At 37.5% G+C, this 72089-nt stretch overlaps 4 protein-coding genes across 8 annotated transcripts; 1 reads left to right on the forward strand and 3 right to left on the reverse strand.

The window, feature by feature from the left end:
* Nucleotides 1–22889: 22889 nt before the first annotated feature.
* Nucleotides 22890–38200, reverse strand: LOC138910765 (uncharacterized). 4 transcript variants are annotated; one of them, XM_070201961.1, is made up of 4 exons: nucleotides 38042–38200; nucleotides 37409–37543; nucleotides 32483–32552; nucleotides 22890–23162 (listed from the first exon to the last, which is right to left on the reverse strand). In XM_070201961.1, exons 1-4 carry the CDS (start codon nucleotides 38087–38089, stop codon nucleotides 23131–23133), a joined length of 285 nt encoding a protein of 94 aa, XP_070058062.1. In that variant the 5' UTR covers nucleotides 38090–38200; the 3' UTR covers nucleotides 22890–23130. The 4 variants fall into 4 exon arrangements, 3 of the variants coding, with proteins under 3 accessions (XP_070058062.1, XP_070058061.1, XP_070058063.1); XM_070201960.1 differs by lacking the exon at nucleotides 22890–23162 and adding an exon at nucleotides 31308–31641; XR_011415899.1 differs by lacking the exon at nucleotides 32483–32552.
* Nucleotides 38201–39585: 1385 nt separating this feature from the next.
* Nucleotides 39586–43340, reverse strand: LOC104102658 (beta-amylase 1, chloroplastic-like). Its single transcript, XM_009610431.4, has 4 exons — nucleotides 42706–43340; nucleotides 40999–41209; nucleotides 40788–40898; nucleotides 39586–40683 (listed from the first exon to the last, which is right to left on the reverse strand). The coding sequence occupies exons 1-4, from the start codon at nucleotides 43272–43274 to the stop codon at nucleotides 39877–39879; spliced, it is 1698 nt and encodes a 565-aa protein (XP_009608726.1). The 5' UTR covers nucleotides 43275–43340; the 3' UTR covers nucleotides 39586–39876.
* A 2451-nt stretch (nucleotides 43341–45791) lies between these two features.
* Nucleotides 45792–57492, forward strand: LOC104102657 (uncharacterized). 2 transcript variants are annotated; one of them, XM_009610430.4, is made up of 16 exons: nucleotides 45792–46155; nucleotides 47859–48011; nucleotides 48113–48229; nucleotides 48539–48623; nucleotides 48703–48811; nucleotides 49102–49169; nucleotides 49254–49379; nucleotides 49454–49505; nucleotides 49575–50382; nucleotides 50639–50842; nucleotides 50977–51037; nucleotides 52525–52638; nucleotides 54521–54634; nucleotides 54740–54826; nucleotides 55770–55824; nucleotides 56940–57492. In XM_009610430.4, the coding sequence occupies exons 1-15, from the start codon at nucleotides 46052–46054 to the stop codon at nucleotides 55794–55796; spliced, it is 2229 nt and encodes a 742-aa protein (XP_009608725.1). In that variant the 5' UTR covers nucleotides 45792–46051; the 3' UTR covers nucleotides 55797–55824; nucleotides 56940–57492. The 2 variants fall into 2 exon arrangements, with proteins under 2 accessions (XP_009608725.1, XP_009608724.1); XM_009610429.4 differs by having other exon boundaries at nucleotides 45793–46155; nucleotides 49454–50382.
* A 10390-nt stretch (nucleotides 57493–67882) lies between these two features.
* Nucleotides 67883–70831, reverse strand: LOC104102656 (amino-acid permease BAT1 homolog). Its single transcript, XM_009610427.4, has 6 exons — nucleotides 70335–70831; nucleotides 69920–70139; nucleotides 69630–69811; nucleotides 68804–69093; nucleotides 68598–68693; nucleotides 67883–68404 (listed from the first exon to the last, which is right to left on the reverse strand). The coding sequence occupies exons 1-6, from the start codon at nucleotides 70362–70364 to the stop codon at nucleotides 68386–68388; spliced, it is 837 nt and encodes a 278-aa protein (XP_009608722.1). The 5' UTR covers nucleotides 70365–70831; the 3' UTR covers nucleotides 67883–68385.
* Nucleotides 70832–72089: the final 1258 nt, after the last annotated feature.

Below are 72089 nucleotides of genomic sequence, written 5' to 3' on the forward strand. Positions count from 1 at the left end.
AAATTAATTATGAACAGCTTTTAATACTAAACATGTGGTGATGGGCATACATATAATGTGATTCATGTTCTGATATCATTACGATAACGTAATACTTGTAAAGCTGAGATTAGTGTTATTGATATATACATTATGGTGCTTTGTTGGGTTGTGGATGTGTTATTAGGAGTTGTTTTGGTGTTACTCTGGCAGGTGGATAGGCCCAATTACAGGGGAGACTCTGCCGAAATTTCTGAAAAATTTGGGAGTTAGTAAAAATTTGGGGGATTGAGACGTGCAAAAGAAGAGATAAGTTATGTTATGTGTTTGAGGGCGAATGATCCTAAGTGGGTGAGAATGTAATACTATCAAGAAAGTCGATGTGTGCGTAGGCACGAGTTGCTATAGCCAGTTGAGACTAATACCGTGCGTTGATGTAAAAATCAGGCCTTTCGGAAATGTTTGGAGTGTAAGAAATTGGCTTTAAGGTTTATAAATATAGGTAAAAAAAATAATCTCCACTGAGATGATGTTGTCGGACCCCTGTTAAATTTTTGGTGACGTAGAATCATCCGTGAGTATGTGCGAAATAATGCACTCAGTAATTTAATGTCATCAGAATAATTCTTGGCACGTTCGAGGACGAACGTATGTTTAAGAGGGGAAGAATGTAATGTTTTAAGAATTTAAGTCCCATTCGTCGGCATAAGGCCCTGAGCAGCTTCGTATTATGTGTATTGACTTGCGTGCGTGGTTGAATTCAGTTATCGGATGATTCGGAGTGATTTGGGACACTTGGTCCTTAAAACGGAAGCCTAAGTCTTAGGATTTTAACCGTAGTCGGAACTGTGTGAAGACAACTCCGGAATGGAGTTCCATCGGTTTTGTTAGCTCCGTTGGGTGATTTTGGACATAGGAGTGTGTGCGGACTGTGAATTTGAAGTTTGTAGCTGATTTAGGCTTGAATTGGCGAAAGTCGAACTTTTGGAGTTTTGGATCGGAAGTGGACTTTTTGATATCGGGGTCGGAATGTGATTCCGAGAGTTGGAACAGCTCTGTTATGTTATTTTGGACTTGCCTGAAAAATTTGACGTCATTCCGGGTTGGTTTGATAGGTTTCGGTATGAGTTTTCGAAGTTGGAAGTTTTGGAAGTTCATAAGTTTGATTCATGGTGTGATTCGTAGTTTTGACGTGGTTTGATGTGATTTGAGACCCCGAGCGAGTCTGTGTTAGGTTATGGAACTTTCTGGTATGTTTGGACGAGGTCCTGGAGGCCTCGGGTGTGTTTCGGATGGGCCACGAGTCATTTCCTCCTATTTTGAACTGTTGTTTTCTGTCATCTGGTGTTCTTCTTCGCGATCGCGAAGTGCCTTTTGCGTTCACGTAGTGTTCTGCTGACCCGCCTAATATTCCTTTTTCGCGTTCGCATTCAAGAAGGTTCCTGTTCTTATTCTTCGTGTTCGCGGCCCTTTGCTCGCATTCGCGTAGGTCAGTCGTGGGCCATTAGAGTTTTCCTCTCCGCGTTCGCAAGCGACCCATCGCGTTCGCGATGCACAATCACCTGGGTAGAATATAAGATTTCCAAATTGATGGTTAGGCCATTTTTATCACATTTTGACTTATAGAGCTCGGTTTTGAGCGATTGCTTATGGGCTTTTCAAAAAAATCGATTGGGTAAGTGTTCTTCACCTAGAATTTATTTATTTCCATGATTCTATCTTTATTTTTATCGTTTAATTTGTGTTTTGAGTTGAGGAAAAGAGTGGTTTTTGAAGAAAAATTTCAAAATGGAAAATCACGATTTGAGGGACGAAATGGTATCGGAATTTAGTATTTTAGTATGGTTAGACTTGTGAGTGAATGGGTGTTCGTATTTCGTAACTTTCGCCGGATTCCGAAGCGTGAGCCCCGCAGGCGATTTTTGGGTTAAATTCGGATTTTTATTGAAAAATATAGTATTTTCTTATGGAATTAATTATATAAATTTTGTTGATTGTATCGAATTAATTGTGTCTAAGCTACAAGGATTTCGGAGACCAATTCGCATTTCAAAAGCACAAAAGAGTAAATAATTTCACAGTTAGAGGTAAGTATCTTGCCTAACCTCGAGTGGGGGAATTACCCCTTAGGCATTTAGTCTTATGTGCAATTTGTGTGATTGAAAACCAAGTACGCGAGGTGACGAGTACGTACTTGGGTTATATGTGCAAATTACATTGGTTAAAATCCTTAGACACCCTTATGTATTAAAAGAGAAATTATTGGTACTTATTAAACCCTTTAATTGTCTTGCCTAAATTATTGTTTTGTTGGATTTGTTTCTATATGATGATTTGGTGGGATTGCCACCTTGATTCTTATGTGAAATATTATTTGTTGAGTTGTTTACTCCCGGATATAATTGTTAAAATTTTGTGCACACGATGGTCGAGCCATGGGCTCCTCATTATGGAAATTTATGTATTATTGAATTCTGTGATAAATTATAATATTTGAGCACTTGATGTGCAATCTGTGATAAATTGTAATAATTGAGCACTTGATGTACAAATCTGTGATATGTTGTAATATTAGAGCACTTGGTGTGCAGTTTATGAGATGTGATATTGGCACGTTATTTTGTTGGAAAGTTTTGTTCGGGTGTTTGCACGAGGTTTCTGCCATGCTATTATTACTATTGATTTATGCACATGCGGCGTGACAAGGCGGGATATATGTGTGTGTGTATGGGGGGGGGAGGGTTGCATGTGGCGAGATAAGGTGAGAATATTATTATGCGCATGCGGTGAGACAAGGCGGGCAATTTACTTTATTATTGCGCACGTGGCGAGACAAGGTGGGCTATGTCGGGGATTGATTTGTGATGGCCTCGGGGCATTGTTGTTGTTGCATATTTACTTTTGGGACTACGAGGCGATACCTCGGGAGTGCCCTTTTGTTGATATCGTTTTCTATGGTTGCACTTGCCTTTGGTTATTTTGTTTTCCCGTGATATGTAAATTCTTGTATTATTTCGTGATGTATTATTTAATTTTATTATGTGTGTGTACTCCTTGTTGTAATGTGTGGGCTTTGTCTCTTGTACGAGAATCTGAGGATTTGTGTTTCTAGTTTTTATTAATTTTTAAGGTTAAGTTATTTTGAATAAAAGAAATTATTGTATGTTTTAATTCTTATAAGTTTTACATCCAAATCAGCAACTATCGGGTGTTTTATTTTAATTGAAATGTTATTTTCTCCACCCAGATGATTTCTAAAATAAATTTATTTCTTTGATGATTTCCTACTTGATTTAAAAAATTTAAACTTACCTTATTGGGAATAAATTGATCATGCGGATCTTATATACATTGATATTATTGGCATGTGAGTAGTTCGTGCAGTTGTGATAAAAATATTGGGCACGAGGTGCCGTGAAAATATGAAGGTGGGTTGAGACCCGTATTTTATGTTTATGAAATGAGGTGTCACAGAGCGACTTTTAAATTGAAGAATTATATTTCAAAGATATTTATTTAAAAGAGATTTATATTTGAAGGGTATTTATTTGAAGAAATTATATGTGAAAGACTTGTTTAATTGGTTGTACTTGTGTTTCTCTTATTCTTCTGAGTAATAATTATGGTGTTCTTGCTGCCTTACTGTTTATATCACTAGTTAATTATTGTTGCTATCACTACTATTTGTTTTCGATTATTTTAGTATTACGCAGGTTATTTGACTAGTGAGTGTCTTGACTGTACCTCGTCACTACTCCACTGAGGTTAGTCTTAATACTTACTGGGCATCGCTGTGGTGTGCTCATTCTACACTTCTGCACATTTTTGTGCTGCTCCAGGTATTTCGAAGTCAGTTTATCATTAGCTAGTTGTGCGGATTGTTGCTGGAGAGACTCAAGGTAAACTTGTTGCTGCATTCGCAGGCTTCGGAGTCACCTTCCTATTTTGTATTCACACTGTTTTACCTACTTCCAAACAGTTATATTTAGAAATTCCTAGCAAACCTTGTAGAGCTTATGACTTGTTCTACCGGGTTTTGGGAATTGTAAAATTTTATGAGATTTCTATTTCAAATTGTTAGATGTTATTTAAATAATGTTGTTGTTTCAATTAATGTTAGGCTTACCTAGTCTCTAAGACTAGGTGCTATCACGATACCCAAACGGAGGAAAAATTGGGTCGTGACATAAAACTACTCCAAAACCAGCCGAGAAACACAGAAAAACAGCCCCATCTTCGCACAAAAACAGCAGCTACACTGTTGAGTTCGAGTTAATTTTTGGTAGGCTTCTAGGTCGCCGCTCCGAGGTCTGGTTTGACGGTCTTCGCTTTTTGTTCAGTATCATTCTCGTCAGCCGCCATTGAGGTTCTTTTCTTCCGATGTATTTTTAATTGAATATTAAGTTCACGGATATATGATTTTGTCTTCATGTGATTTGTGAGGTTAGAATAATTCTCTTACCAAATTTGGTTCCATCCTATTGTTGAGCTTTGTATTTTTGTTTTTGGTAAAAGGGGAAACCCGCAGCCGCTACAACCTCTGCCACAGCCTCTGCCCTTCGGGCGAGCACTCGGTAGTGAGCACTTTGTGTGTACTGGGTAAACCTCCCCATGTGTAATAGCCTGCAAACCACACAAAGTATGTAAACCGCACTAAGCAAGCCCTGTGTGACAGGCTCAACCCAGAAGGCATTGAGGGGGGAATCGATCCCAGGTCATCCGTATGGATGACCGCCCTCCAAACCAACTGGGCAACCCCGAAGGGTTTGTTGAGCTTTGTTAGTTTATTGCTTTAGTTTCTAATTTCTAGTATATAGTGGATGTTAGATTAAAAAAAGAAATCATGTTTGCCACTGGTTAATTAGGAGCTGATTCAATTGTTAGTGGACCATATGGTATCTTTTGAGAATGAAGTTTTTAAGTTCATTTGGTTTTAGGTAGAAGGCGACCTAACTTTTCAAGCAGTAAGTTTGGCTATTCAATTGATTTGGACATGGGGTGATCATTGTTTTTTAGAAAATTAAACTTGGGCGAAATAATTTGATCCTGCTAAGGCCCAAAGTAATTGATAAGTTATTTTATCTCTTGTAAATTAATAGATATCGGAATAACCATACATGAACATCGTAGCTTGCTTTAGGCGCGAGTCAACAACAACAACAACAACCCAGTAAAATCTCACTAATGGGGTCTGGGGAGGGTGGTGTGTACGCAGACCTTACCCCTACCCCGAAAGAGTAGAGAGGCTGTTTCCGAAAGACCCTCGGCTCAAGAAAATAAAAAGATAAAAGGACAAAAGAAGACAATGTTAATAACACCACAGCAGTCATAGAAAAAATAGGAATACCATGAAATCCAGAAAAAAGATGCAAAGCAAAAGGAGACAATATTAATATCACCACAGCAATCATAAGAAAAATAGGAACACCGTGAAATCCATAAGAAAGATCCAAAGCAAAAGTGATAGCTAGTAAATAGGATCTGCACTGAAAAGCGAAATAGTAAGATACAACATTTCCACTAGCTATCTTAGACAAAAATCCTACATGGCTAGTCCCACAATAGTATGAAGTAAGGCACGACTCAACTATCTCCTAACCTACAACCCTAATACTCGACCTCCACATCTTCCTATCAAGTGTCATGTCCTCGAAAATCTGGAGCCTCGCCATATCCTTCCTGATCACCTCTCCCCAATACTTCTTAGGCCGCCCTCTACCTCTTCTCGTGCCCTCCACAACCAACCGCTCACACCTCCGTACCGGAGCATCTGGGCTTCTCCTCTGAACATGTCTGAACCATCTAAGCCTCGCTTCCCGCATCTTATCATCAATGGGAGCCACGTGCACCTTCTCCCGAATATTGTCATTCCTAATCTTATCTATCATAGTGTGCCCGCACATCCACTACAACATCCTCATTTTTGCTACTTTCATCTTCTAGATATGTGAGTTCTTAACGGGCCAACACTCAGCCCCATACACCATGGCCGGTCTAACCACCATTTTATATAACTTACCTTTGAGTATCGGTGGCACTCTCTTGTCACACAGGACTCCAGATGCTAACCTCCACTTCATCCATCTTACCCCAATACGGTGTGTGACATCCTCGTCGATCTCCCCTCCCCCCTGGATAACCGAACCAAGATACTTGAAGCTGCCTCTAATCAGGATGACCTGCGAATCAAGCCTCACATCCATGCCCAATTCCCCTGGCTCAACGCTGAACTTACACTCCAGGTATTCCGTCTTCATCTCGATCAACTTGAAACCCTTAGACTCAAGAGCATGTCTCTAAACCTCCAGCCTCATTAACACCGGCTCGCGACTCATCAATCAGAACTATGTCATCGGTGAATAGCATGCACCATGGTACATCCCCTTGAATATGGTGTGTTAACGCGTCCATCACCAGGGCGAATAAGAATGGACTGAGCGCAGAACCTTGGTGTAACCCCATTACAACCGGAAAATGCTCAGAGTCGTCTCCTACTGTCCTAACCCAAGTCTTAGCCCCATCATACATGTCCTTAATCGCCATAATGTAGGGAACCGACACACCTTTTGCCTCCAGGCATCTTCAGAGAACTTCTCTAGGAACCTTGTCATACGCTTTCTCTAGGTCAATAAACACCATGTACAGATCCTTCTTCCTCTCTCTGTACAGTTCCACCAACCTTCTAACAAGGTGTATAGCTTCTGTAGTCGAACGACCCGGCATGAACATGAACTAGTTGTCAGATACAAACACTGTCATTCTTACCCTCGCTTCAACCACCCTCTCCCACACTTTTATGGTATGACTCACTAATTTGATACCCCTATACTTGTTACAACTCTGGATATCACCTTTGTTCTTATACAATGGAACCACCGTACTCCACCTCCACTCATCTGACATCCTCTTCTCTTTAAAAATAACATTAAACAACCTAGTCAACCACTCTAAACCTGCTCTCCCCACACACTTCCAAAATTCCATCGGAATCTTGTCTAGCCCGGTCGCTCTGCCCCTACTCATCTTACGCATAGCTCCCACGACCTCCTCAACCTCGATACGCCTGTAGTACCCTAAGTCACGGTGACTCTCGGAATGCTCCAATTCGCCTAGCACAATATCCCAATCCCCTTATTCATTCAGAAGTTTATGAAAGTAAGTTTGCCATCTCCTCTTAATCTGGGCATCTTCCATCAATACTCTACCATCTTCGTCCTTGATGCATCTCACTTGGTCCAAATCCCGAGCCTTTCTCTCTCTCAACTTGGCCAGCCGGAATAACTTCTTCTCCCCTCCTTTTTTTCCCCAATTCCTCGTACATACGAACATAAGCCGCACTTTTAGCCTCCGTGACCGCCAGCTTAGCCTCCTTCCTAGCTGCCTTATACCTCTCCATGCACGCTTGCCTCTCCTCCTCACCTATGCTCCCCACTAACTTCAGGTACGCCGCCTTCTTCACTTTCACTTTACCTTGGACCACTTCATTCCACCACCAGTCTCCTTTGTGCCCACCAGAGATGCCCGTCGAGACCCCTAACACCTCTCTCGCAGCCTCCCTAATACAGTCTGCTGTCACTGACCACATAGTGCTTGCGTCACCACTACTCCTCCAAGCTCCCATAGCCGACAACCGCCCCTCAAACTCTTGGGCTTTATCCTTAGTTAAGGCTCCCCACCTGATTATCGGTCTTCCTCGAGTAGACCTTTTCCTCCTCTTTAACATAACACCAACGTCCATCACCAAGAGCCTATGCTGCATCGCGAGTATCTTACCCGGAATCACCTTGCAATCCTTGCACAGCCCTCTGTCACACCTCCTGAGGAGGATATAGTCAATCTGAGTCTTCGCCACCGCATTTTAAAAAGTAACCAAATGCCCATCCCTCTTCCGAAAGCTAGGGTTCGTAATCACCAACCCAAAAGCCATAGAGAAGTCCAACAACGATGTACCTCCTCCGTTCTTCTCCCCAAAATTGAAGCCTCTGTGCACCTCGCCATAACCATCTGCGGTCGACCCAATATGCCCATTTAAATCCCCTCCTATGAATAACTTCTCAACATGCGGAACCTGGCGCACAATCTCATCTTACCCCTCCCAGAAGCATCATTTAACCTCCTCATCTAGGCCCATATGCGGCACATAGGCGCTAATGACATTTATGGTGCACTCTCCAACCACCAACTTAATAATCATCAATCTATCATTCACTCATCTAACCTCAACCACAGACTCTCTAAGTTCCATATCCACTAAGATGCCCACTCCATTCTAACCTTTCTAGACTCCTGAGTACCAAAGTTTATACCTGTCTGCGTCTCTCGCCCTCGACCCTACCCACCTTGTCTCGTGGACACACGCTACATTGACCCTCCTCTTCTGGAGGATCTTCGCCAACTCTATACACTTACCCGTCAATGTACCTACGTTCCATGACCCAATTCTCAACCTACAAAAACCTTTGCTCCCTTTACCTCCCTTGCCTCCCGCCCCACCCCATAAACCCTGCCCTACCTCCCGCCCCATCCCCCCCCCCCCCCCCGAGGACATGACCTCACTCGACCATCCCAGACCACAGCCATTATACATGCAGCACAGTAAGGGGAATCACTATCACACACAAAGCAACACACCAAACCAGAAGAAGACAAGTTGCAACAACAAGCACACTAATTAGGTGAATAAACTAATACAAACTAAGATGACAACAATTTAACTCAAACAACAAAGGGAAACTATAAAACGGGAGGTACCAACTCCCGCGAGTAGAACCTTGGAATTGTCTTTGCTAAAAGGGTAAAAGGAAGCTGACCTAATATTAATAAATAGCAAATTCTAAGCAAGAACAATAGAACCTGAAGTCACAACGAGTGCCGAGAAAGGTGTTATCCACAACAGCTATGTTTTAGAAGTTCCTGCCCGCTTCGCCCGAGGCTCGCCAGAGAATTGTCACAGCCACCGCCACCGCCGCTAGGCTAGATCAGTGCGCCAGAAAATAGGGGGACAGGGGGTAGAAGAGACGAAGTATAGGGAGAGAAAGAAAGGAGAAGAAGAAGAGGGAAATATAAAGGGGGGCAGATCTGGAAAGCAAAAGGGGGGAGGGGAGTAACGGGGAAGAAGAAGAAAGTAGGAGAGAGAGAGAGAGAGAGAGAGAGGAAAAGAAGACAGGAGTGGGGTGGGTGGTGGTGGGGTGGGGTGGGGGTCTTACCTGGTCCGGTGGTCGTCGGAGGTCGGGTGAATAGTACGTTAGAGAGATCAGAGAGAGACGTTAGAGCTTCAGAGAGAAAGTAATAATATGAATTATCGTGGCTAAGGGCACGTTTCTCGTGACATATCTGTGATACGTAACCCCAAATACAAGTGCATGTTCATGCGACTTGACCAATCAACTTCGAATAGTAATAAAAGTATTATTCATTATGTACACGTACGCGTGACATGATTATTGACACGCCAAACAAAATGAGTATACCTACGCGTAATTTATTTCAAAATAATTTTCATCAATCTAATATCAAGCAAATAAAAGCAGATAAGAGGCAAAGCACAATCCCAACAATCACAGGAATATTTAAAATTAATTTAAAGCCAAATGTAGTTAATAAAGTGACCGTGCTAGAACCACGAGACTCAGGGAATGCCTTGCACCTTCTCCCCGGTCAACAAAATTCCTTACCCAAACTTTATTTTTACAGACCAATAATAATAGAGTCAAATCTTTATATGAATAGGGATTCAAATAAAAGGTGACTTGAAACACCCAAAAATCGATTCCAAGTGACGACTCTTTAAATAAAATAATCCCTACTCAAATTTGTTACTTTAATTGGAAAACTCTTTAACCCACAATCCATAACATATATATCTTTTGAGGGTAAAAAGGGATGTGACAATGGCCAGACTCAGCATCGATGTTCAAGTGAGCATACTGAGAGTTTGACATTTTTAGGTTGACCTGAAATTAAAATCTCAAAGAACAAGCATAAAATAGAGTGTGTTATGGAAATTTGTATCAAACCATCACTATTATCCTTAGCCCCATGGTGGACGCCAAACTGTTTACCCTTAAAAATGAATAACAATTAAATTTATACGCGATTTTAAGGATATGTGGATTTGTTCAATACAAGTGATCAATAACGTTACATAAGCGAATTAAAGATAAAATAAATAACCAAACCAGTCATGATGTTAAGTCCGAGTTCGGATCTGAGCTTATTGATTGTTCTGCCCTCGATTTGGAGCCAAATATTTATGAAAAACTATAAGCAAAAATAAGAAATTGAATAACTTAGAAGCAGAGAAAACAAGTCTATATTGCCTTGATATGCGTGTTACAGTGTCCCTCTTGAATAAAAATTATCCCTTTATATAGTAGGAGAGTTTCATCCCTTGTACAATTCTATGAAAGGTAAAAATCTTCTTTTTCGTTAACCACTGATCTGTTGCCGATACGGGTCGAGATCTACGCCGTGATATCTGATTGAGCATGGATATCACGACCCTTTGTCAGTCGTGTGCAGATATTTGGTAATGCTTTCCGAGGTCTTGAAGCTCGAACCGGATCCGGGGGGCATGGTCTCGATGGCTCCGGTGGTAGGCGCTTTGTTCGGGCTTTAGTACGAGAGGTTCCTAACTTCGATTCTGATTCCTTTTAGTTATGTCCTTGCTTCGTTTGTCCCACCGGGAAATAGGGGTGCTCATTAGCCCCGGTTTTATCCGTATACAGAAGTAATGGACTTATTTACACATTCTCTTGACAAACCTTAAGAAGAGGAGATTCTAGTTTATTTTGTTTATTGTTCGGTCTTCCATGATTCAGTAAATTTAGAATTTAAAGGCATTTTAATGAACACCTAGTCCTTTTTAACCAGTAGTTAATTAATTGGACTTGGATTCCGAATATAATTCTCCAATATTTTATTGAAAAATCATCACTCTATGGCAATTCGGGTAAAAAAAAAAATGGCCCTACTTTACCTAAGTTATCCTGTTTAGACTTTATTAGCAACTTAATATTAACTTATAGCCAAAACCCTAAAATTTCATTATTTCTTCCCTCTTTCAGCCGCCTACTTCTCCTCTCTCTCCTCATCATCTTCTCCCTTCTTCAACCTTCTTTTCCCTCTCTTCTTATCTTCTCCTTTTTTCACTCCTATCTTCTTCTTCTTTTTTTTCTTCTCTTCCACTATAACGATACCAACACACCATTTTTTTTCTCTCTCTCTTTTTTTTTTTTTTTTTTTACAATTTTCTCCTCCTACACTTAGATGAAAAGAAAAATACTATCTTCTTTGTGTAATTTCCGACAAAATTCTAACGATGGTTGCCTCCTTCTTCGCTTTCTTTTCACTTTCAGATATTGTATTGCGTGGCATTTTTTTGGATGAATTTTATGAGAATGAGAGATGGAGGAAATAAAATGGCCACTCCCGGAGAAAAACTTTTTTCTGCAAAGTTGGTTGTCCTCCATTACTATCAATGCTCCTTTATTTATATATCATATAATTCTTGTATAATAATTGTGCAATATGTGTATGATCATTGTGTATACATTATATACTGATACATTTATTATACCCGTATTATACAAAATTGGACGTGAAAGATTACAGTGGCTACGGTGAGTATTGACAATATTATATATAATGTGTATAATTATGTAATCACATTTGTATGAAAGGTGTATTTATACTGATAAAATGCATATACACTATTTATACATATTCATAGTTCATATAATTTTGAATATAAAGTGTATATACAGTGTATAATACACACACACACACACACACACACACACACACACATATAGTGCGTATATAATTTATAATAAGTATATAAATTGAATAATTAATATATATTTTATATATAACGTGTATAATCTTTCTCTCACAAATACTCTCAGCATTTTTTTCTCTTTCCCTTTTAGATCTTATTTCCTTTTGTTTTTTTCTTCTTGTCATTCGTACTTTACTATTTCTTCTTCTTTTCTGTAATAAATATTTTGTATAAATATTCTCTCTTTTATTTTTTTTTCTCTTTTAGTTAATTCTTAAAAGTTATATAAAAGTTCTAGTTTGTTTTTACACTAATATAAAGTTGTATATACATGGTACTTGTATATTAATTTTATATAGAAGTTGTAAAGACATTGTTATACAATGTTAAAAACTCTATATGCAATGTATACTAAGGTTGGCAGTTTGTTATTTGTGTATATTGAGTGTATCCGAGTGTGTTTATGTATCTAAAGTATATCTTGTATACATTGTGAAATGTACATCTCTCTCTCTCCATACACATATAATCTTGTTATCTGTGTATATTTTTTCTTCCAGAGTTGAGTTTTTAAGTAAGTTTTTCTCTTTTGAAAAATATTTTATTTTTTGGAATTCACCAGTTTTTGGATTTTTTGACCGAATTGTTCTGTTTGTGTAACTGAAAACTTATTTGAATGAATAGTTTTCTACTTTACATTGCTTTGGACTTGAAATACTTCACATGGGTTTGGAATGCGACTAGTGATATTTTTATTTCACCGGCTAGCTATTATAATTAGTTTTTGGCTTCAAATTACATAATAGATATGTGGACTAGAGATTGTCAAAAGTTTCAGCCAAGCGGCCAGAAGTGAAATTGCCTCTATTTTATTCGGCCTAATAATTCAACCTGAATAAGTTATATTCACATCTTCTAACCCATAGTCCTTACGGAGTCAGCTCGGTTCACAACACAAGCCAACCAAGTTCGACATGCCTCATAAAAAGCCTAGATTAGAAATCCTAGAGGACAATGAGTAATTTACAATTCAAGCACTATATTGTAATGACCTAAAATATCATCTTTAAATTTAATAAGTAATTCTATATTCTAAGATCTCAAAAAGTACCATTTATCATTCCTCGACTTGCGTGCACAGTCTGTACAATTTTTCAAAAAGTTTTTATGTGAAAAATGGATTAAAATGTGAAATAGAGCTTTAAAACTCAACTAAGTTGACTTTGGTCAATATTTTGAGCAAACGGATCCGGATCAGTATTTTGATAATTTCGGTAGGTTCGTATTGTGATTTGGGACTTGGGCGTATGCCCGAAATCGAATTTCGAGGTCCCTAGCCCGAGATATGGAATTTTGATAAAAAATTAAAAGCTTGAAAGCTTAATGATTTCTAAGAAATTACTGATGTTGGATTTATTGATCTCGGGTCCGAATTTTGGTTCCGGAGCCCGGTATAGGTCCACTATAATATTTATGACTTGTCTGCCGAATTTGGTGAGAATCGGAGTTGATTTGACATGATTCGGACGTCCGGTTGTAAAACTATAAGTTTTAAAGTTTTCTTGAAAACTTCCTTTGATTTGGTGTCCGATTCGTAGTTCTAGGTGTTATTTTGGCAATTTGATCGTGCGAGCAAGTTTGTATGATGTTTTAGAACTTGTGTGCATGTTTGGTTTGGAGCCCCGATGGCTCGGGTGAGTTTCGGATAGGCTACGGGATGATTTAGGACTTAGAAAATCTGGTTTTCTGCAGACTTCAGGCTTCTGGTGTGTTCTTCTTCACGTTCGCGAAGGTACTCTCGCGAACGCGAAGGGCAAATTGGGGCTAGCACGTTTTGTGCTTCGCGTTCGCGACATAGCCACCGCGTTCGCGAAGGCTTGAGGTTCAAAGCTTCGCCTTCGCGAAAGAAGCCTCGCGTTCGCGAAGGGAAAGAGACTAGCCAGAAAAAATTAGCCTTCGCGTTCGCGAAGGCCTAGCCAGGCAAGCATCGCGTTCGCGAAGAGTAAAAATTGGACAGCACAAATTTGTGCTTCGCGTTTGCGAGAATACCTTCGCGAACGCGAAGGGTAAAAATCCCAGAAACAGAACTTAAGTTCTAGAAATGGGGTTCCGACCCATTTTCAATTCTTTCCCATTTTTGAGCTCGGGTAAGGCGAGTTTTGGGCGATTTTCACAGGAAAATATAGGGGTAAGTGTTCCTTATCCTATATTGATTATATTTTACGATTTCATACTCATTTATATCATGAATCCGTGAAATTATGGAAGAAAAATCAGATTTTTATAAAATCTTCCAAAAACGAAAATTTAAGATTTGAAGGTCCATTTGACATCGGAATTAGATAATTTTTATAGGGATGGACTCGTCTCGGAATGGGTGTTCGGATTTCGTGAGTTTTTCTGAGATTTGATACGTGGGTCCTACTGTCGAATATTTTAATAAATTTTGGATTTTTATCCGGAAAATGTGTAAATTCATATGGAATTAATTCTTATGATTAGTATTGAATATATTGAATTATTTGTGAATAGATTTGAAGCTTTCGGACGCAAATTTAAAAGGAAAAGTTGTGGTTGAATAATTGATTGGAATTTGCAAAGCGAGGTAAGTGTTGGGGTTAACCTTGACTTGAGGGAATAGAACCCTTAAATTATTTGTTATGTGAATTGCATGTGAACGACGTATAGGCGAGGTGAGGAGTGTCTATACATCGTCAAATTAATTGTTTGCATTCTTACTTGAAAAATCATAATCTATAATCATAAATTAATTATCATAATAATTGTTTCTCTCTTATTCTTTATCAAATATTAATTCTTGAAGTCCTGGATTAATTGTTACATGTTATTTGCATTATGTGTTTTAATTGTTATTTGACATTTAGCATATTAAATATTAAACTGCCTATTTTCTCCTTGATTTTTATAATAAATTGCTATTTGTCATTGTTCGTTTCATAATTAAATCATAATTATTGTATGCTTGTTGTCTTATGATTTTATATTAATTGTTGCATTTATTGGAAAATTTCTTCTATAAGAATTGATTGAAATGGAAATATTGGAGGATCGGGTTGTACGGCGCAACAGACTTATTAAAAGTTAATATTGGAGGATCGAGTTACACGCCGCAACAGACTTATTAAAAGTCAATATTGGGAGATCGGATTGCACGCCGCAACAGACTTATTAAAAGTTAATATTGGAGGATCGGGTTGCATGCCGCAACAGACTTGTTAAAAAGTTAATATTGGAAGATCGGGTTGCACGCCGCAACAGACTTATTTAAAAGTCTATATATATACTTAATTGAAATAAATATATGACAGACTTGATTAAAATGAATATATTGGAGGAGCGGGTTGCACGCCGCAACAGAACCGAAAGTGAATATATTGTGAGAGCGGGTTGCACGCTGCAACAGAATTGAAAGTGAATATATTGTGAGAGCGGGTTGCACGTTGCAACAGAATTGATGGAAATGATAATTAGTTATGACTCCTGAGTTGGCTTCAATTATTATAAATGAGTTACCTGGTTTATTTCTATTATTGTTGTTGTTACTTATATTGCGTACAGGTAATGTAAGTGACCCGTCTTAGCCTCGTCACTACTTCGTCGAGGTTAGGCTCAGCACTTACCAGTACATGGGGTCGGTTGTACTGATACTACACTCTACACTTCTTGTGTAGATTTTGGAGTTGGTCCCAGCAGCGTACCGTAGACTTGCTCGGATTTCAGCTACCAGAGGAGACTTGAGGTATAACTGCATGGCGTCCGCAGTTCTGAAGTCCCCGTCTATTTTACTTTAGCTGTGTGTTTATTTCCAGAGAGCTTTATTTTATTCAAACCTTTATTTGTATTATTCTAGAAGCTCGTGCACTTGTGAAACCAATTCTAGGATGGTATTTAGACACAGTTATTTTTATGAATTATTCACTATATTTCAAACTTTGCTTCCGCATTTGTTTCTTTAATTATTAATAATTTAAAAATTATATTAAAATTGGTTAATATTATTCTAACGTTGGATTATCTAGCAAGTGAAATGTTAGGCGCCATCACAGTCCGAAGGTGGAAATTTCGGGTTACGTCGTTCACATGCAATTTACATATCAAATAATTTAAGGGTTTTATTCCCTCAAGTCAAGGTTAACCCCGACACTTACCTTGCTTTGCAAATTGCAATCAATTATTCAACCACAGCTTTTTCTTTTAAATTTGCCTTCGAAAGCTTCAAATATATTCACAAACAACTCAATATATTCAATACTAATCATAGGAATTAATTCCATATGAATTTAAACATTTTCCGGATAAAATTAAGAAATTCATTAAAATAATCGACAGTAGGACCCACGTCTCAAATCTCGGAAAATCTCACTAAATACGAACACTCATTCCGAGACGAGTCCAACCATGCAAAAATTATCCAATTCCGATGTCAAATGGTCCTTCAAATCTAAAATTTTCGTTTTTGGAAGATTTTATAAAAATCTGATTTTTCTTTCATAATTTCATGGATTCAAGATATAAATGAGTATGAAATCGTGAAATATAATAAATATAGGATAAGGAACACTTACCCCAATGTTTTCCCGTAAAAATTGCCTTACCCGAGCTTAAAAATGGAAAAGAATTGAAAATGGGTCGAAACCCCATTTCCAGAACTTAAGTTCTGTTTCTGTGATTTTTTTCCCTTCGCGTTCGCGAAGGTACTCTCGCGAACGCGAAGCACAAATTTGTGTTGTCCAATTTTTACTCTTCGCGATCGCGAGGGCTACCTCGCGAACACGATACTTGCCTGGCTTGGCCTTCGTGAAAGCGAGATGCCCTTCGCAAACGCGAAGGCTAATTTTTCCTGGCTATTCTCTTTCCCTTCACGAAGGCGAAGCTTTGAATCTCAAGCGTTCGCGAGCGCGGTCACTATGTCGCAAAAGCGAAGCACAAAACATGTCAGCCCCAATTTGCTCTTCGCGTTTGCGAGAGTACCTTCGCGAACGCGAAGAAGAACATACTAGAAGCGTGAAGTTTGTAGAAAACCAGATTTCCTAAGTCTGAAATCATCCCGTAGCCTATCTGAAACTCACCCAAGCCCTCGGGGCTCCAAACCAAACATGCACACAAGTTCTAAAACATCATACGAACTTGCTCGCGCGATCAAATCGCCAAAATAACACCTAGTACAACGAATCGGATACCAAATCAAAGGAAGTTTTCAAGAAAACTTTAAAACTTATATTTTTACAACCGGACGTCCGAATCACGTCAAATCAACTCCGATTCTCACCAAATTCGGCAAACAAGTCATAAATATTATAGTGGACCTATACCGTGCACCGGAACCAAAATACAGACCCGAGATCAATAAATTCAACATCAGTAATTTCTTAGAAATCATTAAGCTTTCAAGCTTTTAATTTTTCATCAAAATTCCATATCTCGGGCTAGGGACCTCGAAATTTGATTCCGGGCATACGCCCAAGTCCCAAATCACGATACGGACCTACCGGAAAACACTCATCCGGGTCTGTATACTCAAAATGTTAACCAAAGTCAACTTAGTTGAGTTTTAAAGCTCTATTTCACATTTTAATCCAATTTTCACATAAAAACTTTTCGGAAATTGTACGGACTGCGCACGCAAGTCGAGGAATGATAAATGGTGCTTTTTGAGGTCTTAGAACACAGAATTACTTATTAAATTTAAAGATGACATTTTGGGTCGTCACATTCTCCACCTCTAAAACAACTATTCATCCTCGAACGAAGTTAGAAAAAAGTACCTGAGCTGGTGAATAAGTGTGGATATTTACTCCGCATGTCTGACTCGGACTCCCAAGTAAATGCCTCTACCGGATGACCTCTCAATTTCACCCGAACTGAAGGATAACTCTTTGACCTCAACTGTCGGACCTGCCGGGCTAGAATAGCCACCGGCTCCTCCTCGTAAGTCAAATCTTTGTCCAATTGGACTGAGATGAAATCTAACACATGGGACGGATCACCACGATATTTTCGAAGCATAGACACATGGAACGCTGGATTAACTGCTGATAAACTAGGTGGTAATGCAAGTTTGTAGGCTACTTCACCCACCATTTCAAGAATTTCAAAGGGTCTGATATACCTAGGGCTCAACTTGCCCTTCTTTCCGAACCTCATTACACCTTTCATAGGTGAAACTCGGAGCAATATTCGTTCTCCAACCATGAATGCAGTATCACAAACTTTACGGTCTGCATAACTCTTTTGCCTAGACTGAGCTGTGCGAAGTCGATCCTGAATAATCTTGACCTTATCCAAGGCATCCTGTACCAAATCAATACCCAATAACCGAGCCTCTCCCGGTTCAAACCAACCAACTGGCGATCGGCATCGCCTTCCGTATAATGCCTCATATGGAGCCATCTGAATGCTCGACTGGTAGCTATTATTATAAGCAAACTCCGCAAGTGGTAAGAAATGATCCCAAGAACCTCCAAAGTCTATAACACAAGCGCGAAGCATATCTTCCAATATTTGAATAGTGCGCTTTGACTGTCCGTCTGTCTGTGGATGAAATGTTGTACTCAACTCCACCCGCGTGCCTAACTCACGCGGTACAGCCCTCCAGAAATGTGAGGTAAACTGCGTACCTTGATCTGAAATAATAGACACGGGCACACCGTGAAGGCAGACAACCTCACGAATGTAAATTTCAGCTAACCTCTCTGAAAAATAGGTAACTGCCACTAGAATGAAATGGGCTGACTTGGTCAACCTGTTCACAATGACCCAAACTGCGTCAAATTTTCTCTGAGTTCGTGGGAGCCCAACAACAAAATCCATAGTGATACGCTCCTACTTCCACTCAAGAATTTCTAACTTCTGAAGCAAACCACCAGGTCTCTGATGCTCGCACTTAACTTGCTAAAACTTTATACACCGAGCTACATGTGCAACTATATCCTTTTACATTCTCCTCCACCAATAATGTTGCCGCAAATTTTGATACATTTTGGCGGTACCTGGATGAATAGAATACCCGAAACTGTGTGCTTCTTCAAGAATTAATTCACGAAGCCCATCCACATTAGGCACACAAATACGACCCTGCATTCGCAGAACCCCATCTTCCCCCACAATAACCTGTTTGGCATCACCGTTCCACACCGTGTCCTTAAGGACAAGTAAGTGAGCATCATCATACTGCCTCTCTCTGATGCGCTCATATAAAGAAGAACAAGCAACTGTGCAAGCTAGAACCCGACTGTGTTCTGAAACATCTAACCTCACGAACTGATTAGCCAAAGTTTGAACATTTGCAGCTAATGGCCTCTCACCAACCGGAATATACGCAAGACTGCCCATACTCACAGCCTTTCTACTCAAGGCATCGACCACCATATTGGCCTTTCCGGGGTGATACAAAATGCTGATATCATAGTCTTTCAACAAATCCATCCATCTTCTCTGCCTCAAATTAAAATCCTTTTGTTTGAACAGATACTAGAGGCTACGATGATCAATAAATACCTCACACAAGACACCGTAGAGGTAATGCCTCCAAATCTTCAGCGCATAAACAATGGCTGCCAATTCTAAGTCATGAACAGGATAATTCTTCTCGTGAACTTTCAACTGCCGCAACGCATATGCAATTACCTTGCCATCTTGCATTAATACTGCACCAAGCCTAATGTGAGATGCGTCACAATATACTGTATACGATCCTGAACCTATGGGTAATATCAACACTGGCGCTGTAGTCAAAGCGGTCTTGAGCTTCTGAAAGCTCAACTCACATTCGTCTGACCATCTGAATGGGACACCCTTCTGGGTTAGTCTGGTCAATGTGCTTGCTATAGATGAAAACCCTTCCACGAACCGATGATAATAACCTGCCAAACCCAGGAAACTCCGGATCTCTGTAACCGAAATAGGTCTAGGCCAATTCTGAATAGCCTCAATCTTCTTAGGATCCACCTTTATGCCTTCTGCCGATACAACATGTCCCAAAAAGGAAACTGAGTCTAACAAAACTCACATTTTGAAAATTTGGCATATAACTGATTATTCTTCAAGGTGTGAAGCACACTTCGAAGATGTTGCTCATGCTCCTCTCGACTGCTGGATTAAATCAAGATATCATCAATGAATACAACTACAAAAGAATCCAAATAAGGCTTGAACACCCGATTCATCAAATCCATAAATGCTGCTAGAGCATTTGTCAACCCAAATGACATCACTAGGAACTCGTAATGCCCATACCGAGTCCGCAAAGTTGTCTTAGGGACATCAGATGCCCTAATCTTCAACTGATGGTAACCAGATCTCAAATCAATCTTCGAGAATACCTTGGCACCCTGAAGCTAATCAAATAAGTCATCAATTCTTGGCAACGGATATTTATTTTTGATAGTAGCCTTGTTCAACTGCCGATAGTCTATACACATCCGCATAGAGCCATCTTTCTTCTTTACAAATAATATTGGTGCACCCCAGGGCGAGACACTGGGTCTAATGAATCCCTAGTCAAGCAAGTCTTGTAACTGCTCTTTCAATTCTTTCAACTCTGGCGGGGCCATACGGTATGGTGGAATAGAAATGGGCTGAGTGCCCGGAGCCAAATTAATACAGAAATCAATATCTCTGTCGGGTGGCATCCCCAGCAGATCTGCAGGAAATACTTCTGGAAATTCATGAACAACTGGTACTGAGTCCATAGAAGGAACATCCGCACTGGGATCGCGAATATAAGCCAAATAGGTTAGACACCCTTTCTCTACCATACACTGAGCTTTCATATAAGAAATAACCCTGCTGGCAGAATGACCTGGAGTTCCTTTCCACGCTAACCGAGGTAACCCCAGCATAGCTAGGGTCACTGTCTTGGCATGATAATCCAATATAGCATGGTAAGGGGACAGCCAATCCATACCCAAGATGACATCAAAACCTACCATATCAAGAAGTAGAAGATCCACACTAGTCTCAAGATTACCAATTGTAACCACACACGAACGATAGACATGATCTACTATAATAGAGTCTCTCACCGGTATAGATACACATATAGAAGCACTCAGAGAATCACAAGGCACAACCAAATATGAAGCAAAATAGGAGGACACATAGGAATAAGTAGATCCTGGATCAAATAGAACTGAAGCATCTCTATGGCAAACTGGAATAATACCTGTGATCACAGCATCAGATGACTCGGCCTCAGGCCTAGCGGGAAAAGCATAAAATCGGGGTTGGGCCCCACCACTCTGAACTGCATCCCTAGGACGGCCTCTGACTGGCTGGCCTCCACCTCTAACAGTCTGACCTCTACCTCTAATGGCCTAACCTCCACCTCTAATAGCCTGACCTCCACTTCTAGCTTCCTGACCCCTACCTCTAGCTGGCTGAGCAGGCGGTGAAGAAACTAGTGTCGGCATAATGGCACGCGAAATCTTGCCGAGATTCGTTACTCGCCAATCTAGGGTAATACCTCCTGATGTGACCAATGTTACCACACTCATAACACCCATCCTGATGCCATGGCTGTTGAAGATGAAGCTGACCCAGATGGGCAGGATAACCACTGTAGTAACTCTAGAGTGGTGGTGCACTGATAGGAGCTGAATGTGCACTGAATACTGGCTGCCCAGAATAAGGCATAATAGGACCGTGACTCCCTGAAGCACCGGGAGATACATGAAGTGCTGAATGAAACGGTTTGGGAGGATGACCCCTACCAAAATTACCCCTGCCTCCAGACGAGGCACCACTGAAACCACCGAACTGAAGAGGCCTCTTATCGGACCTCTGCCCTCTTTACTGTGCAAGAACCATCTCGATCCTCCTTGTGACATTAGTAGCCGCCTGAAAAGAAATCTCACTTCTGGTCTCCTTAGCCATCTGAAGTCTGATAGGGTGAGTGAAACCCTCAATAAACCTCTCCACTCTCTCTCCCTCCGTAGGTAGTAAAAAGAGAGCATGACAGGCCAAATCTACAAAACGGGACTCATACTGAGTAACAGTCATACTGCCCTGCTATAAACGCTCAAATTGCTTGCGAAATTCCTCTCTCAGTGTGATAGGGAAGAACTTTTCCAGAAATAGCTGAGAGAACTGCTCCCATGTAATTGCAGGCGATCCGACTAGTTGGGTCAATGTGTAATCTCTCTACCACCTCTTGGCGGAACCCGTCATCTGAAATACAGCAAAATCAACCCCATTGGTCTCAACTATACCCATGTTCCGCAGCACCTCATGGCAGCGTTCAAGATAATCTTGTGGGTCCTCAGAAGGTGTACCACTGAAGTGAACTGGAAAGAGCTTAGTAAACTTATCCAGTCTTAATAAAGCCTCAAAAGACATGGCGGGCCTATCACCGGTCTGTGCCGCAACAACTGGCTGAACTATCCCAACTGGCGGGGCTGCTGGAGCCTGATTCTGGGGAGCCATCTACTCCAGAGCGGGAGTAGTGGGAGTTTGTGCTCCTCCCCCAGCCTGTGAGACGGCTGGTGCCACTGGAAATGTACCATTCTGGGCCACGCCCTCCATATGACTTACCAAACGGACTAGAGCATCCTGAAGTACTGGAGTGGCTATGAATCCTTCCGGGACCTGAACTGGTCCAACTGGTACATTCTGAACTGGAACCTCCTCCTGAAGGTCCACCTGAGGTTCTACAACAGGTGCAGCTGCTCGAGCTCTGGATTGAGATCTGCCTCGGCCTCTAGCACGACCTCGGCCTCGACCTCTACCCCTGGCCATAGTTGCCACCGGGGGTTCTGGTCCCTGTCCATCGGTAGAGGTATTACGTGTTCTCACCATCTGCGAGAGAGTAAAATGGTTCAATCATCGATCATAGAATAAAATCGCACGACAGAATAAAAAAGAAGTGATATTGTTCCTAAACTTCATAGCCTCTGAGAGATAAGTACAGACGTCTCCGTACCGATCCTTCAGACTCTACTAAGCTTGCTCGTGACTCGTGAGACCTATGTAACCTAGTGCTTTGATACCAACTGTCACGACACAAAATTCCCACCTTCGGACCGTGATGGCGCCTAATATTTAACTTGCTAGGCAAGCCAATGTTAGAATAATATTAACTAATTTTTAAATTATTAATAATCAAAGAAACAAATGCGGAAGCAAAGTTTGAAATATAGTTAATAATCCATAAAAACAACGGTGTCTAAATACCATCCCAGAATTGGTATCACAAGTGCACGAGCTTCTAGAATAAATACAAAAAAAGGTCTGAATAAAATAAAGTTGTCTAGAAATAAACACACAGCTAAAGTAAAATAGACGGGGACTTCAGAACTGCGGACGCCATGCAGTTATACCTCAAGTCTCCTCTGGTAGCGGAAATCCGAGCAAGTCTACGGTACGCCGCTGGGACCAACTCTAAAATCTGCACAAGAAGTGTAGAGTGTAGTATCAGTACAACCGACCCCATGTATTGGTAAGTGCTGAGCCTAACCTCGACGAAGTAGTGACGAGGCTAAAGCGGGTCACTTACATTACTTGTACGCAATATTAGTAACAACAACAATAATAGAAATAAATCAGGTAACTCATTTATAATAATTGAAGCCAACTCAGCAGTCATAACCAATTATTATTTCCATCAATTTTGTTGCAGCGTGCAACCCGCTCTCACAATATATTCACTTTCAATTATGTTGCAGCGTGCAACCCGCTCTCACAATATATTCACTTTCGGTTCTGTTGCGGCGTACAACCCGCTCCTCCAATATATTCATTTTAATCAAGTCTATTATATATTTATTTCAATCAAGTATATATATAGACTTTTAAATAAGTCTGTTGCGGCGTACAACGCGATCTTCCAATATTAACTTTTTAACAAGTCTGTTGCGGCGTGCAACCCGATCCTCCAATATTAACTTTTAATAAGTCTGTTGCGGTGGGCAATCTGATCCCCCAATATTGACTTTTAATAAGTCTGTTGTGGCATGCAACCCGATCCTCCAATATTAACTTTTAATAAGTCTGTTGCGGCGTACAACCCGATCCTCCAATATTTCCATTTCAATCAATTCTTATAGAATAAATTCCCCAATAAATGCAACAATTAATATAAAATCATAAGACAACAAACATACAACAATTATGATTTAATTATGAAACAAACAATGACAAATAGCAATTTATTATAGAAATCAGGGAGAAAATAGGTAGTTTAATATTTAATATGCTAAATGTCAAATAACAATTAAAACACATAATTCAAATAGCATGTAACAATTAATGCAGAAATTCAAGAATTAATATTTGACAAAGAATAAGAGAGAAATAATTATTATAATAATTAATTTATGATTAAAAATAATTTATTATTTTTCAAGTAAGCAGGCAAACAATTAATTTGACGACGTATAGACACTCGTCACCTCGCCTATACTTCGTTCACATGCAATTCACATATCAAATAATTTAAGGGTTCTATTCCCTCAAGTCATGGTTAACCCCGACACTTACCTCGCTTTGCAAATTCCAATCAATTATTTAACCACAGCTTTTCCTTTTAAATTTGCCTCTGAAAGCTTCAAATCTATTCACAAACAATTCAATATATTCAATACTAATTATAGGAATTAATTCAATATGAATTTACACATTTTTCGGATAAAAATCTGAAATTCATTAAAATATTTGACAGTGGGACCCACATCTCAAATCTCAAAAAAAACTCACGAAATCCGAACATCCATTCCGAGATGAGTCCCACCATATAAAAATTATCCGATTCCGATATCAAATGGACCTTCAAATCTTAAATTTTCGTTTTTGGAAGATTTTATAAAAATCTGATTTTTCTTCCATAATTTCACGAATTCATGATATAAATGAGTATGAAATCATGAAATATAATCAATATAAGATAAGGAACACTTACCCCAATATTTTTCCGTAAACATCGCCCAAAAATCGCCTTACCCGAGCTCAAAAATGGAAAAGAATTGAAAATGGGTCGAAACCCCATTTTCAGAACTTAAGTTTTGTTTCTGGAATTTTTACCCATCGCGTTCGCGAAGGTACTCTCGCGAACGCGAAGCACAAATTTGTGCTGTCTAATTTTTACTCTTCGCGAATGCGAGGGCTACCGCACAAACGCGATGCTTGCCTGGCTTGGCCTTCGCGTAATTTTTCCTGACCAGTCTCTTTCCCTTCGCGAACGCGAGGCTTCTTTCGCAAAGGCGAAGTTTTGAACCTCAAGCCTTCGCGAACGCGGTCGCTATGTCGCGAACGCGAAGCACAAAACGTGCCAGCCCCAATTTGCTCTTTACGTTCGCGAGAGTACCTTCGTGAACGCGAAGAAGAACACACCAGAAGCCTGAAGTCTGCAGAAAACCAGATTTCCTAAGTCTGAAATCATACCGTAGCCTCTCCGAAACTCACCCGAACCCTCGAGGCTCCAAACCAAACATGCACACAAGTTCTAAAACATCATGCGAACTTGCTCGCACGAACAAATCGCCAAAATAACACTTAGAACTGCGAATCGGATACCAAATCAAAGGAAGTTTTCAAGAAAACTTTAAAACTTAAATTTTTACAACTGGATGTCCGAATCACGTCAAATCAACTCCGATTCTCACCAAATTCGGCAGACAAGTCATAAATATTATAGTGGACCTATACCGGGCTCCGGAACTAAAATACGGACCCAAGGTCAATAAATCCAACATCAGTTATTTCTTAAAAATTATTAAGCTTTCAAGCTTTTACTTTTTCATCAAAATTCCATATCTCGGGCTAGGGACCTCGGAATTCGATTCCGGGCATACGCCCAAGTTCCAAATCACGATACGGACCTAGCGAAATTGTCAAAATACTGATCCGGGTCCGTTTTCTCAAAATGTTGACCAAAGTCAACTTAGTTGAGTTTTAAAGCTCTATTTCACATTTTAATCCATTTTTCACATAAAAACTTTTCGGAAAATTGTACGGATTGCGCACGCAAGTCGAGAAATGATAAATGGTGCTTTTCAAGGTCTTAGAACATAGAATTACTTATTAAATTTAAACATGATATTTTGGGTCATCACATACATCAACCAACAAAAAATTCAAATAGAGTACACTTGCTATGAACTTCCAAATATAGATATAGATATCATGTACTACATTAACTAATAAAGCAAATTGCTCAAACGTGCATCCTAGCAATGAACTTAAAATTTTTAAATAAATGTATCATCATAATACTTTAAACACATTAAACAGTTGAAGCTAGTATCTATTAGAAACCCCATTTGCTATCCCCTTAGCTACATGCATGGGCGGAGCTAGGGTGTCGAAAGGGGTACATTCAACCCTCATTCGTCGAAAAAATATATTGTATATTTAAGATGAAGATTATTTTTTATATATAAATAGTAGATATTGAATTTACTTGGCTTGTTTGTGGGTTTACTTTTCAATATTCTGAATCTCCTTTTTGTATATGATCCTTTTTTGTAAGCTTGACCTCCCCATTAATCTAAGCAGCATGTGAGCTTTTCTTTGTGTGAGCTTATATACTAGCTATACTCACGTAACGTATGCTGAGAAATGACATAAAGAAAATGGAAATGTAAACTAATACCAATCTTGCAAAGTGCAAGGCTAACCATTTCTCTAACAAACTTTCACGCCAATTTTTGCACTCCCAAATTCTAGCCACTAATTTCTGTATGAGATCTTTACACAAATAACCAGTCGGATTTATGGATCACATTTTCTAGCCGATATATATGAATTATATATTGATTATGTATTATTATACATTATAAATAAATTATATATATATTACACATCTACCAACTATTTTTAATTTAAGTGGTTGAGTGAACGGTTATTTATGTTAATCCTTCTTTTTGTATCAATAGCATACTGACTTTATGTGTTACTTAGACAAATTTAAGTGATCTTTTTTGGTTACTAAAAGTAATTTAGCAATTTTCGTGATAATTGGAGTCGATTTGAATAACTTTTCCTATCTATCTATATATATATATATATATATATATATATATATATATATATATATATATATATATATATATATATATATATATATAAGTACGAATATTTCATGCTAAATGTTGAACGACTAAAATATCCCCGTAATATTGATTGACTTTATTACCCTTAAATATTTATATAATTTAAGGATGTAATTGTAAATTATCTAGTGGTAGAAATGGCTGACCCTACAAAATTGATATCGGGTATAATTCGTGGACTGCTAATCATCGCCACATCAAACTAACCCTTGTCTTACACGGCTGAACAAGACCAAGGAATCTTTCTTATTAATTCACTTGGCGATAGAAATTGTGTAGTTTGAAAACGGTAAGGAAATACTAAGTTATAATTTAATTAGAATAGGTCTTACCTTTATGCAACTTCTGATTAAAGAGAACATGGACCCTAAAAAATCTAACGAAATCAACATATATTATTCCGTCAAATTATATAGCACGACAGTTAATAATTTTTTCAATCTTCTTATATTTGCAGATTTATATAGATATAGAGACGACTGCATCATCGCTGGTAATCAAGGATTATTTCGACTACTTTTGATCTATTAATTATTACTGTAGTTTTTTGGTGTTGGCTTTTTCTATAATGCAAATAGACCCATGGACGTTCTTGCAACCACGTCAAGCGGCACACATTCTTGGAATGTTGGAATACAAAATTGAAAATATTTTTGTTTCTTTTGGAGAAATTGAGGTATATTAAGGAATTAATATTTTATGTTACTTTACAGTTTTTATCTTTAATAGGAAAAAATAAGATATGGAAGGGAGTGCTTTTCTCTTTGGAGATCAACTTAGAAAAATAGAATCGATTTGCAATTTTTGATTCCCTTCATGCTTTAATTTTTATGTTGATTGTGTTTAGTTTCTTATGTATTAGATACTACCTGAAGGTGGTTTTCTTTGTTTTATTCTTTTGGTTTTGTCTATTTAATCTTTTGTTTAGTTCTTTTCTAAATGGTTATTAATGTTATGTTGTCTTTGTGTAGGTCAGCACTTTGGTCATAAGATTTTGCAAGATTGGGGCCGACTCCGGGTATCAATATTACAAAAAATAGCTATATTATTTTTATCACACATTTTATTTTTCATATAAAATATTTTTTCATCGAATAAAATAGATGTACTTTAAACTTCCCATTGCTCAAAAACTAGTGCTGCACTTAACAAGGCTAACCTATTCAAATATTAGGTTTCTGCCCGGAATCATGAATTCCTTCAGTAATTCAGATTTCTCTTTTGTAGTGTAAATTTGCTTGAGCTCATGTTTCTATATCTTTTTAGATAACACGACTGAAATTATTAGATTTTATCACATAAAGCTTACTTTTTTTTTTTTTAACATAGAAAGCTTTACTTCATACTTATTTGAAGAGAAGTGATTAGAGGTTTGACTTAATCATTCAATCCAACTAAAATAAAGATTGCAGGTTACAACAACAAGTACAAAATTTGAATCATGCACAGGTGTGGGTCAATCCTTATACATGGTATCTCATACTGTCTTAATGATAAAATTTCATTAACTACCGTACATGTAGTTGAATGTTTAATATCTTTGATAAGATATTTTGTGCATCGCACAAATCAATACACAAGGTCTCTTAAACCTGACATCGACCTTAGATGATGCCAAAAACAATACCATCTTACTTTAAACATCTAAACCCCTTTCCTGCTCATCCGAGCTCATGACATCCTTATTAACACCGAACCGAAATCTTAAATCCTCAACTTTCGAATCCCATGCTACTTAGTGCACTTAACCACGCCAATGCGCAGGAGTACAAGAATTTCATCATAACTCTCGAACCACTAATAGGGTAAACACTTCATCATATAGAAATCTTCTTCTTAACTCATTTCAAGAGAACCATTACAACACGTGACTGCATTCCCATATCCGTAAAAAAAAATACCGAACTCAAGTAGTGGTCTAAATCACCATAACTCTTCTGGGATCCCTATACACATAACATGTCATAATACTTGAATTTCTCCAAATAAAATCAATTACGGCGGCCGTCAAGCCTCGCACGTACCGCCACAAATCACATGCATAATTCAATGCGCTGAAGGAACTGATCATTGCCACCATCGTGCCGATTCAACCATTGTTAGCCGATCTGTCTTTTCTCAATTTACTCTCAACTTGACTTAAAAATAATAATAGCTCCATTAATTATATCACGAACTCAAATCCGCACTCATCCCAAGTGACCTTATTTCACGAGACCACGCTATTTCAAAACCCACTAATTATCTCATATCCCTTCTTGTGCGCACTTTTTACATCTTCAACTGGTACACCCATTCTGATACTTCTTTTATGAATCCGAAATTATTTTCTTCCGTTTCTCTAATACTACACCACAACCTGAAGATAACGCAGAGTACTCCAAGCCCTGTTTCATAATCTGCTGCAAAAGCTCGATACTCAACCATACTATAGACTCGAGATCCTTAGATACCACACTTTAAATTGTTGAATCCACTAGGACCGTTATTGAGAGTCACTTGCTTTGACTTGTTCGAAAACATGATCAATTCCAAGACCCTGCTAGCACATGGACACTTTATCAAGGAAACATACGACTATTTCACTTTCTTGTGCATTACATCTACACGAAGAATAAACTCTGAGTCTTCCAAAAACCTGAATATGAATTAATAAGGCCAAATATGGCACACATTCCCCAAATTCTTTGCTCAAATTACCACTAATATTTTCTTTCCTTAGTTGCAATGACCCACCAATACACCGATAACTAGAAACTGTACAAGTTGACACTACGCAATCCAATCATAGACTGTGGGGCTCTCCTACTTAGCTTGAAGCTACAATTACAAAATTTTGGAATCCACCGAGATTCTTTCTTCATTGTTGACATGATCCTGCACACGCAACTCGCCAAATTTTCTCGAAATCCTTCTATTAACCTTTAATAAATACTCCGAATCACTAGCCATATTTACATATTAAATCTCTTACCGGGTAGCCAGTAGAATTCTTCGCAGAAGTTTTGTCAATACCACGCAACCGCTAACCTGCTCATAGGAGATAACATACATGTGGAAATTACATGCTGACATATTCCAATATCACTGCACTGGGTGCAATTACTATGAAATCAGTAGATCATCCTGAGTCCGAGCTCATTCACCACCTGCACCAGTCCGTTCACTCCTCATGGACGTCAACTAGAGGTATGACAATACATTCCAATCTAAAGTCATGTTGTATCCTTCTTCATATCAAGCAACTCTCTCCTGTCACACCAAATCTTCCTCAATATAGCAGTCAATATTCCAAATTAAGCCCGTAAACATAGTCACTGTCCACCATGAATCCCAAATCGCTTCAAACTTTCCTCAAGCCATGTAGTTATCCTACCACGTAACCCATATGCTACTTTGACACTCTCCCACTTTGGTCAAACCCTTCTCCTTTAAGCAACTACTCGACTTCTGTTTTCTTACACTTGGCCTTCTAGGAACTTAACCACCACAAGACACCTTCCACATGTCCTTTCTCATCCTTCACTGCCCAGTTGTTGCCTTACTAAAAATCCCTCTCTGTAGCACTTGAACCAATAGCTCGTTACCATCTTTAAACCTTTCTGACGATCATCCTTCTCGAGACATCAATACTAGGAACGCTACTTCGATCCTAAATCACTACACACCGCGATCTCTAACGACTGCTTCCCCTATACAAATTCCTAACGCCCCGTCGTGAAGGCGAGTTAAAGAAAACCATAACACTAGCGAACCTTAACACATTTTACAAGGCGATGACACCACATCAAAATTGAGAACTCTACCACCCTCGGAAATATCAAGCTTCGTTACTCCATCAACCCCAAACCTGAACATTCATGGTCCGATTGCCTTTTCTCCGCTGGAACTAAAACATGAAACCTCTGAATCATGTACTGAGAAAACCTTCTTTCAAGTCGTTTGCTGCCCTGACACATAGACGGGCATTTTTCCATTTCATAAACATTGTGCAATAACAACGCACGAATCGTCATAAAAATCAATGCCAAATCTCAAAACCTTAGGTAGTACTGATACTTAATTGTAAATAACAGAGTGGCCTTTCCCAAGGCGAAGACAATAGCCCAATTAATTACACAGGGAGAAACATCCTGTACTACCTCTGTAGTACAACTAAAATTTTCTCGATCCCCAATTTATAACAAGCGTTTCACGTCGCATAAAATTGAATAAGAAGGAAATATAGGCATAAGCCTCAAAGGAATCGAATCGCACGATGAGGAATCAAAAAGGGAAGTATTCCTAACAGCCCTGTAGCCTCTCGAAGATAAGCATAGACGTCTTCGTACCGATCCTCAAGACTCTACTAGACTTGCTCATGACTCGTGAGACCTACATGAACCTAGTGCTCTGATACCATGTTGTCACGACCCAAAATCTATAAAGGTCGTGATGGCGCCGGACACCGCTGTCAGACAAGCCAACAATAAATACTAAATAAATTCTTATTTTAATATTTTTGAAGTCATAGTTGTTCCCCTCAATTAAATAGCAGAAGATGAAGTTTACAAAATACGTAATAATATCTTTAAAAATTTCCAATACAGTGCAACCCATAATCATCCCAAAACCCGGTGTCACAAGTGCATGAGCATTTACTAGGGAATTAAAAATAAAATACAGCATCTGTCCAGAATATAAATTAGACAGGAAAATATAATATTTCTGAAGGAGACTCTGTTGGCTGCGGATCATAATACAGAATGCAGCTCACCTATGTCCCCACAATTATTAACCACACCTCTGTGCCCACAAGGCCGCTAGACAAATATGTACCTGCACAATAAAATGTGCAGCAAGTGCAACATGAGTACGAAAATAACGTGTACCCGGTAAGTATCAAGCCTAATCTCGAAGAGGTAGAGACGAGATGGCCGACTTTGACACTCACTATGGGTCAATAATATTAAATAATCATCAAAATAGTTAACAATAATTTTATTGATCCAGCGGAAGTAATTAAATTCCTTCAGTTCTAATAAATTTTCAGTTTATTAATTAGCCTCATTTACAGGAATAACAATAATTCCTTAACAAGCAGAGATAATTAAATTCTTTAAATTTCAATAATTTTCAAATTTCAATTGGCTTCACAAGCTAATATAAACTATCAAAGTATCATGTAATTATTATTATTATTAAGCCCGATTTCTGTCGAGGTCGTTCGGCCCGATCCAGAGTGTCATGTACACTACTAAGGGACGTGCGACACGATCCATAGATGTATCTATCCTGCCGAGGCGTTCGGCTTTTTATGTACCTCCGGGAATGAGAGTATGTTTATTATAAGATAAATTCGAGAGGAAGAACAATTTCTTTTAACAATTAATTAATTTAAACAGAAAGTCAAGCATATGGGATTTCCATCCTTTAATATCTTTATCTAACAATTCACAATATATTCATATATATCAATTAATATTAATTAAAAAAAATACAATTTACACAAGTAATTCATGCTTTGAGTCCTAAACTATCCGGACTTTAGCATTAATAGTAGCTACGCACGGACTCTCGTCACCTCGTGCGTACGTAGCCCCAGCAATTAGCAATAATTATTTAATTTTAATCCCTATGGGGTAATTTTTCCCCTCACAAGATTAGACAAGAGACTTACCTCGTCTCAAAATCCACTTTTCGATTACCACGTCACGTTGAATTCTCGAGTTGATGCCGAAAATCCAAAACTATCTAAATATTATACAAAATAATTAATATATGCTAAATGATTCAAAATTTATCTATTAAATAAATTACCTTATCCAAAATGGTAAAATTTCTAAAATTCACCCCGGGCCCATGTACTCGGATTCTGGAAATATTCGGATGAAAACGTTACCCATAATCTCAAGAACTTAAATATATAATTTCTACCCAATTCCATAACTATTTTCGTGGTTAAAATCTCATTTTTATAAAAATCTAGGTTTTTTATCTAAATTTTTGATTTCTAAGATTTACTAGTTCTAATCTACCTATAATCTATGTATTTAACTCAAGGGGTATAGAATTAACTTACCTCCAAGTTGATAGTTGAAAACTCCTCACAAAGAGCTCTGAAATCGCCCAACAATGGATGAAAAATAGAAAGGAATGGACTAAGTTTTCGTCTGTTTTAATGTTTTAACCCAGACAGATTTTTCGCACCCGCAGAAGGAGTACCGCACATGCGGCTTTCGCACCTGCGAAAATTCCTCGCAGGTGCACATTTTCCTTCTTTTCGTGGTTCCGCACATGCGGAAGAAATGCTCGCTTCTGCGCAAGCGCAGGTGCGCCCATCCCTTCGTACCTGCGCATGTTTCCGCTTCTGCGCACAAGGCCATCGCACCTGCGCGTTCGCAGGTGCACCAAATGCTTCACATCTGCAATGGCTGGGCAGGCTTCTCTCGTTCGCACCTGCGATTGGTAGCTCGCACCTGCGGCTGTCCAAGCGCTGATGCGATTATGACAGTAGCTGGGAGCTTCAGTCCTTGCTCAATTCCCCAAAATTGGTCCGAGCCTCATCCGATACACACTCGGGACCTCCGGGGTCCCGTCCGAACATACCAATAGGTTTGAAATCATAAAATGGACTTGCTCGAACTCTCGGAACGCGTAAAACAACATCAAATCTAAGAATCATACCCTAAACCAAATTGATTCAAACTTAAGAATTTCAAGTTCTTTAATTTACTTCCAATGCACCGAAATATACTTAAACTACTCGGAATGACACGAAAATTTGCGTGCAAGTCAATCACTATACGGAACTATTCCCAAACTCGGAATTCCAAACGGACTTCAATTACTCAAAATCCTACTCCAAACCAAATTTAAAGAATTTTAAACCTTCAAATAGTTGATTTTTACTATTAAGTGTCAAAACGCTCCCGGGTTATCCAAAACCTAATTCGTACATACACCCAAGTCCAAAATCATCATACAAACCTATTGAAACCGTCAAATCCCGATTCCGGGGTCATTTTCTCAAAATGTTGACCGAAATCAAACTTGTCCATTTAAAGCTAACTTAAGGAACCAAGTGTTCCGATTTCACCTCACACACTTCTAAATCCCGAACCAACTATCCCTGTGAGTCATATATCATTAAAACACATACGGAAAATTTTATTTAGGGAAACAAGGTTCTAAAGTCGAAACGACCGGTTGGGTCGTTACAATATCTATATTATTTTAATCACACATTTTATTTTTCATATAAAATATTTTTTCATCGAATAAATTAGATGTACTTTAAACTTCCCATTGCTCAAAAACCAGTGCTGCACTTAACAAGGCTAAACGGATATTCTATAATTATTTGCCTATTCAAATATTAGGTTTCTGCCCGAATCATGAATTCCTTCGGTAATTCAGATTTCTCTTTTGTAGTGTAAACTTGCTTGAGTTCATGTTTCTATATCTTTTTAGATAACACTGACTGAAATTATTAGATTTTATCACATAAAGCTTACTTTTCTTTTAACATAGAAAGCTTTACTTCATACTTATTAGAAGAGAAGTGATTAGAGGTTTGAGTTAATCATTCAATCCAACTAAAATAAAGATTGCAGGTTAGAACAACGAGTACAAAATTTGAATCATGCACGGGTATGGGTCAATCCTTATACATGGTATCTCATACTGTCTAAATGATAAAATTTCATTAACTACTAGTTGAATGTTTAATATTTTTGATAAGATATTTCGTGCATCGCACGAACATAAAGACTAGTATATATATATATATATATATATATATATATTAAATTCTCCAGTGAAAAAGGTGTTAAGATAAAAACAAATTGCTTATGTAAGTGGTGATGTATGTAAATATGAGTAAATCCTGAATCTAATTATTTCAAAACATTAAGTTTTGATCATATCTCAATTTTAAAACCATTTAATTAGTCAGCTTCTTTAACCCACCTTGTTTTACAATTGTTGAGCTATAAAAACTAGCTGGAGTATATAGAAGTTGACACAAACAAATCCAAAAATTAGTTCCATTATCATGATAATTAAAACATTTTTTATTTTACTAATTGCCTTATATATCATTAACGTTCGTCAAATTATAGCTGATGATAATGGTTTACAGTACGAGTTTCATATCGTTGATGCGCTTCCAGATAATAAAATACCGTTGGAGTTTCATTGTGCATCTAAAGATGACGAACTTGGATATCATAAACCTAAAGTGGGCGATGATTTTCATTGGCGTTTTCGTATGAATGCTATTGAAAGTACTCTCTTCTTCTGTCATTTCTGGTGGGGTAAAAAACAAAGAGCGTTTGAAGTTTTTAATAGGCATTTGGTTAAATATTGTTCAGGTGATTTTCCTACTCATTTTTGTTACTGGAAAGTACAAGCAGATGGTTTTTACCTAGGTGAGACACTTAGTCAACTACAGAAATGGTATGATTGGTCGTAAGAAAAGAGATGTATCAATATATATTGGAATTTGTAAGATTAATATCCATATTGATGTTTTTTTTATAAAAAAATTTAAGCGTTATTTTATGTTTGGATCAAACGCTTATCATCATACCATAAACTATAGATGATAGTATGCACGTATTTTTTTAACCCAAGATAAAGTCCGTCCTTTATGAAAACTTTCTAATACGTAGTAATAAAAAAGAAATATTTACAAATTGCATCAGTTCAATGGTAGTTTGAACAATAAATGAAGTAAAAGAAAAATAAACAAGAAGGGAGTTAAAGATTTACCCTCTATTGAAGTTTTTGTGTTATAGAGAAGTTTGATATATATATATATATATAACATCGTGAAAATTAAAAATATCGATAATAATTAAAATCGAACCGAAAATGGAGAGAAAAAGAGATTGATCGGAACAATTCGAAAAACAAAATGACTAATTTTGGTCCAAAGGTACTGATTTCAAATCTTAGTTAATCCTTGACGATCATTCCTTCAAAAATAGTTTTGTGATTGTCGTCATATTTCATTAATGTTGAATTACTTTTTCGTTACAAAAATAAAATATAGTAACTTTAGAACAATAAAGTAAAAATTGAATGAAATAATTTTTTTATAAATAAAATAATAAAGAAAAACATAAAGCATAAGGGGCGTAAGTCGCATTACCTGCTCTTGAGATATCCACACCACATTGAAAAGAATGTAAAGATAAGAACAATTGCTAATCTAAGTAAAAAAGAGTAAATCCTGAATTTAATTCTTCCACAACAATAACTTATGATCTTATCTCAAATTTTACAAAAGGCAAAAACCATTTTAATATGATATTCGTATGCTCATTTTAATATTTATTTGAGGGTCTTTTTTTTTGTTTTTCTAATGGCACAGCGAAATTTGACTTTAATTTTTTGTCGTAGAGCAATTAAGATAAATATCATGAAATGTAAATATATTCAAAAATTTATTCCTTTAATAAAAATAGCTTAACTACATAGAACCTCAAAGTCAGACTACAAATTTCCCTGCTCTTAATCCCTAATCCCTTAATCAAGCTTACTAATCCACTGTCATTGACTAATGGAGGTTAGTGAAATAATGGTGTCTAAGCGAGTTTGTTCATTGGGTTTGTGTATGTCATAATACTCAACATGTATTTGATAATTTTAACCGTAAATAAACGACTTAAAATTGATGGATTTAATCTTTGAGATTTTTTCAGTTAACTTGTATTTAGATTTTGAATAACATTTTAACTTTTCTTTCCACATATTAGTGCAATGGCCAATGAACAAGAGAAAGGCAATAAAAATTATGAATTCCCAATACCAAATAAATTTACTTATAGTATCTTTATTACATAATCATGAGAATTATGATACCATAATCTCAATCAACTGTCACTTCACTAACACCAAAAAGGAGGACTCTCTAATTTATCAAAACCAATGAATTGGATAATCCAATATTAAATCCTAAGTATTTTAGTCAAGCTATTTTTAAATCCTAAGTATTTTAATCAAATGAGAAATCTAACTATTACAAACTAAATATTTAATCAAATGAGAAAATGTTTTAACTTATATACATTTATAGTATACGGAATCTTTGCACTATCAGTGTATTTTAGTTTGTTAAAACAAAGTGACTTGTTTTATTTTCAAGTTACTAATCCCAAATTTATGAACGCGTTGGTTATCTAAAAGGATTTAAGTTATACACAATGACAATGTAAATACTTTTACACCATCTTTATAATTTAACATGTTAAAACAGACTATCTACCATTTATTCTAGGTTAACACTCAGTGCTAAGTACATAAAGTTATATGCATCCATTTGTTTGTTCTTTTTTCTCAGATATATGGTCAGAACTTTATTTGGATTGAATCCTAACTAGCGGTCCACTAAAGATTAGAAATTATTGAAGATACAATTACCGTTAAAATGACCTAATTGTATAATACTTTTACCTTTGTAATTATATTTAAGTGACTTGATAATGCAAAAATTCTTTTGTCCTATCGGTATTTAGAAATTAAAACTCTTTAGAAATTAAACAAACAATTGAATATAAAAACCAAAAGAGTTATCTATAATGTGCATTAGATTGATGACCTGTTGAAGCAATCCAGAATTTTGGTCCTTGTTTTGTTCAGCTGTCTCACTAGCTCTTTGGGTAGCATTTTCAGCCTTTTCTACAGCAGAATTTGCTATACTCTTGCCTGAATCTACCCACTGCTCTGTGTTGGCCTATTTTTATAGATCATCAAAAAAAAAAAATATTTATTTCTTATATATGAAACTTGAAAGTAACAAAATGATTCGAATATAAATAATTAGTTGTATTTTGAATTAAAAAGGGCAGCCCAGTGCACAAATTATTTCGCGTTCACGTAGGATTCGGAAAAGGGCCGCATCCCAAGGGGGTGTGATGTATACAACATATTCTAATGACTGCTTCCACGGCTTGAATCAGTGACTTATAGGTAACACAAAGATAATTTATATCATTGCTCTAAGACCACCCTTTTCGTACTTTGAATAAAGAGAGTACAAAAAGAATTGCTCAGGATGGTCTAGCGGTAAGAGCACGACACATAAGGTACAAAATTCTTACCTCAGACAAAAGACTGATATTTAAGTGGAGAAGCATCAAGCAACAAGCTCAACAAGCTCGAATTGTGCGCCACTGACCCTCAGTGATTTCTACATTATCAAGAAAACAAACAACGATACAGTTTTTATTACCTGAGCTTGGCCATGGGATTCACCAGCATTGTATTGAACACTTGACATATTTATTTGTTTTTACCTTAAAGAAGTTATTTATGTGGTAATTCAGAAAATTTATACTTAACTTGGTTTTTGATATTATGAAAATTGTATGCGTATGGGATATAATAGAGAGGTTACTGATTTAGTTCATTGATAATGCATGTGTTGCTGCTTCTGATCCTCCTTCATATGGATATATTTGTTTAGCCTTCCACAGAATATGTTTATCCATGCAATTTATTTTTTTTATTTTTTTGTTGATAAATGATCAGATTTCTCTTTTTTCTTTGATTTCTGTTATTTTAAAGATAAAATAATTCCTAGATACCAAAAGGCTGATTTTATATTGGGTTGGATTTGGTGTATATATCTGACAAACCAACATAGTTAATGTGATCATATTGTAGGTAAATCTTGGCCTAAACAATACCGCAAATACCCCTAATCAACCAATATTTCTCTCTTTTTTTTGTTTCCCATCTAGTGTTCGATTTCCGATTCAGAACTTGACTAATCAAGATTCGCATCAAAATATCACATTTTAGAGATAAAGTGTTCCCTCTCGAAGGCGACTCAAACCTAAGATTTCTAACTAATATATCTTTTGCCTTGGCTGTTGTAAACAAGAATTTAGTCTTCTTCTCAACTCTCTTTGTTACTCCACAAACCGAACAAAGGAAGAGACATTGTTTTATAAATATATATATATATATATATATATATATATATATATATATATATATATATATATATATATATATATATGTATTTTCTTTGCTTTGTTCCTAATTCTCCATGTGTTCATTTACATTTCATTTCCTTTATTTTAGTTCCCCGTACTTCACTATTAACTTTAGAATTATCATTTTATATAAATGGAGCTTTCCCTAATTAAAATATTGATGTTAAACTTGGTGCATGAACCTTCGATACGATAAGTCAATAACGTAATTGGCTGGAAAATTTATATATCTACCGACCAAAGATCACCGAGGAACAGATATCTCGAAAAAAAACACAAGAAAACCTTTTAGGCTTTGATAAAATTACTCTCCCCATAACAACGTACCGCCTAACTAAGTTTACGGGATATTTCCTATTTTCCACCGGCACATGTATTGGTTAATTCTGTCCACTAAGGGATCATTTGATTGGGAAATAAGTTATCTCATGATTAATTATCCCGAGATTAGTTATCCCACCTTTCTATAGGGATAAAAAACACTATAATCCCGGAATAATTAATCCCGGGATCAATTATACTACGATTTATCCTTACCAAATGTGAGATAAACTCATCGCAAATTTACTTTCGGAATTAATTATCTCATATCGCACGTACCAAACGAGCCCCAAGGCTTTAACAGACAGAAAGAAAAAAAATCACAATTTCACTTATTTTCTTTTGTTCAAGAGTGAAGTCATATTTTTCTGGATCTAAAAAACATACCATGTGAGGAGGATTGGCAAAACCTAGGCACTTTCCACTATGCTAGCATTGGATCCTGAAAATAGTATAAAAAGAAAAAAATTAGGCTCGTATTCAAGAGAAGTTTGCATTTCTCTGACTATTAATATGAAACCTAGAGAAAAACAATACATTTCAATCTTCCAGGATTGAACTATATCATCAAAAATATTATATCCCAAACCAAGATTGCACTATAATGCATTTCATACAAATACAAGGCAGAACAAAGCTGAGGATACCCTATACTCCTATAGTAAGAACTGCATAATACAGGGGTCATGAGACTCATAACAAAGTGTATCGTCTGAAGAAGTATACAGCTGGGAATATGAGATTCTCAGTGCATGAGGGCAATGGCAGCTTCTTGCACTGGAGGCTGAGTAACATGCACAAAATGCTCAGCCTCCCGCTCCACTTGTTCCCGACAATGGTGCACATCTTTTCCGTCGTTCAGTTTCTTCACAAATGCGATAAACCTTCTCCAGTTGTCGGGATGGAAAAGGTCTGGATTCATCCTCAGATAAGTAAATGCACACATTTGTCTATCGTCTGATTGGCTGTCGATATTCAATGAGGATGCTTGGAGGATCTGCTCATGTGCAAACTCATTGTATCGTGGCAAAGCATTCTCGCCAGCTAGTGGAACTTGAGCTTCTCGAGTTGCTAATGCTACTTGCCTAACCAACTTCTCAGGTGCACATTCCGCGTCCTGTGGCTGCTCGTGGTCTCGCATCTCAATACATGTGAAGTTGAAAATAGCATCGTGTCGGGCAAGCATCTGAGCAATTGGAAGGTAACCATCTCGGAAACGGGTGTTGTAGTACCCTGCAGTGAGTTCAGGGGCATGGGACCGTGTTCCATAGTGCCAATGTATGCCTGCAACCTTAACTGATATCTTGACGCCCTTCTTCTCGAATATAGCTTTGGTGGACTGCAATATTCCCTCACCATGATCCAAAAGCATTTGAGAATACCATGTGAGGAAGAACTCACCGTACGGACAATTCCAACCACCACTTTCTTTCTTGAAAAAGGTAGTATCTTCTGGCCAGTTGTTATACTCGCCTGCATCCGTCGGACCAGTGTAACCCCACTCAGGCTTGCCAGCTTCTTCTGCTGCAACCTTTAAGCTGCTGAGCATATACTACAAAACATAAGATTTGTGAGAACAATTCATCAAAGATAAGGCATTCAAAATTTTTTCAAGGAATACAGAACAAAAGGAAAACGAAAGGAGTTAATGTGTACCTTGTCATAACACTGAAAAGCTCCAATACCGGGAAATTTCCATATTCCATCTTTTACAGGGTAGGATGGATAACGTAGCTCTCCAGCTGGACCCATGCCAACTTGAATTTCCTATATTACATTAGCCGTTTAAGAAAAGCTTGAGCTTCCACACACTTGGATAAGCAATTTCATTCAGCATAGCGTAAGGTTAAAAAATGTGAACACTTACCACAATAGTGTCCCCTAGCAGATTCTCAAATCTATCTCTAAATGCTCTCATGAAGTCGGAGTAACATTCAACAGGAGTCCTCCCTTTAAGGACAGGAAGAGTATCACAACCAAGCGAGATATATTCATGATTCCTCCTTCCCCATTGATCCGAATATGCAAGGTCGGGATCCTTGTCAATCTCTTTAACGACCCACCCTGGAAGAGGGATCCTAAAATATCAAAATATCCTAAAATATCAAAATTTACTTTTAAGATAAGAAACCAATAACAGGTGATTACTAAATAGATGGGAGATATTGCATTCTCCAGTTATCACCAAATTTGAGAAGTTAATCCACAATAAAGTGGTTAACAATGTGACTATGAATTTTTTGTGGATCCATATGTTCAGAAGAGCTCTATACGCATACACTCGGCAAGACAGGATTACAACAAGCAGTTTCAAACAACTACTAATATTAGCAGTAGTCATCAAGTCACTAATCAACATACTCTTCCAACTCAAACACTTCATCACCATTCAATATTTCTATACACTGCAAATAACTTTGCGGTGTTGATAACCAAAATATCAATGACTTTTGACGTCTTCATGTTTTCCGACAGACCAAGTTAACCAAATTCAGCCTGCTTGATACATGATTATCAGAAAAGCTTTGTTCAGATTCCTTTTTCAATAAAGCACAGATCTTGACGAAACAACATAGAAACCAATTTGTACTTAGCTTGCTTATTCCATCCTTGTAACATAATGTAACTACCCCTTTAGTTCTAAAGCAAAATAGACATATGAATGAAACAGAAATATTGTTGCATGTTTCCCGGAATGTGTAATTAAACACAAAAATAATAATGTCCTCTTTACTGATACCCTATCAAACCCCCATCAGGATATAAAGGAGATGCTAAATGTTGTTAGTACCTAATCCCACCCAAAGGAGTGCACCAACTAAAATTGATCAGAAGTTCTAAGATTATGAGGATACTTGAACAACTCTAGGCTTTAAACCCCCATTTAAGTTTAAGGACGAGATTGACATGTTTAAGTTTAAATTGTATGATTATGCAACTTTTTGCTCGTCTTCCCCTGTTCCCCTATTCCCCCCTTCTTCCTTCCTCCTTCCTCCTTCCTCCTTCCTCGGATCCTATAAATCAGCTATCGAAAAGTACTCCTACTTAAAAAGTAATACATTTACATTATATTATACACTACACTATTAAATGCTTAATAATAGTTACATAAAAAGAAAAGAAAAAGTAAATTAGCTTCTTTAACTAGTTCCAGCTTGAATCCAACATGAAGTAATGTAAGTCGAAAACGTGCTTCAAAATACGGAATCTTCAAGAGAAGATTACAAGAACTAACAATTCAAATTATCTTCAAGTAATAAAGAAATAACAATTCGAAAGAATTTAAGTTGTATACACTAATAGTAAAGTTGAAATGCAATAGCGAGGTCACAAGTTCAAGCTGTGGAAATAACAAGATGTAGAAATTAAGGCTGCATCCCGGAACACGCACATAGCGAGAGCTTAGTGCAACTTACTGCCCTTTACACTAATAGCGTACAGATCTTTTAATACTATCATGAATTTTAACATGCAATAGCATGTTAGAAACTATGTTTAGCAGGTTATATTAATTAATGTTTATCGTGTATAAAACTTAAAACTCATTCAAAATAGTAGTTATTATGCTACTCACGAACAAGAGTCACCGACGTTTCCGCCACACTGATGAAACGACATCACAGCCTGAACTTTAAGCCCTCGCTTTTTCGCCATTTCCAAAACCTCCGCATAACCACCCCAATTGTACTCTCCCGGTGCGTCCCGCTCCACCAATCCCCACCACACGTCCATCATTATCCCTTCAACTCCAGCACTCTTCAACGCCTGTAAACTCGCCTTCATCGCCTTCTTACGATTCACCGTATTATCCGTTTTCACACTGTCCAACGGCATCATCACGTATACCGGTACTCCTTTCCCCAATTTGTGCTCTTTCTTCACCTCCGCCGTCTCCGCTAAAGCATCACGCGCCTCCGTTAGCGCATGACACGTCACCGGACTCAAAGGCGGTGATGGTGACGCTATATCTACTTGACTTCCTGATTTTTGCACCGATACTCGGAGATTTGTTACCGGAGCTCTCCACAATGCTGATGTAGTAAGTGTTGTTTTTGCCGGAGCTTCGCCGGAAACACTTTCAGTTTCCGATGATATTGCCGTTCCTGATAATGCTCCGATTTGATGCGGCAAACTCATTGCCATAAGTAAAATGTATGAAAAATTGAAAGAATATAAGAACAAATTTTGAGTCTTTTGAGTATTTTTTTGTTTTACAGTTGGAGTTTGGAGATACAAGAATAAGGAAGGTGGCATATTTATAGTGATAAAGAAGTACAGATAATAAGATTTAGTCAACATAATTATCTTAAACTGGGTTTTGCCACGTGTAATTTAGAAACGTGAGAATAAGATTTAAAATTTAGGGTATGTTTGGTCCGAAGGAAAATATTTTTCATGAAAAATATATAGAAAATGAGTGGTTTTATCACTTATTTTTCCTTATTTTGTTGTGAATGAAAAATATTTTCTAGTGTTCGGTTAGAGAGTAAAAAATATGTTTGTCATGCTACTCTCCTTATCCCCTCTCCAAGTCTCTAAAAATTCACACAAACTCAAAAGAACTAATTTGCTGCTTTACTTTTTTACGCAAAAATAACTTGAAATTTGTACTCCATAACTAAAAAGAAAATATTTATTTTTTTGGTTGAAAAAGAAAGTAATCTTTCTACAACATGAAAATAATATACTCATTTTATTGAAATAAAAGAAAATACTCTTTCTAAATCATGGAAAGAAAATACTCATTTTATTGAAATAAAAAAAAAATTACATCATGAAAAGAAAATACTTTTTTTGTTGAAATGAAAAAAAATACTTTTTCTACATCAAATAAAATATTTTTTTGTTAAAATAAAAAAATATTTTTTTATATCATGAAAAAATAATACTCATTTGTTGAAATAAAAAAAAATCTAAGAAAGTACTATTAATAATATTTTTATTTAGGGTTGGGGATTGGGTGGAGGTGGGGTAGAGTGGGCGGGGTGGGATCGGGTGGAGGTGGGGTGTGGGGTGAGGATGGGGAATAGGGTATGGAAGGTTGAGAAGGAGTTTCGGAAAATGTTTTCTCTTTTCTTATTAGGAAAAATATTTTCCTCCAATTTGAGGAAAATGAGTTCATGAGTAAAATATTTTTCAAAACATTAAGGCTAACCAAACATGAAAAAATAAAAAAATATTTTCCTTCATATTAAACACACCCTTAGTTATTAACATTTGAAGTCCTCTGAAAATTAATAACGTAAAAGGAACAACATATAGGGTGTATTTGGTACGAAGGAAAATGTTTTTCATATAAAATATTTTCCTATAAAATATTTTCGTGAAAATGAGTTCTCCCTTATTTGGTAGGTAAATGAAAAACTTTTTCCGAAAAATATTTTTTAGTATTTGGTTAGAGAGTAGAAAATATTTTTTTAGGAAAATATTTTTTTATGGTATTCTCTTCACCCCATTCCCCAAGAAAATACTCATTTTGTTGAAAAAAGAATATTTGGTTGAACTTTTTCTATATCATGAAAAGAAAATACTTATTTTGTTGAAATGAAATAAAATACTTTTTCTACATCATGAAAAGAAAGTATTTTTTTGTTAAAATAAAAAAAAAATACTTTTTTATATCATGAAAAGAAAATATTCATTTGTTGAAATGAAAAAAAATCCATCTATTACATAAAAAGAAAGTATAATTAATAATATATTTATTTAGGGTGGGATGGGAGCGGGGCGGGGGTGGGATCGGTAGATGGGAGTGTGGGGGTTGGTAGGGATGGGGAATAGGGTGGGGAAGGTTGAAATTTTAGAAAATGTTTTTCCTTCTCTTGACAGGGAATTGGAGGAAAATGAGTTTATTGGGAAAATATTTTCCAAAACATTTAACTCAACCAAACATGAAAAAATTGAAAAATATTTTCCTTCGTACCAAACACACCCATAATCTCTTAATTTCATTTTTATCTACTGCAAAAAGATTTCCACTTTTTATATTTAAATAAATAATTGCTTGACTTTAACATTTGTACTTACCAATATAAATGCTCTTACAAATTTATATTAGTCGATCCAATAATTTTATACAACAAATGCCAAAACACAAGTAAAAATAATCCAATTAATGAATCCACAAGAGCTCGCGTTGGGATAAAATCAAAATCTCACTCAAATTAATATCGGAAACAATATTAAAATATACCTCTAACAAATTTGAAATATTATACAATATATCAAGCCTTTCTTAAAAGTCTAGGTTCAAGATTTTACCTGTTCTCCAACTTTAGTTTATTACCTCATTTTAATGACGTTTTCATTTTTTTAAATATTGAGTAAATACTATAAGTTGATATAGCTTTAGAGAAATTAGATTCCAATTTCTAGAGCTAATTAATTCTTTGTCTTAATAATTATTCTTTAATTTTTCACTTACGAGTATTCGAGCATTTCTCTTTTTAATGAGTCTTACATCGTAAATTTAAATTAATCCGGACTTCAATTCAAATATCAAACGAGGGGAAACGAAAAAAAAGAATATTCATTCACTAACCTTTTTTTTTCCATGTAAGTTTTTTCCCAATTGGATTTTTTAATTTATTTTTTAAGTTAGTAGTGACTTCACGCGCCTTCGAGGATTTTTATCAGCAAATATATTACTGTCCGACGCCGGAAAAATCCAAATCCGAAGCGACTAAATATTACAGCCCTTCCCTTGTTAACGTCTCCTCCTTCTCCTTCTCATTTCTCCAATTTTCCTCTTCCCATTTTGCCCTTTCACACACTCACCGTCCTTTTCCATTTTTCCGGGGAATTCATCAAAATTTGAGGACATTTTCAAAAATTGAAGTCGCACCTCAATTTTCTTCTATATATACCAATCTGAATTTCCCGATAAAATTTGTTTAAATTCACTGAAATGCGGTGAAATCATGAGATCGTCTGTCTTGCCGGAGAATTCAAGCAGTGCACCGTCAACTTCGCGGAATTCACATCCTTCTGCGGCGGTGCCTCAAAACCACAATTGTAAACACAGGTCTATCTCCAAAACCCTAATTTATTTCTCAATTTTGCATCTTTAGTTACTTTCTTATTCACAGATCTGAAAATTTAGGTTTTTCTTCATTAACTATCTCTAATGTCTGGAATTGAACTAAGATTTGATGATTGATCTGAAGCGGCAGATGACGGCATGTTGTCAAAATGTGTGCTTTTTGATGATTGCCGATGTTTTTATCTTGTAGTTTCGACAACAATACTACTACTATACCTCAATCCAATACTAGTAGTTTCTATCTCCATTTGGACACGTCTTAATCCAACATTCAATAATTTAGGTGCTCTAATACTAGTAATTCTCTATATTTTTTAGTGACATATAAATCTCCAACTCCTAGCGAACAGTGGACCTAAAGAAGCTTACCAGCGTAACTAAGTCTTAATCTTTATGGCACCCAAGGGTGTGTTCAATGAAGTTGGAGGTGAACTATGAGGTCTCAGGTTCAAGTTCTTGCGGAGGATAAAAACACTAGGTGATAAGTTTTCATCTGCCTAAGCCTTGGTAACTCTCAAGTTCAAATTCTTGCGGAGGATAAAAACACTAGGTGATAAGTTTTCGTGTGCCCAAGCCTTGGTGGAAAGAGTTACCAAGAAAGTGCCGGATTGAATAGTCGAGGTGTGCACAAGTTGGCTCGGACATCATACTCATAAAAAAAGAAGTCTTAATCTTTATCTTGGTACTTTTAGATATTGCTTCAAATGGTGCTATGGACTTGGATTTTGCAATTCTAACATTCTATAGGTAATTTATAGTTCATTTCCTTGTCCCAAATGACGGTAATGATTATAGTTATAAGCTGCCTCATTGACCTATTTGCATTATTCAATTAAAAAAAAAATTCTAAATACATTTGTATCGCCAGAAAAGCCAAGCTAAAACTTCGTTTGAGATTTTGTGGTAGAAAGTAACATGTGACTGAGAGGTTTGAGGAAAATTTTGGGAAAACGTCAATGACAATCAGAATTCGACCTCCTCTGCCTGGGAATTAAAGCTCGTAGTTCATCTTTGTTACCTTTTCTCTATGTGGATTGACAAAAATTTAACAATCCTTACATCATAATTTAAAGTTAGGAGAAGGGTGTAATAGTTGTAATGTTGCTATTAATGGGTGCAGTTAGATTCCCGAGCTTTTAGCTTACCATAAGAATGAACACACACACACACACACACACACACACACTCTCTCTCTCTCTCTCTCTCTCTCTCTCTCTTGTATCTTCTTGCACGTTGACTAATTCATCGAATACCTGCTACCTTTCAGTAGCATAGGTACCAGTAAATCTTTCCACCAAGGCTTAGCTAAGGTAGCTAGGAATAATTTACCTAGTGCCACCTCTATTAGAATTCTCACCTTGATTCCAAGGCTCTTACACAAGCGCTTTGAATGCTAGGTCACATGTTTTGGGCGAGGATTTATATGCTTATGTCTGGTCACTTCAATTTAGCATGAAGGTTTCTATAGTAGGAATGTACAATAATACTTATGATATGGTTTGAATATTAGAATCTCAGGGTTAAATAATTAAACATTCAGCCAAGTAATTTCTGAGCATATGCAATGAGGGAGGTATCTTCTCGAACCAAATGTGCTTGCAGAAAAATTTGTGAGCATACTCAATGAGGGTGCTATCTGATTTTATTTTGGTTGCTGATTTGGTTTATTTTTGTACCTGCTACAGTAATGTCTTTCAGCTGTTAACAAGAAGGGAGGTATCTCCTCAAACTAAACGCGCTTCCAGAAAATTTTGGGGTGAGAACACTAAATGTACTCTTGACTCCTATGGATTAAAACGTGAAGTGGCAAGTGATGCTAGACGGGGACTAATATCATGGTAACTTCATTATCTCTGTTCTCCCTTTTTTCCCCTGTAATGTTTGATAGAATCTTGCCACTTTTGTTTTCTTCGTCAGTCTCATTTAAATAATATTGCAGGGTAGAGGCAGAGTCACTGCAACATTTATCGGCCAAGTATTGTCCACTGCTGCCTCCTCCAAGGTCTACCATTGCAGCAGCATTCAGTCCTGATGGGAGGACACTTGCTTCTACGCAGTCAGTCTCTCTTAGATTACATAGACATGTACAATATGTGATATGTTATGCACTTATGCTAGTTTTCTATCCATCTGTTTTATATTATCGTAGTTGTTATATTAATTGTCTAGCTCTCTGCATCTTGCAAACTTACCTAATAACTAACCATATTTGGATATATGCTAACTTGTAGTGTAGCTATTTGTGTATTCTCCCTCCTTATAGATAAGACAGAGAACAATTTTACTTGTTTCTGGTTGGATTAAACTTAGAATTTTGCTACTTTGGTAAGTTTACAAACATATAATATCTTTTCCCTGGTGGCAGCGGAGATCACACAGTGAAAATAATTGACTACCAAACTGGGAAGTGCTTAAAGGTTTTGAGTGGACACCGCAGGACACCTTGGGTGGTAAGGCTGTCTTTCTTTGCTGAATGTTTTGGCATAACACCTTTGTTCCTGGATCTTACATTCTGGTTCACATCTGTAGGTTCGTTTCCATCCATTGTACCCTGAAATACTGGCAAGTGGAAGTTTGGACCACGAAGTTCGGTTGTGGGATGCAAAAACTGCCGAGTGTATAGGATCGCGAGATTTTTGTAATACTCTGTAATATCTCAGTAGTTAAAGAAGAAAAAAACTGTGTGCACAGAGGGGATCCAGGATTTGAAGTATATGGGGTTCCTAGAAAGATCTCAAGTTAATATACAATAGTAACTGGGTTCACAGACAAATAATTATAGATATTTAGTGGATTTCTTAATACATATATTGAGTCTGGGAAAAAGCTATTGTGCCGTGAACCCATAGGTTACAAGCTAGATCAGCCTCTGTGTGCACTTTACTCTTTTCTTTTGATTATAACTGGTGAAATATTCATCTCCTACAGATCGTCCCATCGCATCCATAGCGTTCCATGCCCAAGGGGAAGTTCTAGCCGTTGCTTCAGGCCACAAGGTAAAGATTCTGGCCTGAGAACATTCTCTTGAGTGATATATTCCAAGCTCTGGTAGTGGGTGCTGATTTTGCAATCAATGACAGCTTTATATATGGCACTACAACAGAAGAGGAGAGGCTTCTACACCAGCAATTGTACTGAAGACACGGCGTTCTCTTCGTGCTGTACATTTCCATCCACATGCTGCCCCATTTCTTTTAACAGCTGAGGTATTACTCTGTGTTTGGTGACTTGAGGTGTGAATTTTGGTTGTTTTAGACGGCATTGCCCCTTTATTTTGTAGGTCAACGATCTGGATTCATCAGATTCTTCAATGACACGTGCTACTTCTCCGGGTAACTTGCAGTACCCTCCCCCTACTGTGTATTTGACTGATGCTCATTCCACATATCAATCTGCTTCAGCAAATGAACTGCCTATCATGTCTCTACCTTTCCTGATCTGGCCGTCAATTGCAAGAGGTGATCCCAGAATGCCTGTGCAGCAAACTGATATAGATATGAGAACTGACGATGTACAGCACAGAACAGATACTTCATCATCTGTCCGCCTTCTCACATATTCAACTCCGTCCGGCCAGTATGAACTTTTATTGTCCCCTGTTGAGCAAAGTGCATCTCCTGCACAAGAAGCTCATACTGGTTCTTCTGTTGGGGAAAACGAGAATATAGGTACTCAACCTTTAGTTGATCCTATGGAGACTGATGTGCAGCCAGAAGAAAGAAACAATCAGTTTTTCCCTTTTAGTGACCCAGCATACTGGGAATTGCCTTTTTTGCAAGGATGGTTGATTGGCCAAAGCCAAGCTGCCCAACAAGCAACTCATCCAGACCATAGTGGTACTACCACTAGTCCATCAACTTATGGTGAACTGGAAAATCCTTCTGCTGTTCCCTTGGTAATTTCAAGCAATAATCATCCAAGGTCCGGAAGATCTGGTTCTCGGCAACGTTCTTCACGCTCTCGGGCCATTCCTGTTACTGGAGCTGGTGATGGTGCTGCTTCCCTTAACGTTATGCATGATGAGAGTGATTCTCAAACTTCTATTGGTCGCATCCAGTCAGAGATAGCTACTTCGCTGACTGCTGCAGCGACTGCTGAATTGCCATGCACTGTGAAACTCAGAATATGGCATCATGATGTTAAGGTTCCATGTGCACCCCTTCATGCTGACAGATGTCGCTTAACAATACCACATGCTGTACTTTGCAGGTGGGAATGATATCTACTGTTTCAAATCTTTGGCTTGGAAGCTTGATATTGATAAGCTTTTACTGACACTGAGCTATTAAGCTGTCATGATGAGCTAGCTTGGACAATATTTCTATTAGAGTAGTTGATGATTAGCCTCTTAGCCCTATACTTCAGAAAATTTCCCGCCTTTGAGAGTTCCTAATTTTTATGTCAGAACTCAGATATGGTTTTAGATGAACTTTTCTGAATGCTTACTGTGAGGCATTATTTTCAGTGAAATGGGAGCCCATTTTTCGCCATGTGGGAGATTTTTAGCAGCTTGTGTTGCATGTATTCTGCCAAACGTAGATGCTGATCCTGGTTTCCATGGCCATCTTCATCATGATATTATGGCAGCTGGAACTTCTCCAACCAGACATCCAGTTGCTGCCCACCAGGTTATGTATGAGCTACGGATATATTCCCTGGAGGAGGCAACGTAAATACCCAATCACAGTAGCTTCTATTTTTCTTTTATTCCTTTTTCTTCCTTTTTTGTCTATTTTATCCCCATTCTCTATTTCGGTTCCTGCTATGGTTGTTGGTTACTTGATACTCTTTCTCCTTATGTAGGTTTGGTTCAGTGCTTGCATCTCGAGCAATTAGAGCTGCTCATTGTTTAACTTCAATTCAGGTAAATGCTTTATTTGTGTTATTTACATACATGGCTTTGTAAGATCAAACTTGTTTTCTGGTAGAGAAGGAGCATTCTTTATGATATTAAACTCTGGATCTTTTTCTTTCTCTTTGCCTTTTTTTGACTAAGGAAATAAAACTCTAGATCTAATAGTTTTGATCATTTTGTTTTAGATCTTGTAGGAATAGGAACTGGAAGAATATTAGTTCTATATGGAAGAGAAAAGTAGAGGAAAGGGTTCTGTTCTCTTCTGTTTCGTTTAGTGAATGAAAATCTAAAATGAGATTGAGCACGTGATTATGATAAGATCTGTTAGTCCAGAGATGGCACAGGATGTTGATCTCTCGTCGAGAACTGACTTCTGCTTTTTATGTGAAAGTTGCCTTATCTAGTGGTAGATTGACTCTTTCTTGTCTTCCATAGTTTGGAATGTCATAGTATTTTACTGTGTAGCCGGTCCTCCTTTCCTGACAAAAAGTTATATGCAAATTACAAGCCTTTCTATGAAATGTATCTATTTTTGGTGGTACCAGAAGTGAGAAGGGAGAAAGAAGGGAGAAAAAGTGGACAAAGATTGAGAGAATTAGGAGATAGGAGAGGTTAATTCATAAAGTGTTATTCATCAGGTCAAGTCTTTATTGAGTTTCATGACATTTTTATATTGTAGATTTCTTTACATCTACGGATAGTATTCTGACTCGTATAATCGAGCTTTCATAGCACTTTGCATATACCCATCAATAGAATAGAAGTTCTGATCCATATTACTCCATACCAGTACCTGGTGAGATATTACCAATAGTAGTCAACAAAACCAACAACAACAACCTAGTGGAATCCCACAAGTGGGGTGTGGGGAGGGTATGTGTACGCAGACCTTACCCCTACTCCGGAGGAGTAAAGATGATGTTTCCGATAGACCCTCGGCTCAAGAAAATGAAAAGAGATAGTGGAGCAGTAGTAGCAAAGGAAGCAAGAAAGGTAACATCAGCAACGTAATAACCAGAAAATAGAGAGAAAAGCAATAACAATAAGCAGTAGCAATGACACAGTACTACAGACACAATGGAATAATATAGATACAACAAGAGTCACTAGCATCCTAAGACACTACACTATCGGATTAGCCTCCTACGACCAAACCTGCAGCCCTAAAGAAGTAATATGGACACAACTGAAGCCTCTAGCAGCCTAAGACAAAACACAGGCTAGCCTCCTACCTCCTAACCTACAACCTTAATGCTCGCCCTCCACAAACAAACAATATTTAAAAATTGGATTTGGCATGACGTCAAGATGGATCTCACAAGTTGTTTAATTCTTCTTTTTGTGAACTTAGTCAATCATTGACACATAACTTCTCCAAAAGAAAAAAGGGAGTCAATCATTAACACATAATAATTAACTTTGTATTTTTTGGACTATTCTCTGTTGCTTACTGATCTGAGACATTGATTGGGGCTCCACATCCATTATAATTGCAGTTTTCTCCAGCTTCAGAGCATCTGTTACTTGCTTATGGGCGTCGCCATAGTTCACTACTTAAAAGTGTTGTTATTGATGGAGACACAACTATACCCATTTACACGATTCTTGAGGTGAGAACCATCTTGTGTCGGGCTTAAAAAATTATTAGATTACTACTTTCATGGGTCTTTATAGCTACATTATGTAAACACTTATTGATACTTGTCTTAATTTTTGTTGCACATTTTCTCTTTGGGCATCTAAATATGTTTGATGTACTTATCATAATATTTTTAATAACCTGTAGAAATTTCAAGAAATTAAAGTTCCATGATATAGTGTTTTCTCTATGAAACAATTTTTTTACCAAGTCTTTTCTTTATATTTGAAACAGAAGGAACATGTACCGCACACGCAAAAAGTAAGAAAATCCCATATGAATATTCTACCCTAACGGACAATAAAGAATCAATGCATGAGAATTAAATGATTTGAAAATTGTATCGAGAAGTAATCTTTATGGAACTTCTGACGCATCTATTTGTGTTAGGTCGCAGTCCTGGATATGTAAATGCTCAGGATATCATCTTTTGCCTCCTTATGTAAAAACATCATTGAAAACACAACATATAGCTGGTTTAATGAAACCAATTGATTTCTGTATTTGATCTACTAGCCTTATATAATGAAAAATGGGCTGGAGTCGGTACATAATAGTTAATACAACTGTTAAACAATGCCACTTTGTTTATCCCATTTTGTGGCAATATACTAGAATGTTTGGTGCGCCGAGGGTCTATCGGAAACAGTGAGACTGCCCTTCCAGGGTAGGGGTAAGGCTGCGTACATCCTACCCTCCCCAGATCCCACCTGTGGGATTACACTGGGTTGTTGTTGTTGTTGTATACTAGAATGTTTGGTGCACTTGTGTAATTACAATGTTGACAAGGGTTGAACTTACCCATTGGCTTGGCATGCTCGTTGCAGGTTTTTAGATTCATGTTAAAATGGATGATAACATGAAGCAGGAAACACATGTAGCTTGTGCCTTGTGCTTTGTATGTCTTAATCCTTTGAGGCCTTGGTTGTGGGCCTGCTATATCAGCCAGAGAACTTGAGGTTGTTCAACAACATTAACTGGCTGTATAAGGGAATTGAGCCTTGTTGCTCAAACTAGTAAAAATCTGAACTTTATATTAACCTTTGTTGCATGACCTCTCTGTCTGGTCTAGTGGGATGTGATTGGAAGGATAGGAAGTAGACGGGCATTGATGTATGATGAGTGAATGTACTAAAGCAGGATGAGGTAGACCTAAAACTATTTGGAGGAAAGTCGTATCTCGAGACTTAAAATTTCTCTAAATTAATACGAATTTGATTAAGAACATAACGTAATGGAAGCAAATGATCGATTAATGTGATATCAACTACTTGGAATTAGTGCTGAGTTGTTTTTAAACTTAACCTAGCAGGGATCGTCTTAGACTAGTTAGAGACTTGTGTGTCTGTGTAGAGATAAGTGTGAGATCTAGAGAACGTCTAATTGCTTTAAATGATAAACTATTTAGTTATGGTATAAAATATGTCCACATAATAGATTAATGTATTGATCTAATGTACCCCAACAAGTTTGGCGTTGATGCTAGTTGATTGATTGACTAACCCCTATCAAAGTAACTGTGAACAACTTAATTAATGCAAATCAGCCCTTCTTCCTTGCTTATGAGTAAGCATTTTTTGTAATTTCATTAGACATCTGCTTCAAAGAGCTAAGTCGAATACAACTACGTCATGCAAATAAAATAAGCCTTTAAAGGTGAAAGCTGAGAAGTGAAGAAAAACCCTAGAAGTTGAAGGAACCCGGTGGCACTTTAGTTTAATTGGGGCAACTTAATATTAAATTGATCTCTTGAAATTGGATGCCTGTGTGCTGGCAGCTTTAGGAGAGGTTTTCCCCTTCTATTTTTGCATATTCTGTTTTTTCTAGTTTCAACTTGTACGTTTGCGAATCAGGTCTATAGAGTTTCTGATATGGAACTTGTGAGAGTTCTCCCCAGTGCGGAGGATGAGGTTAATGTCGCTTGCTTCCATCCTTCGGTTGGTGGTGGCCTTGTCTATGGAACCAAGGTAAACAATGACTTTTTATGAGCTTTTATGTTTCTTGGTTCTAAAGATAAATCTGTTCTCATCTCTGAACTCTCATCATGATTTATTTTCCTTAAAATTTTGCAGGAAGGGAAGTTGAGGATTCTCCAATATGACAATTCAAATGGTTTGGGTCGCACAATGTCCTGTTCTCCTGTCGAAAACATTGTCGAGGTATTATAAGACCCAAATTGAATTTGTAATTACATTTTTCGAGTCTTATTGGTCATGACTTTAGTAGGAGTAGAGGTTTTTTTAACCAGCAATTTGCTTTTTAGACAGTGATTGTCATTTGATAGATCAAGTTTCGTTTTTGATTGCGTAGGATAAGTTAAATCGCTAATTTACTAATAAAAAGGCATACTGTGGCTATTCTCCTAGAAATTCTTGTAAGGGTCTAAAGTTCTTTTTGAGAATGCAAATAGCCTTGTTCAGTTTAGCTCCAAATTTCCAGTAACTGTTTTCTTCTGAAGAAGTACGAGTATTTAGCTTGACAATTTCTATTCCAGTATGCCTCTCTATTGCCTCAAATCTTTATGGAAGATGTGTTTGTGATCAAGCACTGGCCATATCAATTATACTTATTCTTATGCTTTATTAAACTGAAAATCATAGTTAACTTCTAATGAAGACTGCTTGTTAAATATTCATGCACAGCCATCTTTCTGGTTGATTGGGACCACTGAGTGACTGATAGGAAAGAGACATTTGTAGGTGAGAACACTGTTAGGAGAAAAGAAAAGACTTAAAGTAAAACATACATTTATACAGCCAATAAAGGTAAGTCAAGTAAACAAAAGAGAGAACAACGAAAACAGAAAGAAATGAAACTGAAGAGTACAGAACTAACTTTGGATTCATCGGGTGGGGGGAAAAACAAAAGCCATTTTTATGCATGCCCCCTCGTCGGTGGTCCTCGAGCAATAGAGGTTCTAGTGACTCCATATGACCACCTTTCCTCCGTATGCCTTGAGAAAATAAGCCAAAGCCATGATGCGGTACAATGAAATTGAAGTGAATATTTTTTTTTTTTTTTTTGGTAATTTGAAGTGTATATTGTTTGTCTGGGATAACTTATATTTATTACTCACATCGGTATCTTGTAAATTTAATGCAGGTCCCAACGTATGCTTTAGAAGGCTAGTAACTTTGATGATAGGAAAAGGTGATAGGTATATTTCATTTGGCAACAATTCTTGTCTCCTAAAATTTGTTTTGTGGTATGTTGAGATATGGACACTTTCTTCTTTCCTGTAAGTCCTATATCTTTTGTGATTGGAAATATTCAATAGGCTTTTTAGAGTACTGTCAGATGGTGCTTTTTCCGTGTTTTTTCGTTCTGTCATTGGGCCGGGGTGGGTGGGGGGGTGGGGGTGCGTTAAAACAAGTAGTGCATGAAGATGAGTCTCTATTGATGATGAAAGTCGGATAAAATGGCATTGAGACCATGAACTTGGAGAAAACCAGTTCAAGTATAATGCTGTCCCGGCGTACTGACAGTGTAATTTTAATTTGTAATTGTTTTCACTGTGAATAGTAATCTTGTTGTAAAATTAAAATATCTTGAAGAACTTATTCCTCGCTGAGGATACAAGGAACATAATTTGTCCCCAGCAAGGGCTATTTAAGGACTGAACTAGATTTTCCTAGTGGAACATTTGTTAAATGACGTGTATATTAGCAACTTCAGCATGAGATAAAAGACAGCTCCTTGGTTAGCTTCATGAAGCTGTGGCAAATGGGTGAAAGGGAAATAGGCCTCGTGTCTTATCAGGCTCTTTATCCGTCTGTCTTTGTTTTGATTTTTCTTTGGGACAATGACACTCCGTATTTCATATGCTTTGTGTTCTCTTTGGTATAACATCTTCAGTTTTGGTGAAGATTGTGAGCTGGATTGCCTGTGAATATCAAGCAAACAAGCAAGTATAGTTTTCTCAGAGTATCACTAGTAGGTCATACTAATGCTTTGAATCACTTCAGTGTTGGATTTTAATGATCATCTCTGCCAAATTTTGAAGCGCTCAATAGCTCTTACTTTGTGTGTGGTTAAAGTGCATAGATAGGAGTCATCACTTCACGTGGCTAGGTTAATTGAAATGCCACAAAGATGCATCTCGATTGTGCATTTATTACACTTTATTCCATGCTGTTACTGTATTCGTTCAAATTGCATCATCAAGATAGTGTCTTGCTCCTCAGTGCCTTTTTTTTTCCTTCCAATTTTGAAGTACTTGAGAGTTTCCATTAGTACTTTAAAAGATTTTGCTGACGAGTATTCACTATCCAGGGTCTCATAACAAGATACTAGTCCGGGATATGGTTAGCGGCTGCAACGTCGAGTGCTTTTTCTGGTGAAGATGAAACTTCACGTTTTAATGCAATACGCTGAATATGAGAGGTTATTCTTGAGCTTGTCTGACCTACCCGTCACAGATTAAACTTACGGCACTGTGAGGGACCGAAGGGTTCACAGAATGTCTCGCTTCAACAACTACCTGTGTGGCTGCTGGAGCGCCCTGGGGTTCTCTGTCTAAATACTAACCTGACGGAAGGAAGTGCTGGTGGGGAATCGAGGGACCGTTTCTGCAATTTCCCTGAAGATGACTTCAGATGTACTATAGGAGTTGGATTTGAGATGAATTGAATTTCTTACAAATTAAGGAGAAAAAAGGGAAAAGAAGAAAGGTCGTGAGTACATACATCTTTGAGTGTTTTTAAGGGTCCTCTATTTTACTCTTGAAGTACAGGGGTAATTAGTACAAGTTTTTCCCGTTATACATTGTCTGGGTGTTTAAACGAACGCTTTCTAATATGGTTAATTTCAGTTGCCTTTAAACTGATATTTTGGGTGTTTGAACTGCCGTTTCCAACTATGGTTTTTGCTGCCCGTTGCATGAGTTTAAGCATTGAATGCAAATGCTGTTAATGGTTCCCTATCTTTGTAGACTGGAATTTTTCTTGATACATATTTCTTTTCTTTTCTTTTCTTTTCTTTTTTTTTTTAAATTGGATGAACGGCTGAAATATATTTGGATTTAAAGTGGACATTACTTATAAATATACTAGTCTCTATGTACGTGGTTTGCATGTATATTTCTCGCTACAATTAAGATAAGTTCAAAAGTAATTTCTTCCTATAACTTCATATAAAGATGTTTTTCGCCTTATTATGTCAAAAAGGTGTCACTTTACCTATCCGATTATTAAGTCATTATCTTATGACAAGGATGAAGGAGTCTATGGTGAAGGATTATTTATTGCTAAGTATTTAAGCATTCTTCCTAATAATACTATAATAGTTGGTAGTATCATCTTTAGCAAAGTCAAAATTAAGATACATTTTGCTTTCATTAGAGAACTTGATAGTCAATATCTCATTTAATAAATAGATATAGATATGTATGTATTTATTTATAAGTTCTCCCAGAAATACTAGGAGTTGGAAATAGAAACCTAGAAAGTAATGGATTGGGAAACTGATATATAAACCGTCTTTGCATTAAAACTTTTGTGCTATCATAAGAAGTTTCTCCGTTAGCAGCGAGGTTAATCGACCCTATCAAGAGCAAAATTCATGGGGAAAAGGAAGCTGTATTCACAAGGTAAATCACAATGACATATACATGATGATTTGCCTGAATTTGGTTGACGAATTCTAATTGGCCTAAAAATTAGTGTATTCATCATATGCGGAGGAATATTAATCATGACATACATCGTTTTTTGAAATTTTGGGGTCATAAGAATACATTACACGCAGTGGCGGAGGCAGTATTTTCGCTGAGGGGTAAAAAAAATTAAAAAAATTTAAAAAATTGTGGCTAGTGGAATTGAACTAGCAACCTAATAAAGATTTTGAACCCCTTTGACCACTGAGCTATGCTTTTGGGCAATATCAAGGGGATTCAAAATATAATATGTAGAGGTACAAACCGAATTTTGCCTTATATGTACAGTGTAATTTTTCGGCAAAAGGGTTTCGTGTGAAACCCCTTCCTCCCCCTAAATCCGCCCCTATCCGCACGACCACATGGAACCTACGCGTGCTATGCACGACCACTTGGATCCTAGCGATGCTAAAAAAGTTGACGGACTACGATTGACCTCAAATTTGGTGGGTCCATCGAAAATTGCCTGGTGACTAATACTCATTGCTTCGTCGTGACTAATATCGTTTTATGGCCTTAAAACGCCAAAAAACGAGGAACATAAAACGCCAAAACGCCAAAAAAGTAATAGTCATCGCTTCGCCAGGATCGTTCCTCATTTTTTTGGCATTTTAGTACCATAAAAGAGGAATTCAAGACGATTCCCAAATTTTCATGTGCTATAGTCCACGCCATTTGCATGAATTCGGGCGACCGGCTCCGCATTTTCTAAATTTTTTGGGCCCAAAACAATGACCTAATGAACAATAGTCATCGCTTTTCCATGACCGTTCCTCATTTTATGGCGTTTTAGGTCCATAAAGTAGGAATTCAGGATGATTCCCACGCCATCTGCTTGAATTCGGGCAATGGGACCCGAATTTCCTAAAATTTTGCGAGCTCATAAATAACGACCTAATGAATAATAGTCAATGCTTCGCCATGACCATTCCTCATTTTTTTTTACGTTTTAGGGCAATAAAACAGGAATTCAGGACGATTCCCAGATTTTCGTGTGCTATAGTCCAAGAAATCTGGATGAATTCGGGCGACCGACCCCGAATCTTTTAAAATTTTATGGGCCAATAAAAAATAACCTAATGCACAATAGTATTCGTTTCGCCATAACCGTTCCACGTTTTTTGGCATTTTAGGGCCATAAAACATGAATTCAAGTTAATTCTCATATTTTCGTGTGCTATAGTCCACGCCATTTGTATGAATTCGGGCGACCGACCCTGAATCTCCTAAAATTTTGCGGGATCATCTAAAATGACCTAATGAACAATAGTCATCACTTCACCATGATCGTTCCTTATTCTTTGGCGTTTTAGTGCCATAAAATAGGAATTCAGAACGATTCCCAAATTTTCGTGTGTTATAGAACAAGCCATCTGCATGAATTCAGGCAACCAACTCCGAATCTATTAAAATTTAGCGTGCCCAAAAATCAACCTAATGAATAATAGTCATCGATTCTCCATGATTGTTCCTCATTTTTTAGCGTTTTAGGGTCATAAAACAGGAATTCAAGACGATTCCCGGATTTTCATGTGCTATAGTCCACGCCATCTATATGAATCCAGGCGACCGACACCGAATCATATAAAATTTTACGGACCCTTAAAAATGACCTAATGAACAATAGTTATTGCTTCGCCATGATCGTTCCAAGTTTTTTGGCGTTTTAGGGCCATAATACAGGAATTTAGGATAATTCCTAGATTTTCTTGTGCGACAGTCCACACCGTCTGCATGAATTCGAGCGACCGGTCCCGCATATCGTAAAATTTTGCGGGGCCATAAAAATGACCAAATGGACAATAATCATGGTTTCGGCATGACCGTTGCTTATATTTTGGCATATAAGGACAAAAAGAACCTTGAATTTAAGACGATTTTTAAATTTTCGTGTGCTATAATCCCTGCCATTTGCATGAATCCAAACTACCGGATCCGAATCCCCAAATAGTTTGCAGAGCCTTAAAAAATAACCTAATGAACAATAGTCATGGCTTCGGCATTACCGTTCTTCATTTTATGGCCTTTTGAACCAAAAAACTGAAATTCAGGCTAATTTCTAAATTTTTGTTTGCTATATAGTCCACACCATCTGTATGAATCTGGTCTACCGGATCCGAATCACCTAAAATTTTGTAGTGCCTTAAAAAATGACCTAATGAACAATAGTCATCGCTTCGGCATGACCGTTCCTCAGTTTTGGCATTTTAGGGCGAAAATATTGGAATTCAAGCTAATTTCCAAATTTTCGTGTGCTATGATCCACCTCATCTGCATGAATCTAGGCTACTCGATTCGAATCGCCTAAAATTTTATGGGGCCATAAATGATGACATAATGAACAATAGTCATGGCTTCGGCATGACTGTTCCTCGCTTTTGGCATTTTAGGGCTATTAAACAGGAATTCACGTCGATTCCCAGATTTTCGTGTGCTATAATCCATGACATCTGCATGAATTCAGGCGACCGGCCCCGAATCTCTTAAAAATTTTCGGGCCCAAAAAAAATCTAATGTACAATAGTCATCGCTTCTCCATCACCGTTCTTTATTTTTGGCGTTTTAAGGCCATAAAATAGGAATTCAAGATGATTCCTAGGTTTTCGTGTGCTATAGTCAATGCCAACTACATGCATTCGGGTGACCGACATCGAATCTTGCAGGCCCATATAACCGACCTAATGAACAACAGTTATCGCTTCACCATGACCGTTCCGAGTTTTTTGGTGTTTTAGGGCCACAAAATAAAAATTCATGACGATCCCAAATTTTCTTCTGCTATAATCCACGTCATCTGCATGAATTCGGGCGACCGGTCCCGAATATCCTAAACTTTTACAGGCCCATATAAAATAACCTTATGAACAATAGTCATTGCTTTACTATTACCGTTCGCATTTTAGGGCCAAAAAATTAGAATTCAGACCGATTTCCAAATTTTCATATGCTATAGTCCACGTCATCTGTATGAATCCGGGCTACAGGATCCGAATTGCCTAAAATTTTACGGGGACATAAAAAATGACCTAATGAACAATAATCATGGCTTCGGCATGACCGTTCCCCTTTTGGTATTTTAGGGCAAAAAATAGAATTCAGGCCGATTTCTAAATTGTTATATGCATAGTCCATGCCATCTGCGTGAATCCTAGCTATCGGATACGAATCGCCTAAAATTTTATGAGACCATAAAAAATGATCTCATAAACAATAGTCATGGCTTCGGCATGACCGTTCCTCATTTTTGGTATTTAGGGCCAAAAATTGGAATTCAGGCTGTTTTCTAAATTTTTATGTCCTATAGTCCACGCCATCTGCATGAATTCGGACTACCGGACGAATCACTTAAAATTATACAAGGCCATAAAAATGACCTAATTAACAATAGTCATATCTTAGGCATGATCGTTCCTCTTTTTTTGGCATTCTAGGGCCCAAAGATTGGAATTTAGGCCGATTTATAAATTTTTGTATGCTATAATCCATGCCATCTGCATGAATTCGGGCTACCGAATTCGAATCGCCTAAAGTTTTGCGAGGCCACAAAAAATGACCTAATGAACAATAGCCATGGTTTCGGCATGACCGTTCTTCATTTTTTGGTATTTTAGGGCTAAGCAATTAGAATTCAGGCCGATTCTAAATTTCCTTGTGATATAGTCAACTCCATTTGCATGAGTCCATGCTACCAGATCCAAATCACCTAAAATTTTGCGGGACCATAAAAATGACCTTATGAACAATAGTCATGGCTTCGGCATGACCATTCCTCATTTTTGGCATCTCAGGGAGAAAAAACTGAAATATGGGCAGATTTTTAAATTTATGTGTGTTATAGTCCACTTCATTGGGCATGAATTCAGGGTACCGGATTTGAATCGCCTAAATTTTTACGGGGATATAAAATAAACTAATGAACAATAGTCATGGCTTCGGCATGACCGTTCCTTGTATTTTTTATATTTTAGGGTCAAAAAACTGAATTCGAGCCAATTTCTAAATTTTCATGTGCAATAATCCACATCATCTGCATGAATTCGGGCTACCGGATCCGATTTGCCTAAAATTTTGCCGGTCCACCAAAAATTACCTAATAAAAAATAGTCATGGCTTCGGCATGCCCGTTCCTGATTTTTTGGCATTTTAGAGCCAAAAAACTGGAATGTAGGTCGATTCCCAAATTTTCGTATGTTATAGTTCACGTCATCTGCAAGAATTCGGTCTACCGGATCCGATTCACCTAAAATATTGCGAGGCCACAAAAATAACCTAACGAACAACAGTCATGGCTTCCACATGACTGTTCCTCGTTTTTGGCATTTTAGGGTCAAAACATTAGAATTCGGGCCTATTCCAAAAAAATTATATGCTATAGTCCACGTCTTCTGCATGAATACGGGATACCATATCCGAATCATCTTAATTTTTGTGAGGCCATAAAAATGACCTAATGAACAATAGCTATGGTTTTGGCATGTCTGTTCTTTATATTTTGGCATTTTAGGACCAAAAAACTGAATTCGGGCCGATTTAATATTTTTGTGCGCTTTAGTCCACGTCATTTGCATGAATACGAGCTACTGGATCTGAATTACCTAAAATTTTTGCGGGGCCATAAAAAATGACCTAATGAACATGGCTTTGGCATGACCGTTCCTCGTTTTTTTTGGCATTTTAGGGATTCACATGAATTCGCGCTACCGAATCCGAATAGCTTAAAATTTTGGTGGGCCATAAAAATGACCTAATAAACAATAGTCATGGTTTCAGCATAATTGTTCCTTATTTTTTGATATTTTAGGACATAAAAACTGAAATTCGGGCCGATTTCCAAATTTTCGTGTGATATAGTCCATGCCATATGCATGAATCCGGTTACTGAATCCGTATCGCCTAAAATTTTGGGAGGTCTTAAAAATGACCTAATGAATAATAGTCATGGCTTCGGCATGACTGTTTCTCGTTTATTGTTATTTTAGGGCCAAAACCTAGAATTATGGCTTATTTTCAAATTTTCGTGTGCTATAGACCACGCCATCTGCATGAATACGGCTACCGGATCTTAATCGCCTAAAATTTAGTGAGGCCTTTAAAATGACCTAATGAATAATAGTAATCGCTCGGGCATGACCGTTCCTCGGGTTTTGACATTTTAGGGCCAAAAACTAGAATTCTGATCGATTCAAATCGCCTAAACTTTTGCGCTGCCATAAAAATGACCTAATGAACATTTATCTTGGCTTCAACAAGATCGTTCCTCGTTTTTTGGTATTTAAGGGCCAAAAAATTAAAATTCGGATTGATTCCCAAATTTTCGTACGCTATAGTTCGCGTCATCTATATGAATCCGGGCTACCGGATCCGAATCGCCTAAAATTTTGCGAGGACATCAAAAATCACCTTACGAACAATAGTCATGGCTTCGGCATGGCCGTTACTCTTTTTTGGTATTTTAGGAAAAACACTAAATAATTCGGGCCGATTCCCAAATATTTGTATGCTATAGTCCACGTCATTTGCATGAATCCGGGTTACCGAATCTAAATCGACTAAAATTTTGTGGGGCAATAAAAAATGACCTAATGAACAATAGTCATGGTTTCGGTATGACCGTTCCTCTTTATTTTGACATTTTGGGGCCAAAATATTAGAATTCAGGCCGATTTTAAAATTTTCCTATGCTATAATCCACTTCATCTACATGAATTCGGGCTGGCCCGAATCTCTTAAAATTTTACGGGACCATAAAAATGACCTAATGACAATAGTCGTGGCTTCGGTATGACCGTTATTCGTTTTTGGCGTTTTAGCGCAAAAAACTAGAATTCGGACCGATTTCAAAATTTCCGTGTGCTATAATCTTCGTCATCTGCATGAATCCGGGCAATCGAATCCGAATAGCCTAAAATTTTGCTCGTCCATAACAATGGCCTAATGAACAATAGTCATGGTTTCTGCATGACCGTCCTCTTTTTTGGTCTTTTTGGGCCAAAATATTGGAATTCAGATGTATTTTTAAATTTTCGTGTGCTATAGTCCACGCCATCGGCATGAATCCGGACAACCAAATCTGAATCGCCTAAAATTTTGCTGAGTCATAAAACATTACCTAATGATCAATAGTCATGACTTCGACATGACCGTTTCTCGTTTTTGGGCATTTTAGGGCCAAAAACTAGAATTTGTGACGATTTTTAAATTTTCGTGTGCTATAATCCACTCCATCAGCATGAATCCGGACTATCGGATCCGAATCGCTAAAACTTTTGCGGGGCTATAAAATAACTAATGAACAATAGTCATGGCTCCAGCATGACCATTCCTCATTTCTTTGAAATTTTAGGGCAAAAAAATTAGAATTCAGGCCGATTTCTAAACTTTTGTGTGCTAGTCCACGCCATCAGCATGAATTCGAGCTACCAAATCCGAATCTCCTAAAATATAGTTTCTCTTTATTTGGAATTTTAAGGCCAAAAACCTGAATCCGTGCCAATTTCTAAATTTTTGTGCGCTATAGTACACGCCATCTGTATGAATCCGGTCGAGCGGATCCGAATCGCCTAAAATTTTATGGGGTCATAAAAAATGACCTAATGAACAATATTCATGGTTTCAGCATGACTATTCCTCGTTTTTTGGTGTATTAGGGCTAAAAAAAACTGGAATTCAGGTCGATTTTTAAATTTTCGTGAGTTATTGTCCACGCCATCTGCATAAATTCGGGCTATCGGATCCGAATCGTCTAAAATTTTATGAGGCCATAAAAATGACCTAATGATCAATATGCATGTATTTGGTATGACCGTTCCTCAGGTTTTGGTATTTTAGGGCCAAAAAACTAAAATTCAGGTCGATTTCCAAATTTTTGAGTGCATAGTCTACATCATATGTATGAATTCGGGCTACCGGATCCGAATCGCCTAAAATTTTACGGGGCTATCAAAAATGACCTAATTAAAAATAGTCATGGCTTAGGCATGTATGTTCCTCTTTTTTGGCATTTTAGGGCCAAAGATTTAGAATTCGGGTTGAATTCAAAAAAATTATTTTCTATAGTCCACGCATATGCATGAATCCAGGCTACCCGATCTGAATTGCTTAAAATTTTGCGTGGCCATAAAAAATGACCTAATGATTGTCCTTCATTTGTTTTGTATTTTAGGACCAAAAACCTTTAATTCGGACCGATTTCTAAATTTTTGTGTACTGTAGCAAGCAAGAGATAAGACAAGTAGGACATTGTGAAAATAGATTAATGATGATGAACATAACATGTTAAGATAACTCAATTAAGGCATGAAAGGAGTCTACGTAGCTAAAATCGATAAATTTTTATATTTAGCCCGTGTACACAATTGTGACCTTGTGTACATGGCTTCCACCATCACAATTATAAAAAACAATACCAATCCTAATCGTCTGAAATTTTGCAGGTCCATAAAAAATGACCTGATGAACAATAGTCATGGCTTCGACATGATCGTTTCTCATTCTTTGGCATTTTAAGGCCAAAAATTAGAATTCGGGTCGATTTCTAAATTTCCGTGTGCTATAATCCATGTCATTTGCATGAATCCAAGCTGTCGGATCCGAATTCCCTAATAGTTTGCGGAGCCATAAACAATAACCTAATGAACAATAGTCATGGTTTCGGCGTGATCGTTCCTTTTTGGCATTTTAGGGTAAAAAACTAAAATTCGGGCTGATTTTTAAATTTTCATCTACGCCATTTGCATGAAATCGGACTACAGGATATGAATCGCCTAAACTTTTGTAGGGCCACAAAAATGACCTAATGAACAATAGTTATAATTTCGGCATGTCCGTTCCTCATTTTTTGGCATTTTAAAGGCAAAAAATTGAAATTCGGGCCGATTTCTAATTTCTCGTGTGATATAGTCGACGCCATCTGCATGAATCCGGGTTATCAAATTCTAATCGCCTAAAATTTTACGGGGCTATCAAAAAAGACCTAATGAATGAACAATAGTCATGGCTTCAGCATGACCGTACCTCTTTTTTTGGCATTTTAGAGCCAAAAAACTGAAATTCTGATCGATTTGCAATTTTTTGTGTGAATAGTCCACGCCATCCACGTGAATCCGGAATACCAGATCCGAATCACCTAATATTTTGCGGGCCCATAAAAATGACCTAATGAACAATAGACATGGCTTTGGCATGACCGTTCCTTATTTTTTGGTATTTTAGGGCCAAAAAACTAAAATTCAGGCCGATTTTTAAATTTTCGTGTGCTATAATCCACGCAATCTGCATGAATCCGGGATACCGGATCTGAATAGCTTAAAATTTTGCGAGGCTATAAAAAATGACCTAATGAACAATCATCATGGCTTCGGCATGACCGTTCCTTATTTTTGGTATTTTAGGGCCAAAAAACTAAAATTCTGATCGATTTCCAACTTTTTGTGTGTTATAATCCATGCCAGTTGCATGAATACGGGCTATCGGATCTGAATCACCTAATATTTTGCGGGCCAATAAAAAATGATTTAATGAATAATAGTCATGACTTTGGCATGACCGCTCCTAATCTTTTTGGCATTTTAGGGCCAAAAAATTTCAATTCGGGCCGATTTCTAAAAAATAATTGTGTTATAGTCCACGCCATCTGCATGAATCCAGGATACCGGATCCGAATCATCTAAAATTTTGTGGGGCAATAAAAAATGACCTAATGAACAATAGTCATGGTTTCAGGCATGAACGTTTCTTGTGTTTTGGCATTCTAAGGCTAAGAATCTGGAATTCAGACCGATTTTTAAATTTTTCGTATATTATAGTGCACGCCATTTGCATGAATCCGGGCTACTGATCTCTCCACTCTTGTCGTAGCCTCATCAGCATAAATTGGATTCCCTAGCACACTACTGATCCTGCTTAAGGTCTCCATCTCCCAACAATTTAGAGGCCAATTTGGGAATTTCACCTGTATTGGTACCACTTTCGGCACTTCCTCATAGAAGTTAAAATCTGGTTCCTATGCATTGATTATTATTGGTTTGTTTATTGTTTGGGGGCAGAATACTTGCATTCCTAAATTACTTGCATTGAAAATCTGCAGAGTTGCATTTATTTTATTCGCTCCATATTGTATCTGTTTACTTGTCTGAATAGATTGAAGGAACACAACATTGGCCTCTTTGGGGCATATTTACATCGAATAAGAACACATGCAAGATTTGTCCATAGGGAAATTTGTGAATAATTTAACAATATAATGAAGATAGTAGCACGTCTTGCTAGTCCGGAAAAACTTATGAATAATTGAACAACACAGACAAGTTTTGCTCATCTGACACGATTTATGAACAATTTAACAAGATAAGTAGAATGAAGATAGTACTAAGTCTTGTCAGTTCGACAAAACTATGTGAATAATTGAACAACACGGGCAAGTTTTGCCGGCCTATGTCGGCAAAGGTACGTAATAGTTGGAGTATATACTTGAACATTGTGCAATACAATTACACGAATAATTGAACAACACATACAAGTTTTGTCATTTCGACACGACCTATGAACAATTTAACAAGATAAGTAGAGTGAAGATAGTACTAAGTCTTGTCAGTTTGGCAAAACTATGTGAATAATTGAACAACACACGCAAGTTTTGCCGGCCTATGTCAGCAAAGGTACGTAGTAGTTGGAGTATATACTTGAACATTGTCCAATACAAGTAAAGGAATCAGAGTTTAACACTTCCTTAGTTGAACTATACTTCAATATTTGTTATAGGGCCTTTAAACCAATGCCTAGCACTGAAAAACCAAGAAGAAAGAAGAAGAATAAGAAGGCCACCAACTGCAACAGGAGTATAGTTGAGAGTTTGATCAGTAATAGGGTAAGCAACAGGCAAAGAGAAGAGCACAGAGATGACTGCAACCCACAACACCGCGATCCAACCAACAACGACTCCATAGCGTCCCAAGTTGAACAGTCCTGGAGTGAAAGACTTTCGAGCCAGAGTCACTCTAAATAAGGACGGTAAGGCATACGCGATATATAGCCCGATTGTTGCTATTGATGTCATCGCTTGAAATGCTACCAAACTTCCAAGAGACTTTAATATGAAACCACCACACACAAAAAAGTAGCATACTATTATATTAGCATTTGGAAGGGAGTGAAATAAACAGAACAGAATTAGTAAAACCTTTCTATAACAGCCTCGTTTGTTTCGGACATTTTTTGGTTGTTATGAAACAATCAGTAGTCGTAACGTCAATGCCATGCAAAATGCTATAAGCGCTTACATCCAGACTGCGTTTATTGGAACCTCCTGCTCGTTTACTCTGCGCCAGAATGGCGAAAATGGCATTGCTCCGTCTCGGGAGAATGCATAAGCCATCCTGCAAACAACATTTTGCTAATTTGTGTCTAGTCTGAAGAGAGCTTACTTGAATTATACAAAGGAAAAACTCTGGTCAGGGACTAGTCAAGATTTTAGCATACTTAATACCTAGAGTTGCTAGTCAGGGAGCTCATGCCACAGAAGAATACAGCAACAGCAATTACGCCTAAGCAAAGAATTCCACCAACACCACTTCCAAACCTGTTTTTGAATGCATCATAAAATATTTGTGCAATCGCATAACCACCCGCGTCGTTGTTTTTATTCAACAGATGAGGTATGTCTGTAACTGCAAAGGTTATACCAAGTATATATGCCCATCCAACAAGTAGTGATATGCCAATGGCACCTACAATCCCTTTTGGCCCATTTTTATCTGCATCTTTTGTTTCCTCTGTCTGCAAAGAGAAGTAATCAGAGACAAGACAAAGGAAAAATTCTATGAAAACCACTTTGAAGAGACAATGACAGCAGGATGTGATTGAGTGATAGAATGACACATCATTATCAACCAACCTCAAACCGAGAAGCCTATGGAATTTGCTCTATAGATACCATCAAATCCCAGTTTCCGACCTTGGAAACAAGAAGTTCTTGTTTGGGGGGGTGTAATATCAACTACTTGACGCCCATCCAGCGCATCCGTTATGGTTATCTCATATCCCCCTTTGTCTTTTCGTATGATTTTTCTTACTAAAGAATTTCTCAAAATAGTACATGATCATTAGGTCTAAAAAGAGATGTTGCAGCATTCAGATGACATGCTATCTTTCATCGATAACAACAACAACCCAATGAAATCCCATATGTGGGATCTAGGGAGGGTAATGTGTACGCAGTCCTTACCCCTACCTTGAGAAAGTAGAGAGTTTGTTTCTCATAGACCTTTCTTTCATCGATAGAGAAGTCAATTTTAGAAAGAAAAAGGACTCACCATATGAGCAGAAGCATCATAACCTAACAATGTATACTGGCTCATGAGAAGTCCAAGAACAAAGATGTACACTTTATTGCCAATGCCACCTTCATTTTCAGTATTGAAGTTAGTGAATACAAATTTAGCGCTGGCTCGTTCAGTTGCAACCACGGGAATCAGTATCATAAGAAGAAAAACACCTGCAATATTCCTCAAATCCATCAATCAGAGCTCATAAAAGGCACAATGGTAGCTGTTATATATCGATAAAGATAAGAGTAGATTTACTATATATGAAATAATAGTACCTAAAACATTCCAAGCAGCAGCAAATTGTCCAAAGAAGGACAGCCAAGAGATAGGAAGACTATTCAAAAAAACATGTAAGAGCAGAATTCCAGCATGTAAGGCAATAACTACATATTTAGAGGCCTGATATCCACCTCCATTCACTCCACCTGTGCTAAGGAGTATTATCACTTGAAGTAATTGTGCCAATGAATAATCTGCACTTGTTGTGACTGTCCACTGCAATTCTTTCATCGATTATATTACAACAATGACAACAATAGCTAACACTTCAGTCGCAAATAAGTTGGGATCGGCTATATGAATTCTCACTCTCCATTTTAGCTCAAATCATGTCATCATCAGACGAAATAAAATAGTGAAAATTAAGCTAAATATATATAAATGAGAAATAAAATAGAATTGGTCACTCACTAGTTTACAATTTTCTAGTAGTGTATTCATGATACCTGACCAACAATGTTGAACCTGCAAGATGAATTGAAAAAAAGACTATTTACTGTATGAAGCAATATGTATATCGAAGTTAGCCATATCGGCAATCTTTGTCTAATTTCATGGTCGAATTAAGAACTTTGACTCTAGTACTCCAAATTAAGAATTGAAACAGAGGGAGTATAAGTTATGACAGGTGACTGCTATAATACAACAAAGAGAAACATAAGCTAAAGGATGCAACTTTTTCTTACAAGATAATGCCACCATAAGTTTAAGATTTATACGCTGACAGTAAAGCGTATTAACACAACCAGGTCACTTAAAAGGTAGCAGGTAACTGTATTTAATAATATTGATCGATAATCCAAAATAAATGGTAAGTAACCTATTATAACAGGTTAAATTGCCCTAATGCGTGAATAATTAAATACATTATTGGTGCTGTGAGCACCTAATTTTTTATCGTGTTTGAATATTTCCCGCTCCCATCTTCCCACGCGTGTCCCCACTTTACTTTGTCCCCACTCTAACTTGTCCCCCCATGCTTGTCCCCTCCCTACCATACCTTGTCCCCCCATGCTTGTCCCCCCCCCCCCCCCCCACATGCCTAAAATCAGCCAAAACAAAAAGCCAAAAACCAGCCCCTATTTTCGGCTAAGACAGAGGAAGCAAAGACAGCCCAAAAAATGGACCAAAAAATCAGCCAAAAGACAACTAAAAATTGCTCCCTAAAACCAGCTCAAATCCCACCCGAACGGGCAGTAAAAGGGGATGCAAACAGCTACAAATCTGGACCTCCTCAACCCAAAAACGAAACTGAAAATAGCCATGAAAAAGCCACCCACCTCCAGCTCGTTTTCAGCCATGAAAAGCTGAAATTTCAGCTCGAAAATCGCAGCCAAAAACGCTGCTAAAAACAGCCAAAAAAAAAACTTGAAAACTATCCATAAATAAGCCCTTAAACCATCTAAAAACAGCTGCAAAAAGTCCAAAAATAGTCCGAAAATCAGCCCCAAAACATCCCTGAAATTACCCCTGAAGAGCAATGAAAATTGTCCCTAAACCACTAACCAAAATCAGCTGAAGGTCACTCCAAAAACCAGCTAAAATAAACTCCAGAAATCAGCGCAAAACACCGTTAACCACCTCCCGTTTCTATCGCTTCAGTCCATCGGCGGAGTGGTCATGTCCGGTTCGAGGCTTCCGATTGGGGTCCGATTGACAGTAACTAGTTTCTATTTCTAAGAAGGTTCAGTGTGAGATTTACTTCTTTCATTTTATTTTGTTCTTTTATTATGTTTATGAATACATGTTTTTTGTGAAATCCATGTGAACGAAGTGTGTTTTCTTACTGTTTCTTTTGTTCTGATTTAGTTGTTAAGTTTCATTATTAGTTTAGTTAGCAAATTTCTTATCCATGTGATTAAGTCCTTTAACTCAAGGTAGTATGTCAAAATATTACATGATTCATCTAAAAAATAATTCTATATTTTAATAATTAAAAGCGGATAGATAAAATATGAAAAAAATAAAAATAAAAATAAAGCATAGTTTATCCAAAAAAAATAATAATAATTCAAGCCAAGTTGTAGTCAATAAAGCGACCGTGCTAGAACCACGGGACTCGGGGAATGCCTTACACCTTCTCCCCGGTCAACAGAATTCCTTACCCAAACTTTATTTTCGCAGACCAATAATAATAGAGTCAAACCTTCCTTTGACTAGGGATTC

Source organism: Nicotiana tomentosiformis, chromosome 5, assembly GCF_000390325.3.
Source record: "Nicotiana tomentosiformis chromosome 5, ASM39032v3, whole genome shotgun sequence".
Taxonomy (NCBI): Eukaryota; Viridiplantae; Streptophyta; class Magnoliopsida; order Solanales; family Solanaceae; genus Nicotiana; species Nicotiana tomentosiformis.

What these genes read in the sequence shown, in the direction of transcription:
- LOC138910765 (XM_070201960.1), bottom strand. Translation starts at nt 38,089, where the DNA reads ATGTCAAGTGTTCAATACAATGCTGGTGAATCCCATGGCCAAGCTCAG. An exon ending in AATCCCATGGCCAAGCTCAG is followed by an intron (nt 37,544 to 38,041) that starts GTAATAAAAACT and finishes CTATAAAAATAG; the next exon opens with GCCAACACAGAGCAGTGGGT. An exon ending in AAAGTGGATTTTGAGACGAG is followed by an intron (nt 31,642 to 32,482) that starts GTAAGTCTCTTG and finishes TTTATTGTGCAG; the next exon opens with GTACATATTTGTCTAGCGGC.
- LOC104102658 (XM_009610431.4), bottom strand. Translation starts at nt 43,274, where the DNA reads ATGGCAATGAGTTTGCCGCATCAAATCGGAGCATTATCAGGAACGGCA. An exon ending in AACGTCGGTGACTCTTGTTC is followed by an intron (nt 41,210 to 42,705) that starts GTGAGTAGCATA and finishes TTGATATTTTAG; the next exon opens with GATCCCTCTTCCAGGGTGGG. An exon ending in CTTTTCAGTGTTATGACAAG is followed by an intron (nt 40,684 to 40,787) that starts GTACACATTAAC and finishes TATGTTTTGTAG; the next exon opens with TATATGCTCAGCAGCTTAAA.
- LOC104102657 (XM_009610429.4), top strand. Translation starts at nt 46,052, where the DNA reads ATGAGATCGTCTGTCTTGCCGGAGAATTCAAGCAGTGCACCGTCAACT. An exon ending in CATTTCTTTTAACAGCTGAG is followed by an intron (nt 49,380 to 49,453) that starts GTATTACTCTGT and finishes TTTATTTTGTAG; the next exon opens with GTCAACGATCTGGATTCATC. An exon ending in GCCTTGTCTATGGAACCAAG is followed by an intron (nt 54,635 to 54,739) that starts GTAAACAATGAC and finishes AAAATTTTGCAG; the next exon opens with GAAGGGAAGTTGAGGATTCT.
- LOC104102656 (XM_009610427.4), bottom strand. Translation starts at nt 70,364, where the DNA reads ATGAATACACTACTAGAAAATTGTAAACTA. An exon ending in ATGATGCTTCTGCTCATATG is followed by an intron (nt 69,094 to 69,629) that starts GTGAGTCCTTTT and finishes TTCTCTTTGCAG; the next exon opens with ACAGAGGAAACAAAAGATGC. An exon ending in TCCCTGACTAGCAACTCTAG is followed by an intron (nt 68,694 to 68,803) that starts GTATTAAGTATG and finishes TGTTGTTTGCAG; the next exon opens with GATGGCTTATGCATTCTCCC.